The sequence below is a fragment of the Hypanus sabinus genome, chromosome 17, assembly GCF_030144855.1.
Source record: "Hypanus sabinus isolate sHypSab1 chromosome 17, sHypSab1.hap1, whole genome shotgun sequence".
In the NCBI taxonomy this organism is placed as follows: Eukaryota; Metazoa; Chordata; class Chondrichthyes; order Myliobatiformes; family Dasyatidae; genus Hypanus; species Hypanus sabinus.
In genome coordinates, this window is record NC_082722.1 from 18698922 (window position 1) to 18771010 (window position 72089).

At 43.0% G+C, this 72089-nt stretch overlaps 1 protein-coding gene across 2 annotated transcripts; it reads right to left on the reverse strand.

The window, feature by feature from the left end:
• Positions 1 to 13934: 13934 nt before the first annotated feature.
• On the reverse strand, positions 13935 to 41372 carry LOC132406725 (uncharacterized). Of its 2 annotated transcripts, none has more exons than XM_059992633.1 (6): positions 40994 to 41372; positions 40313 to 40621; positions 24123 to 24431; positions 22681 to 22782; positions 20166 to 20209; positions 13935 to 19044 (listed from the first exon to the last, which is right to left on the reverse strand). In XM_059992633.1, exons 1-6 carry the CDS (start codon positions 41046 to 41048, stop codon positions 18883 to 18885), a joined length of 981 nt encoding a protein of 326 aa, XP_059848616.1. In that variant the 5' UTR covers positions 41049 to 41372; the 3' UTR covers positions 13935 to 18882. The 2 variants fall into 2 exon arrangements, with proteins under 2 accessions (XP_059848616.1, XP_059848614.1); XM_059992631.1 differs by having other exon boundaries at positions 40277 to 40621.
• Between the last annotated feature and the right edge of the window lie 30717 nt (positions 41373 to 72089).

Below are 72089 nucleotides of genomic sequence, written 5' to 3' on the forward strand. Positions count from 1 at the left end.
TCCTCACCACACTCCAACGAATGGGTTAGCTGAGAGGTTTATCCAAACCTTCAAGAAGTCCGTTAAAATGATGGACAAGCAGGACATTTCTCTACAGCAGAAGGTGGACAACTTCCTTTTTGTGTATCGGAATTCTGTTCACGTGACGACAAATCAAACACCTGGAATACTTTATCTGAGATCTCGCATGGACCTCCAAAAGGAAGTACAGAATAAACAGTTCAGCCAGTTGCCAAATGAAGCAGCAAGGAGCTTTGAGATTGGGCAGTAAGTCCAGTCCACGATTATCAAGAAGGCAAGTGTGCACCCAGTAGGATAGCTACAAGAATGGAACCACTGATGTACACAGTGGATGTTGGAGATCAAACATGGAGTTGTCATGTGGACCAGATACTCAATGTTCCACTGGAGAACACATCTGAGTTGACTGCATCCAACAAGATGGACACATCAAAGTCATTGGACTTACCTCTCAGTGATGATCATGTTACTGACAACAAAGTGATATGGGAAGCCCAGAACATTGTCTTGGACAAGACACCTACCAAACTTGATGTCACTCCACAGATCCAGAGGCGCTATTCTAAAAGAAGCAGAGTACCACCAAAAGACTGAACCTTTAGGACTGTGAAGTTAGATGTGGACTGTTATTGTGAAAGCAGGTTTATTTGGAATATGAGTCTATGAATTGGAAATTGAACATTTTGTACATGTTCAGTTTTATGGGGGAGGAAGTGTAATGCATGGATTATGTCTTTGAGAGCATCACGCCTCCCCCTCTTAGCACTATATGTTGATCTGTTGTCTGTTCATGCTCTGTTGTCTACGCTTGCACACTGCTTTCTCTCTGTTGTTGCAATGTGAATGCACCAGTTAAAGCCATGCGTGTTTTTACTCACTTGATACGTAGTTGTGCACAGACACAACAAACAGTCTCCGAGGTCTGATCAGTTGCTTGTGATGTCCAGAAATGGTCTGCTGATTGGTTTGAGACTGGAGTACAGCAACACAGGTTGACCTCTAAACCCCTTTGTTCAATGTGGCCCAGAGGACTGAGTATTTTATTCACCTTCACAATATATTTTCTCTGTTTGTGATGCTTTGCCATCTTAATAATTGTGTTTTGATGCATTAGCCATGCTCTTGGTCAGTTTTTGAACAAAACAAGTCAATGTCAGGGTATAATGAGGATTATCTGAACAAGAGCTTTTATTTTTGGCTTGTTGGAAAGAATCAGTTATGTACTATTGTGGCTGTCCTGTCACTGAAGTGCACATTAGGAATGAACAATGTTTATTAGATAGAGGACCTGCTGAAATAGACTGACCACAGCCAATCCACAACATTCTGATCCCTGAATTGAAATTGTTTTCAGTAGCACAAACTGTTCTACTAGTATCACCCATCTTCATCTAACCAATCTTCAGATTTTTATTTTTTAGAAGAATAATACAGCACAGTACAGACCCTTCGGCCCACAATGTTGTGCCAACCCATATATCCCCCCCCACCTTAAATGCCTCCATATACCTGTCTAGTAGTCTCTTAAATTTCACTAGTGTATTCACCTCCACCACTGACTCAGGCAGTGCATTCCATACATCAACCACTCTCTGAGTAAAAAATCCTTCTCTAATATCCCCCTTGAACTTCCCTCCCCTTACCTTAAAGCCATGTCCTCTTGTACTGAGCAGTGGTGCCCTGAGGAAGAGGCGCTGGCTGTCCCCTCTATCTATTCCTCTCAATATCTCGTACACCTCTATCATGTCTCCTCTCATCCTCCTTCTCTCCAAAGTGTAAAGCCCTAGCTTCCTTAATCTCTGATCATAATCCATACTCTCTAAACCAGGCAGCATCCTTGTAAACCTCCTCTGTACCCTTTCCAATGCTTCCACATCCTTCCTATAGTGAGGCAACCAGAACTGGATGCAGTACTCCAAGTGTGGCTTAACCAGAGTTTTATAGAGCTGCATCATTACCTCACGATTCTATCCCTCGACTTATGAAAGCTACCACCCCATAAGCTTTCTGAACTACCCAATCTACCTGTGAGGCAACTTTCAGTGATCTGCGGACATGTAGCCCCAGATCCCTCTGCTCCTCCACACTACCCAGTATCCTGCAATTTACTTTGTACTCTGCCTTGGAGTTTGTCCTTCTGAAGTGTACCACCTCACACTTCTCTGGGTTGAACTCCATCTGCCACTTCTCAGCCCACTTCTGCATCCTATCAATGTCTCTCTACAATCTTCAACAATCCTCTATACTATCCACAACACCACCAACCATTGTGTCATCTGCAAACTTGCCAAACCACCATTCTAACCCCACATCCAGGTTGTTAATAAAAATCATGAAAAGTAGAGGTCCCAGATCTGATCCTTGTGGGACACCACTAGTCACAACCCTCCAATCCGAATGTACTCCCTCCACCACGACCCTCTGCTTTCTACAGGCAAGCCAATTCTGAATCCTCCTGGCCAAACTTCCCTGGATCCGATGCCTTCTGATTTTCTGAATAAGCCTACTGTGTGGAATCTTATCAAGTGCCTTACTAAAATCCATGTAGATCACATCCACTGCACTACCCTCATCTATATGCCAGGTCACCTCCTCAAAGAACTTTATCGGGCTTGTTAGACACAATCTGCCCTTCACAAAGCCACGCTGACTGTCCCTGATCAGACCATGATTCTCTAAATGCCCATAGATCCTATCTCTAAGAATCTTTTCCAACAGCTTTCCCACCACAGATGTAAGGCCCACTGGTCTATAATTACCCGGACTATCCCTACTACCATTTTTGAACAAGGGGACAACATTTGCTTCCCTCCAATCCTCTGGTACCCTTCCCATGGACAACGAGGACATAAAGATCCTAGCCAGAGGCTCAGCAATCTCTTCCCTTGCCTCATGGAGCAGCCTGGTGAATATCCCGTCAGGCCACAGGGACCTATCCATCTGAATGTATTTTAACAACTCCAACACCTCCTCTCCCTTAATATCAACATGCTCCTCATTCTTATTGTCCTCAGCATCATCAAATTCCCTCTCAGTGGTAAATACTGAAGAGAAGTATTCATTGAGGACCTCGCTCACTTCCACAGACTCCAAGCACATCTTCTCACCTTTATCTCTAATCGGTCCCATCTTCACTCCCATCATCCTTTTGTTCTTCACATAATTGAAGAATGCCTTGGGGTTTTCCTTTACCCTACTTGCCCAGTCCTTCTCATGCCCCCTTCTTGCTCTCCTCAGCCTCCTCTTAAGCTCCTTCCTTGCTAACCTATATTCCTCAATAGTCCCATCTGATCCTTGCTTCCTAAACAATAGACAATAGACAATAGGTGCAGAAGTAGACCATTCGGCCCCTCAAGTCTGCACTGCCATTCTGAGATCATGGCTGATCATTCACCATCAATACCCAGTCCCTGCCTTGTCCCCGTATCCCTTGATTCCCCTATCCATCAGACATCTATCTAGCTCCTTCTTGAAAGCATCCAGAGAATTGGCCTCCACCGTCTTCCGAGGCAGTGCATTCCACACCTCCACAACTCTCTGGGAGAAGAAGTTTTTCCTCAACTCTGTTATAAATAACTGACCTCTTATTCTCAATCCATGCCCTCTGGTACTGGACTCTCCCAACATCTGGAACATATTTCCTGCCTCAATCCTATCAAATCCTTTAATTATCTTAAATGTTTCAATCAGATCCCCTCTCAATCTCCTCAGTTCCAGTGTGTACAAGCCCAATCTCTCCAATCTCTCTGTGTAAGACAGCCCTGCCATCCCAGGAATCAACCTAGTGAATCTACGCCGCACTTCCTCAATTGTCAGAATGTCCTTCCTTAAACCTGGAGACCAAAACTGTACACAATATTCCAGGTGTGGTCTCACCAGGGCCCTGTACAAATGCAAAAGGACATCCTTGCTCTTGTACTCAATTCCCCTTGTAACAAAGGCCAACATTCCATTTGCCCTCTTCACTGCCTGTTGCACTTGCTCATTCACCTTCATTGACTGATGAACTAGGACTCCTAGGTCTCTTTGCATTTCTCCCTTACCTAACTCTACACCGTTCAGACAATACTCTGCCCTCTTGTTCCTGCTTCCACTTATTCACATTGAATGACATCTGCCAAGTATCTGCCCACTCACCCAGCCTATCCAAGTCTCCCTGTATTCTCCTAACGTCCTCTTCGCATGTCACACTGCCACCCAGTTTAGTATCGTCAGCAAATTTGCTGATATAGTTTTCAATGCCCTCATCTAAATTGTTGACATAAATCATAAAGAGCTGTGGTCCCAATACAGAGCCCTGAGGTACCCCACTAGTCACCTCCAGCCAGTCTGAGAAACACCCATTCACTGCTACCCTTTGCTTTCTATCTGCGAACCAGTTTTCTATCCATGTTGAAACCCTGGCCCCCAATGCCATGAGCTCTGATTTTACTCACCAATCTCCTATGTGGCACCTTATCGAATGCCTTCTGAAAATCTAGGTACACAACATCCACTGGCTTACCCTCGTCTAACATCCTTGTTACACCCTCAAAAAACTCCAACAGATTACTCAATCATGATTTGCCCTTGGTAAATCCATGCTGGCTCGGCCTAATCCTATTACTGCCATCAAGATGTGCCACTATTTCATCCTTAATAATGGACTCAAGCATCTTCCCCATGACTGACGTTAGGCTAACAGGGCGATAGTTCACCGTTTTCTCCTTCCCTCCCTTCTTGAAAAGTGGGATAACATTAGCCACTCTCCAATCTTCAGGAACTGATCCTGAATCTAAGGAACATTGGAAAATGATTACCAATGCATCCACAATTTCCTGAGCCACCTCTTTTAGAACCCTTATGCTGCCTTCTTCCATCTGACTAGATTCTCCACCTCACTTGTCACCCATGGTTCCTTCATCCTATCATTCTTTATCTTCCTAACCAGGAAAAATTTAACCCTAACATCTTACAAGAGATCCCTAAACATCGACCACATGTCCATAGTACATTTCCCTGCAAAAACATCATCCCAATTCACACCCACAAATTCTAGCCTTGTAGCCTCATAATTTGCCCTTCCCCGATTAAAAATTTTCCTGTCCATTCTGCTTCTATCCTTCTCCATGATAATGCTAAAGGCCAGGGAGTGGTGGTCACTGTCCCCCAGATGCTCACCCACTGAGAGATCTGTGACGTGACCCGGTTTGTTACCTAATACAAGATCTAGTATGGCATTCCCCCTAGTCGGGCCTGTCAACATACTGTGACAGGAATCTGTCCTGGACACACTTAACAAACTCTGCCCCTTCTAAACCACTGGAACTAATCAGGTGCCAATCAATATTAGGGAAGTTAAAGTCACCCATGATAACAACCCTGTTATTTTTGCACCTTTCCAAAATCTGCCTCCCAATCTGCTCCTTGGTATCTCTGCTGCTACCAGGGGGCCTATAGAATACTCCCAATAGAGTAACAGCTCCCTTCCTGTTCCTGATTTCCACCCATACTGACTCAAAAGAGGATCCTGCTACATTATCAACCCTTTCTGTAGCTGTAATAGTATCCATGATGAGTAATGCCACCCATCTTTCCCTTTTCCCCCCTCTCTATCTCTTTTAAAGCACTGAAATCCAGGAATATTGAGGATCCATTCCTGCCCTGGTGCCAGCCAAGTCTTTAATGGCCACTACATCATAATTCCACGTATGTATCCAAGCTCTCAGTTCATCACCTTTGTTCCTGATGCTTCTTGCATTGAAGTACATGCTCTTTAGCCCTTCTGCCTTACTACCTTTACACCCTTTATTCTGCTTCTCTTTCCTCAAAGCCTCTTTATATGTTAGATATGGCTTTCCTCCATGCACTATACATGCAGTTCTCACATGACCTTTATCCTCCTCCACCTCACTATCTGCTCTAACACTCTGGTCCCCTCCCCCTGAAAATCTAGTGTAAACCCCCCCAGAGCAGCACTAGCAAACCTTCATGCAAAGATGTTAGTGCCCCTCCAGTTCAGGTGCAACTCCTCCCGTTGGAACAGGTCCCACCTTCCCTGGAATAAGGCGCAATTGTCCAGAAACATGAAGCCTTCCCTCATGCACCAACACCTTAGCCACATATTTAGCTGCATTATCTTCTTATTTCTAGCCTCACTAGCACGTGACACATGTAGCAATCCTGAGATTGCAATCCTGGAGGTCCTGTCCTTCAACTTTGCACCTAACTCCCTAAACTCTCTTTGCAGGACCTCCTCCTTCTTCTTATCCACCTCATTGGTCCCTACATGAACCAAAACATCTAGCTGCTCACTCTCCCTTTGAGGATACGGAGAACTCGATCCAAGATATCATGGACCCTGGCACCAGGGAAGCAACAGACCATCCGGGATTCTCGATTTCTCCCACAGAACCTCTTATCTGTCCCCCTAACTATCGAATCCCCTATCACTACTGCTCTCCTCTTTTCCCTCTTTCCTTTCTGAGCTGAGGGTCCAGTCTCGGTGCCAGAGACACAACCACTGCAACTTGTCCCTGGTAGGTCGTCCCCACCAACAGTATCCAAAACGGTATACTTATTATCGATGGGAACGGCCACAGGGGTGCTCTGCTCATTCCATCTATTCCCCTTCCCTCTCCTGACAGTCACCCAGCTACCTGCCTCCTGACTATTAGGGGTGACTATCTCCCTGTAAGTCCTGTTTATTTCTTCCTCTGCCTCATGAATGATCTGAAGTTCATCCAGCTCCAGCTCCAGTTCCCTAACTTGGTTTGTCAGGAGCTGCAGCTGGATGCACCTTTACAGTTGTAGTCGTCAGGGACAACTGTGCTCACCCTGACTTCCCACATACTGCAAACGGAGCACTTGACTACCCTAACTGCTGCCTCCATTACCTACTCCTAAACTAATTAGATTAATTAAAGGAGCTTACCCGGCCTCACCTGACTGGGAGCAAGCTCGTCCTGAGCCTCTGCTCGCCAAAGCCTTCCTACTCTGTCTCCCACTACTCCGACACCCGCTCCGTTAATCTGCTTGCTCTTTAAACTCTCCCGCTGCCTCGCAGGCTGACCTTTATGCGCTTGCGCAGTTGTGCCCCGTTCAAACTGCCGAAGAAAGGTATTATATACAACCCCCACCCCCCACCCCCCGTTCCTAATCCTTCTTCTTGCTGTTGAAAGATTGTATGATAGCAATGGAAACTTCCCTTTTTCACTGGTCAACTAGTTAATACAAACTTTTAGTCATTATCTCTGAATGTTAGAATGAAATGCAGTATCTGCTGACTTGTAGCATCCTTGAATCATCTTTTATTAATTAGTGAGTTATGGGCGTGTCTGGCTGGGTCAGAATTTATTCTCTGTGGCAGAGGAATGAATTCTATAATACCACAATTAGTTTTCTCAAAAGCACTGTGAATTTATGCCAGCATGCAATAAAGTCTTAAGGACCAGCAGTTGAGTTACTTGTACTTGGTATCCATGCCTATGATAGCTAAAGGCAATTGGTATTCATGTTTTCAGCTCCCATGTAGAATCCAGATCACAGTAGAAATGTTCTCTGTGCCATTTATCTTGTGCACATTTTCATCATCATTGAGACATTGTTTTGGATTTTGTATGGGTGGGGAAACAATTTTTGGGTTAATTCAGTGTATTTTCTCAATAAAGAAGCTCTGTGCTCTGGGTTCAAGCAAGATGGTTATGTGGGATTCACAGGGTGTGTGCTTCTGTCACAGTAACAAAATGCCTAAGAAGCCTACTGCAAGTGATCAGTCAATGTATTCAATCACAGACATCTCGGTCATTGGCCAGTATTGGCTTGACAACCAATACTGGTTATACACCTTCAGTGAATGGCTTTTGACCAGTATAATAAAACATACCATTCTTTAACAGCATATCTTCTTGTACAAGGAAACATTCCTGTAACTATATTCACAAAGCTGGGTGGCAATGTGAAATGTCAGGAAGATGTTATGAGAATGCAGGGTGGGTGAGTGGGCAGATGCAGTTTAATGTGGATAAATGTGAGGTTATCCACTTTGGTGGCAAGAACAAGAAGGCAGATTACTATCTAAATGGAGTCCAGTTAGGAAAAGGGGAAGCACAACGAGATCTAGGTGTTCTTGTACATCAGTCAATGAAAGCAAGCATGCAGGTATAGCAGGCAGTGTAGAAAGCTAATGGCATGCTGGCTTTTATAACAAGAGGAATTGAGTATAGGAGTAAAGAGGTCCTTCTGCAGCTGTACAGGGCCCTGGTGAGACCCCGCCTGGAGTATTGTGTGCAGTTTTGGTCTCCAAATTTGAGAAAGGACATTCTTGCTATTGAGGGAGTGCAGTGTAGGTTCACAAGGTTAATTGCCAGAATTGCGGGACTGTCATATGTTGAAAGATTGGAGCGACTGGGCTTGCATACACTGGAATTTAGAAGGATGAAAGGGGATCTGATTGAGATATAAGATTATTAAAGGATTGGACATGCTGGAGGCAGGAAGCATGATCCTGCTGATGGGCGAGTCCAGAACTAGAGGCCACAGTTTAAGAATAAGGGGTAGGCCATTTAGAACAGAGATGCGGAAAAACTTTTTTACCCAGAGAGTGATGGATATGTGGAATGCTCTGCCCCAGAAGGCAGTGGAGGCCAAGTTTCTGGATGCATTCAAGAGAGAGTTAGATAGAGCTCTTATAGATAGCAGGGTCAAGGGATATGGGGAGAGGGCAGGAACGGGGTACTGATTGTGTATGATCAGCCATGATCACAGTGAATGGTGGTGCTGGCTAGAAGGGCCAAGTGGCCTACTCCTGCACCTATTGTCTATTGTCTATATTGTCTATTAAGTCTGAAATTTTGTATCTGTGCTGAGATAACTTTCATGCTGACCATCACAGTTTAAAAAGTGAGGTTTATATTCTAGTCTGATGGAAACTGAGTTGTTTCTCTGCTTTGAGCTTCTTTATAAAATTTCTTAAGATTCACTTCCTTGTATAATATAATGTCTATTCACCTATCTTGGGTAAATAAAGTTAACTTGTGGTCTGGTAAGATCTTATCTTCTATTCTTTAAGGGATGGAGAATGATGAAACTTTCTTTATTGTAACTCTTGACCTTTTCTATGGTTTTAGGTACATATTGGAAAGGGAATTACATTTTCTGCATTACGATGAGATACTGCATTCCAAATTTGTTCCCCAATTTTGATATAAAAGTTCCGATAGTACAATATAAGACTCATAATAGCTGATGTTCTGGTTGCTAGCTATTCTTCATTCAGTCTCTGATATTATCTCATTTTCATCTGATATTAGTGAGCTATTGCTTTGTACAAATTGGCAGTCAGATTCCCTCCTTCATAACAGTGATTACACAGCCAAAGCATACATGCTGTGGAGTCAGTGAAGGACATCCTGGAGAAAGTAAAGATATACTCTATGAACCGAAGATCTGTTTTGCAGGAAATTTTAATTCTGCTCCTGGGAGTGGAGAGTGTCACAAACCTGAGAATATATATGTTTTTTAATATCCACACAGGGCAGGCATGTCATGTTTTGTAAACAAAAACACAGTTTTAGTGGTTGTGCTTCCCCCACAACAGGATTGTTTTCCAACAACTGCTTTAAGCTCGTGCAATGATAAAGGCCACTTGAATGTAGGACTGGAGAATAAACTGATTTATTTGAGTAAGAAGCCAATGTCTTGTGGCAGGTTAAAAAAATCAGATTTTGAAAGGGTGAGTCAATTCAAATTATATTAATGAACATCTATTCCAGGGGTTCCCAACTTTTTTTATGCCATGGGCGTCAGCTTGGGAACCTCTGATTTATGACCTTCTTCCTGCAGCTTTTCCACTTTCAGATAAAGAGGTTTCCTGCTGTCCAGTTGATTAACTTTCTATAGTTTACTGACATCCTACGAAATGTGGGGCAGAATTGGAAGCTGGCACATGCCGACTTTCATAACTCCATGGAAAGGTAATCTACAGCAGGTAGTCAAGCAGATACATCTAATTCCTTTTGCATCTAATTACATAATTTTGGAGAATGTGATATTTGGTGTGTAAGAACTTTGAGGTAAATTATCCACTTTTCTTTCACCTCCAGATCTTACAGTAATTTTCAGGAAACTATTTACCATCATTTTGGTTAATATTAAGCTGAAGTGTTGGGAATTAGGTTCCAGGAATCTACAGCAAGACCTGGAGTGGAAAGAAAAGTAAATAATTTACTTCAAAATTTGTGTTGTTTATGTATATCAGGCTCAATTGCTTCACTTGGCTCCCACAACATCTTGTTTATGGTGATGTCAGTCCTGGCCTCTCAATAGACTGTATTAGTATTCTAACAGGCACTGAAAAGTTTTTCTTCAAACTCTATGTCCTCTCCACCTGCTGTCAGTGGTGATGCCCCTATCCACAACCATTTTCTACATTGACCTTATCCATAATTGCACTAACATTTCATTCATAAATTTGGTTTAGAATGTATTACAATATTTACATTACAGCATAGCAGACAGTGAGCTATTCTGCAAAGCTGGTTGGCTGATGAATGAAGAATTTAGAGTGCAGTAGTGTTTTGTTTTGTTCTGAGATGTTTCACAAGACAGCTCAGCACAAAGGAGTTTTCAAGAGTGCCCACCCCTTTTGTTCCTCATACACTCTGTTGCTTAGCTTGCAAAGAGCAGTGGCACGATCTGTTCTCTTGGGATGGAAAGTTTGATTAACTTCAAAAGACAAAATGTTAGCACACACTTTGCTCAGTGCTGTAGAGATGCTTTACCATGAAGAGACCTTGCCCCAGTGGACTCATGGATGTAGTCCAGTGTGCTGTGAGTCAGCATTGCTCTCAATGTGAGTATTTAGCACTGTAGATATTATCACCCAGAAGTCACCTGTCAGCTTGCTGTCATGTCACAGTGGTAGTGAGCTGCTGTAACATGAAGATGTAGGACCAAGGAAGAGCCTATTCCTAAAGCAATACAATCATCCACTATTCCAGGATGGAGCAGATTTCATACATCTCCCTTCATAACAATATGCATCAGGTCGGTACCAGCCCATACACTGAGAAAGTTGCCTTCCTACTGCAGCCCTATGTTCTCAAAGAGCTGGTCTCTGCCTAAAATGTTTGTGGCTCTCCAAGAGCTTTGTTGACCTCCAATATGCAACAATGGACAGAAAGCTGCAAGCTCCTGCAGATATCCACAGTCATGTGTGCATTGTAGCGGGAATGAGAGAGACAGCTGGCATGTTTAAATAAGAATATTCTGTATTCTAGCACAGATGTCATAGACCACTGCAACACAGGAACAAGCCCATCTAGTCTATTTCAAGCTGATCTGATAAAGCCCATGCCTTGAACTGTTCCTTGCCAGTGTCATGGTCCGGTCCATGAAATCCACATTCCGGTTCATGGTCCGGTCCATGTTCCTTATTCCAGGTTTTCCAGTTTCCCCCTGTTTCTGTTGAGGCAGCTGATTCTCGTTTGGGCTGTCTTCATAAATAGCTTCAAAATTCAGCATCTGGCTGCTGAATTGTTCCTGTTTAAACCCCCTGTCTGTATCCCTTCCCTTCACCTTCCTCCTGGAGCCTAACCCCACCTGGAACCTTGCCCTGCCTTGCCTGGAGTCCTGCCTCACCTGAAACCTTGCCTTCACCGCTGTCAAGTTCAACCATCAGAGCAAGATAAGGAACTGTCTTTCCTTGTTTTAAACTGTCTCTGTGTCCTTGCCTTTGCTAGGTAGGTCCGGCTGTTTGCCGCTACCTAGTGTTGGGAAGCATCTCATTGTATTCTGCATTCTGTGTAATGAGCCCTGGCCCTATGTCCTGTACCCAAGGAGAGGTCCCAGATCTGTATTCCATGTTCCTGTCTCTCCCTCTACCAAGGCTCTGCATTCCTGTCTCTTCCTCGACCAAGTCAAGGCTGCAGGGTCTCGTCCAGTCCTAGCCATGTCCAAGAATCTTGTCCTGTCCAAGCCCAGGATCCTAGTTCTCAGTTCCATGTTCTGGTTCCACTATCCTAGTCAAGTCCTGGCCCAGGACTTGTTTCATCCAGGGTCTGTGTCATGTCCAACATCCTTTCTTCCCCACTTTCCTTGCTTCCTTCTCACACCTAGTCCTGTTCCTGGTAGTTCAGTGTCTGTGTCTTGCTTTTGGTTCCACTCCCAATGCTCCCCTTATGACAGCCAGGGCTTAGTTTGACGATTTGGCAGGGACTAGCATTGGGATCCTTTCTCCTTCCATGCTATCACCTCCTCGTCCATCTACTAGAGCTTTTCCTGCTCCACTGGTGTCTAATTCCAAGCAGGATGCCCATGTACACCACCAACACCTTGGAACAACTGCTTAGTGCATAACAAATTGAGTGTGTCTCATTCCACTCATGGTAGACATTTGCAACTTAGCCAGAATGTACCAATATGTAAAGTTTCCTCATACACACGACAGAAAATCCTCCCACTTTTTCTCTGTATGTCGTTGCTATTAGTATACCAGTTTGTGGAAGATCCCCCCCCCACCCCATAATTGAGTCCGTCTGTGCACATTTTTGCAATTTAACTGGTAGACATCACAATCTGATAAGGAAACTCCAGTTCACAGATTCACAAGAGTGTTGTAAACTTGGTCTGATCCATCACAGGTACAAGACCCCCCCCCCCTACTTCAAGAAGGCAGCATCCATAACTAAGAACTCTCACCACCTGGAACATTGTCCTTTTGATGCCATTTCTATCAGAGAGAAGGTACAGATACCTGAAGACCTACACTAAATGATTGCAAAACACCTTCCTCTCCACCAGGTTTTTGAACAGTCCATGAAAACCACCTCATTGTTCCTTCTGTACTATTTATTTTTGAAATTTATAATAATGTTTGTCTTTGTATTGTACTGCTGCCTCAAAGCAACATATTTCATGTAATGCAAGTCAGTGATAACAAATCTGATTCTGATGCCCTCAATTAGGGTTCCACAGTCCCACCAGTATAATCCCACCTCTATCGTTTCTTAATGCTGAACACATAAGATCTTCTTTCTTCTTTCAGGACATTCTCTCTGTCCAACAGTGCAATATACTCCTCGGTCAATACTGCTTCAATCCCCTTTCTTCCCTTCCCAGTCTTTGCTTGTATCCAGGAATATTTAGAAGCCATTCCTTCCCATTTGAGGTGAGGTTCACCATGCCTATCAGCATTAGCTTTGTTTGCTACATTTTTTTGGTTATAGAAAATAGCTTTAAACAGATCTTAGAGCTTTTTGATCTTTCTCTCCATCTGATTCTGTCCAAAAGCTTTCCTGCTTTGGTGCTTTTTCCCTCCCTAAATTCTTTTTTGCAACCTTTTTCTTTTTCCTAAATTAGTTTACACCTTCCCACACAGCATTTGTGTGATGGTATTTGTCCAAATCCTGCATTCTGATGGGCCTGCCAAATTCCACCGATCCATGTATCCATACTCTGGAAGACTTGCAGTTTCAGTGACCAAAGAATGTACTTTATAGAAAGTTGATGGTCTTCCCTGGTAACAGTCCATAGTTCTGTTAGCAGCTGCTCAGGGTGAACCACTGCATCCTATTCCAAACCTTCTTGTCGGAAGCACTACCCATGAGAAGGCATAGTTTAACTTAATTAACAGTAATATCATCGTAAGTTTTATTCTATACCCACCAGAGTACTTCCCACTTTACCAGTTTGAAGGTACTTTGTAATTCTCTGCTTCTTTGCTTAAAGCAGATGTGGTTAATGCCACTTCCTGAACTCCTTTTAAGCGTGATGGAATTGCAATCATGAATTGTTGTTCCTCCCTCGATGGAAATTTGTTATTGAAATAGAGAAGCTTTCAAATGAGCTGTGATTTTACCGGCGATGGGCAGAAACAGAAATAATTAACTCTGCAGTAACACTGGGCTATGTGCAAAAATGAGAGATTAGCTTTATTTGTCACATGCACATTGAAGCATACAGTGAATTTTCTGTGTCAGTGTGCACATATCGAATCAAGCAGATCAAACCAAATCAGTGAAGCCCGCAAATGTCACCACACTCACAGCATGCCACACCCCGTTAATCCCAAGTGTTCTTAGAATGTGGGAGAAAACCAGAGCACTCGGGGAAGTGCACACAGTCATGGGAAGAATGAGCAAAACTTCTTATGGACAGCAACAGGAATCTAACCCCAGTCTAACAGCCAGTGTGCTGCCGTGCAAGAGGGAGGGTATTGCAGTTCCATTTTAAAATCCTTCTTTTAAATTGGCTCTCACTCATCGTGTTGTATTGGCAGGTGGATGTTGCTGCAAACCAAAGGACATAAATGTAAATCATATTTTTTAGGCAGTCCCTAGGGATTGAAGTGTCTTGCTCCACTCGGCTTTTGTGACCTCTGAGGGGACTGAGGCCGATATGCAATGGGAGACTGCCAGACTTGAAGCTGGAGGTAGCTGGTGAGGCAAAGGATAGTCTTTGAGCTAATATATTCCTACTGCTGATGAGGCAGGGCTACCGATGCTCCTGATGCGTAGCCTCGAAGTTCTCCGTATTATGCTGCTGCTCCACTTCGAGCAGTCATGCGGCAAAGGAGTCTGTGGCAATATTACATTTCTTCGAGCAAAGCTTGGGACTGTCCCTTCTCTCTATCTGGGGATCTCTTCCCTTGAAGAAGCTTAAAGCGCTTGTTCTGGAGTCTGGTGTTAGGCATGCAGTTGCTGTGACCTGCCCAATTGAGCTTGTTATGTATGTGCGGAACAAGAGCCATAACTGAGTAGTATGATTAAACGTTTTCACTGAGTCATTTTAGCCACGGTACACACTGGGCAACTTTCAGTGTGGGAGTGACAAGCCGGGCCTCACCAAGGCGAAAGACGTGCACACTCAAAACCCCATGCAAAATAAAGGCTTCTGCTTGTGGGAGGCCCAGTTGATTCACTGGGCGATGTGCACCTGCCACGTACTCACAATGGATCTGATACAGTTCAGAGTGTTACTAGGACCTCAGTACTTTGATGCTGTTTCACTAATCTTTCCTGTGAACTTGAAGGGTCTTTCAGAGACAGTAATTGTGTTATTTTCCCAGTTCCTTGAGGAGCCTGCTGTAGGTAGACCAGGTTTCGGAGCACGCGGCAAAGCAAGGGTTACTGCTGCTGCGAGTTCTCTGCCCACGTCTGAGGTCTTGATCTTTGAATACCCGTTTCATCAGTCAGCTGAAAGGTGTACTGGTGCATTGAAAGCTGCTGATTTTCATCATCAGTGTCCACTTTCATCCTGAATGGTCTCCCAAATTACAAGGAAATGGTCCATTTTCACCAGAATCTCATTGTGAATCTTTATTTTCAGTGTTGCAGTGGGGAGGGGGAGGGGTGTAAAGGACGGTTACCCTCCTGATGCAGGAGGTCTATTCCCTTGTTGCAGTGAGCTGAAGAGCAGGGACTCCTGTGCCTGACGCCACTCACGTGCAAAATGTATCAACAATACTTAAAGTTTGAATGTTTTAAGACATTGTAATACCAAAGAGCCTTTGATCAATTATTTTAATTTTAATATAGCAATAAAACATAAGCCGAAAAAGCCTTTTAAAAAAATAATTGAACATTTCTGATGTTTAAACGCTTGAGTCTAGACCTAAAGTTATGTTGAAGTAACTCTAACTAAAGACGCAAAGACCTTTCTTTTAACAATAAAGTCAAAGACGTGGAGAAATGTTTTCTAATCTGCACATTGTGCTGTATAGTTGTTGTAAGTCTTATTGAACTAACATGCTTTGATCTATTATCTGATTAAATTTAACTCTCCACACTAACAATGTTGAAACTAAAATATTACTTGTTTGTTTTTCTATTGCTGAACATTGCTGTAACTTCTGTGCTGGCTGCCAGGAAATTCCAAAGAGAATAGACCAATTTCTCTTTGAGCACATATATTGCCTAAACCAGTCCAAGGCCTATAAGTCATGTTTGTACTTCCTCTTCAGGAATGCGTCCCTCATAGTGCAGAGCTTATGGTTGTATCATAAGCAAGATTGTTAACTGCTCCCTAACACAGTACGTTGTCCACAATTAACAGTTTTTACACCACAGTACTGACTATGTGCAGATGGTGCTCATCATATTGTTTCATGGGAGTTACTGGGAATTATCCAATGAATTGCCTCATTCACCATTTTGTTAACAAATACCACCATCCATTCCATCTTGTATGGCTTTTTAGGAATTCTTATATTGTTTGAAATTAATCTCAAATTGCGAATTTAGAGTTTTGGCAGAATTCGGGAGAAGAGAATGAATACAAGTCTTTGAGGCTGAATTGATCCTGCACAATCAATACACTGATGAAAACTCCATATAGCTCCTGATATTGAGGTAATGTGCACATTTTACGAGCCTATGACCACTAGAAAACAATGAAGCGTTAGAAAATGAATGATTAGATATCTATTGCTCTGCTATGTAAAGGAATCCTATATCAGAAAATAGACAACTTCTCAACAACATATTTAAAAACCTGAGGTATGGAGATTAATTTTAATTATCAGGAATTAAACTTCCAATTCAAATTAACGGGGCCTTGATTAAATTAAAGGAGTTGTTGTATCAGAGACCATCAGTAAAAGGAAGAATGATTCCAATGGATTGCTGTGCTTAGACCTAGCATAATCCTAGTGGGCAGAGTAGCCTCCAGTGTAGTAATAAGTGCAATTTATTGCACAAACAGGAAAAGGAGTGGGACCAACTTGCTATCTCACTCTTACAGCTATACATGTGTAACCACTCCAAGAGGTTTCGATGGTGTGTAATTTGTTTAATTTGGCACCAAGGTTGGCATAAACATCATGGCCCAAAGGATCTGTTCCTCTACCGTTCTACAGTTCTACGAACAGCCAGTTATAGAGCTGATTCACCATGGTATGTCTTATAAATCACTTTTACATGGATTTCAGAAACATACCTGTGCATTTCTTATGTAACAGTAATGTGTTTTTCAGTGCAATGCAGTCACATTTCTCCAGATTAAATTTAAGCTCTTGATTAATTTGATGTTTTATCAGGGTACGTTTGGACTTGCTGTTTGCTTTACTTTCAAACTGCAAGCTGATTGATCCAGACAAAATGTTCCTATTCCACCATTGATGCTGAGCTCTCTATAAAGAAGCTGCTGTCTAAATTTGATCGGTCACTATATTCACAACATTATCTTGGTTGGATCTTCTGCCAAAAAAATACCAAATCCAGCTAATACATTGTTTGAACTAAACTCAGAGCGTCTTTGCCTTAAAAGCCCTATAATGGGATCTGCATAGTTATAGGTTATAGATTGGTGCATACAGTAACCTGTCTGTTACTCAGCACTTGCAACTCTTTGCACTACTGAGACTATACAAAATGCTCCTTCATGTCCAGAATACATTTCCTTTTATTACTGGCCACCACTTGTCCTCTTCCTAATTTTCCCAAACACAATCCAATCTCTGATTTATATTTACCACTTATTTTTACACAGCTAAGGAAAATGGTCCCATAAGTTATGATGCAGTATTTCTCTATCATCAGAGCAAGGGTGCTAGAGACTTGGGTCGGGCTATTTGTAATTTACAACTAGCCCACTTTATAGCGTGCTAGGAGTTTTAGTGAGGCTATTGTCACAAACACAAGTTGCATCACATTATCTCCTAGTTTCTGGCACAGATAGAAGTTTGGCTGACTGGCAGGAGGCAGGGGGAATAAAGAAGGCCTTTTCTGCTTGGCTGCCGGTGACTCTGTGTTGGGCCCACATCTTTTAATACTGTATGTCAATGATTTGGATGATGGAATTGATGGCTTTGTGGCCAAATCTGCAGACAATTCAAAGATAGGTGGAAGGGCGGTTAGTTTTGAGGAAGCAGGAAGTTTGCAGAAAGATTTAGGTTGAGAGAATGGACAAAGAAGTGGCCAGTGAAATATAGTATAGGGAAGTGTATGATCATGCACTTTATTAGAAGGCGGAAAGGAGTAGTCCATTTTGTAAACGAAGAAAATCAAAAATCGGAGGTGCAAAGGGACTTGGGAGTCTTCATGCAGGATTTCCTAAAGGTTAACTTGCAGGTTGAATCGGTGGTACGGAAGGCAAGGCGATGTTAGCATTCATTTCGAGATGATTAGAATAGAACCCCAAGGATGTAATGCTGAGGCTTTTTAAGGCACTGGTCATACCACACTTGGAATATTCTGAGCAATTTTGGGACCCTTATGTGCTGGCATTGGATAAGGTGCAGAGAAGGTTCAGAAAAATGATTTTGGGAATGAAATGCCTATAATATGAGGGGTATTTTATGGCTCTGGGCTGATACTTGCTCATTAAAACCTATTGACTGATTACTAAAAATGCCTAGATAGAGTGGACATGGAGAGGATGCTTTCTCTTGTGGGGAGTCTAGGACCAGAGGGCACAGCCTCAGAATTGAGGGATATCCATTTAGAACAGATGAGGAGGAATTTCTTCAGCCAAAGGGTAGTAAATCTGTGGAATTCATTGCCAGAGGCAACTGTGCAGGCCAAGACATCGAGTATATTTAAAGTGGAGGTTGAAAGCTTCTAGATTAGTTGGGGTGTAAAAGGTTACAGGGAGAAAGCAGGAGAATGGGATTTAGGGGGATAATAAATCAGCCATGATGGAATGGTGGAGTGGACCTGATGGGCAGAATGGCCTCATTCTGCTTCTATGAATATGGTCTCACTTTTAACATGCAGGAAGACATTAGGAAAATATGCTGAAGAGATTGCAACATCTAAAAGAGTTGTTAATATATATTTGATATTTAAATCTTTGGACCAACAAGGAATGGAGAAGAACCTTATTGTCGTATGTGGTCCAAAGCTGTTCCGAGTTTCCATTGTTCCGATGGCTCTTTCTGCAGCTCTATCGCTGTTTGAATTGTGGAGCAGCATAAATAGCCTTGCCATATCCCTTCTGCCTTCTTGGGGGGACATGGGGGCATCGTGGTTTCTGGTACACGTTGGGCACTGTGCCTTTTGCGTAACCTCTGGGAGCCATCCTTTGACCAGGCTGTATCTGCATATGCTAAAAGGTAATATTATAACAGAGGTTAATAAAATGTTGACTGGTAGCACTAAAATCTTCAGAGGTAACAGGGTTTTCTTTTGATTGCCTTTGCCTTGTGTTGGAGGCATTAAGATCCTATGGCCTCACTGACCTGCATCAATGAAGGTTAACACTGCCAGGTTTCCTAAGGGCCATTTCATTTTACTCCTTCCCCTCTGACCTGCTACTCCTGCCTGACACTCAGATAGAAAGATTCATCATATTTGAATGAGCCTTTGACAAAAGATGGATCAGTTTTGCTCACTGCCTCAAACCGCCCACACCTACCTCCAGTTAAAATCAGAGCCTATCATGGTAAAATCACTTGGAGTTAGAAAGGGCCTTTCAACTTTTCTTGATGACTCATGCCTTTGGCTCCTATCACTCTGGACCACTCTTATCCATGTACTGCACGAACATACCTATATGCTATGGTATCTGCCTCAAATGTTTTCTCTTACAGTTCATTCCATATATACACCACCCTCTGACTGAAAAGTTGACCATCAGCTTCCTTTTTAAAATATCTTTCTACTCTCACTTTAAACCTATGCCCTCTAGTTTTGGTTCCCTTCTCTTGAGGAAAAGTCTGTACATTCACCCAACCTATGCCCCTTGAAACATAGAAAACTAGAGTTCATTAAACAGAACTGCTTCTATAGATCAGACAGCATCTATGGAGAGCAATAATCAGTCAAGACCCCAAAATGATGACTGTTTATTGCTCTCCATAGCTGCTGCCTGACTTGCTGGATTCTTCCAGCAGTTGCTCTGGATTTCCAGCATCTGCAGAATCTCTAGTGTTTTGTTCTTCTGTACAAGGTCTACCTGGAAGCTGAGGGAGGCTTTTTTGGATCATTGATCTTTAACTAATTATTTAAACATACTGAGGAAATTCAAGGTCCAATCTTCATATTTCCTTACAAGATGAAAGGAGGCCATTCACCCATCAAGTTCGTGCCAGTCCCTCATGTTTAGGGCACAAATGTAAACTGAATGTTAGTTGCCTTTTGACCTGTTCCTTCCTCACAGTCTACATTTTGTACTATTTCATCCACATTGTGAACAAATGAGTTGCTGGTAATATACTGTCTGCTTACCATCTCTTTAGGAACACTTCTGTATTCATCTCTTCTTCTTTTGCCTGGTATAAATTAATTGACAAGAAACATAATTGTTAAAATGTTCTGTTGAAAGATTAGAACAGATTTTCTTTAGAAAGAAGATACATAGGAGGATGTTGACTTAAGTCAGCGTTTCTCATTTGGGGTTCCGTAAGAGTTCATGATTTTAAAGAATAAACATTACTTTTTGAACTTTGCATGACGCTGGCACTTGCAGTGGTGGGCAACTCTCTGCAAGGCCGTGGAGAAAATGTTTTGACTTCAAGTGACAAGATTATTGGATTTAAAAGGAAACTGAATCTTTCGAAAAACCATGTTGCAAAAATGTTTCCACTGCTGCTTGGGCTTGAGAATGGGTAAGATAGCAGAAAGTCTTGAAGAGCACCTGGAAGAACTGCAGAACAAAATTGAACAGTATTTTTCCTCACTTTCAAAACAAGTGAATGTCTGGGTGAGGGACTCTTTCACTGAATCTTCTGCTCAGCCCGAGAACTGGACTTTGTGAGAAGAGAGAAGAGGAAGAACTTTGTGAGCTGCTCTCTAACATGAGACGTACTGACCTGCCCATGGACAAGTTCTGGATTTCTGTCAAAGAATATCCTACCAGTCATAGGAAAGCAATGAACATAGTGCTGCAGTTTTCAACTTCTTACATGTGTGAGCACACATTTTCTTGTTTAACAAGCATCAAGAGCAAGGACACAAATAATCTCATTTCAGCTGATAGTGAAATCCTGTGTGCTTATCTTAAGTTCGACTCAGAATTATTTGTACAGAGTTTTCACATGCAAGGCCTACATTTAGAAAAATAGAGGGCTATGGGTAACCCGAGGTCATTTCTAAAGTGAGTACATCTTCGGCACAGCATTGTGGGCCAAAGGGCCTGTCTTGTTTTCTATGTTTGTATACTTGAGCCTGATCATGTCACTTTGTTAGAAAATGCTTTTTAAAAATGTCTTGTATAAAATTGTGTCTTAGGTTATATTTTTATTCAATTTGCTTTGGATTACGGCTTTTAGTAACTTTACTATTCAATATTGTCAATAAATTTTCATGTTGCATTACATTAATTAGAATTAATTTGCAACCTTTATTTAAATTAAGTCTACTGAGCCTACCTTTAGAAAAGTTAAATATCATTTTGGCTTAAGCCAATTATTTAACAGAAATTTATTCAGCTTTGAAAATTAATTAGCTGTAAATGACTGTTGTATGATTGATACAATGGCATGGTAGCATAGTGGTTAGAACAATGCTTTACAGTATCAGTGACCTGGGTTCAAACTCCTGTAAGGAGTCTGTATGTTCTCCCCATGACCATGTGGTTTTCTCTAGGTATTCTGGTTAACTCAACAGTCCAAAGCCATACCAGTTGGTAGGTTAATTAGTCACTGCAAATTGTCCCATGATTAGGCGAGGGTTAAATCAGGGGTTGCTGGGCGGAATGGCTCAAAGGATCAGAGGGCCTTCTCTGCACTGTATGTCAATTGGTAAATTTATTGGATATTTGTATGATGGCATGCTAATATCAGATACAATGCTCCTCTTGCATAAATATAACATGTTTTTCAATGCCAACTATTTTCAATACAAGCCAAAACATGTAATATAAGTTTATTGCTACAAATGAAATTGATACAGTTAATGGAGTAATTTTTAGATTTTGACTAATGCATCTGCCCTAGGCCGGATCAAAAATCAAAGTAATGCAGCTGTAGAAATCTGAAATAAAACAAGATATTGGAAGCACTCAGCAGGTCAGGCAGTAATGAGTAATCCTAGTACTGAGATCATGAGTGAGATGACAGTGAATTGTAACACTTTTTTAGAGATACAGCATGGTGGCAGACCCTGCCCAATTACACCTGTGTGACCAATTCTCCTACTTATCTCTACGTGTTTGGGATGGGAGAGGAAACTGGAGCACCTGAGAAAATCCAGGCAATCATGCGAAGACCGTAGAAACACGTAACGGCAGTGGGAAGAGAACCTGGGTTGCTGGCACTGTAAGACAATATCCTCCTCTGCTGCCAGGTTTTGAACAATTCTTAACTCGGCTGGAAGTTAATTTGCTCTTTGTTGGGGTTTGGGACATTTACCCTGGTGCAGACTGTGGGTAGTTAATGAGGATATGATTGGGATTTTGATGCTATTGATAAAAAAAACAGTAAAACTGGTTCAGGAATACTGAATGGAGCAGATCAATCAGAAAGGGGATCTAATGAATAACATGCATTGCTTCTCTTGCTGTTAACTGAAGAATTACAAAAACCCCAAGGTAGACCAGCAAGTGAGGAGGTTGTGGTAAATGCTGTTGTATTTACTGTACTTAGGCACAATATCAACTTCCCCATTCTGCCGCTTCACTGAATTATCAGTTAAATCTGAGTACAGAGACTTAAGATTAATTCTATAACGTTGCCTCAAATCATTTAAAATAGTTTTGAGAAATATACAAGGTGTAAATAGTTTACCAGTCTGGCTCACTTACGCTTGCATACTAAACATATGACTGTAACGAGGAGGAGCAGAATGAAGACTGCAGACGCCAAACAGACGTAGATCCACCAGGGGAAACCAGCTGCTTGTCTCGCTGCAAAGTGCAAATATATTACACCATTAACTACTTACACCAGACCACAAGAAATGTGAACAATATACCTGCTTTGGGTGTCGATATGCAAAGTAACAATAAGATTTTATCTGACAATACCACATCCTGATTCGTGAACACACGGGTTGTAGAAAACACTGGCTTGTACATCAGATGCAATTTCTAAAGTGAACTCTGGGAAGGAACGGGGCAATGGGTAGCAGGGACCAATTTTAATTTCAGTAGGATCCCGGTTCACTGATGATCCACAAATATTGCTTCCTTAAAGCGATTGCAACTGCACTAAAATCAAAACGTTGTAAGTTATTTCTTTACAAGCTTCAAAAAGAATGACACATCGCGTTGCTAAAGAGCATGAAATGCAATTTCGGAATCTTCCCTCTAGGTCCTTAGAAATGAAAGTCAGAGTCAAGCACTAGAGAGTGGCAGTTGTATCCCTACCACGGTGGCAGGTGAGGGGGAGGTGGCAGAGAGCGAGCGAGACTGTCTACTGAAGTTGGAGCGCAGTTTCATGTGTGGGCTGGCTGGGAAAAATGTTGCTGCTTCGGGATTCCTGAGTGTAACTCTATTCTCTCCTTAACGCTGAAAGGAGATATAATGTAATTATACAGTAAGGGCGAGGACATTCGGCCCATCGTTGGACGCTCTATCCAATTAGTTATTTTGCACTGTTATTTCCAGTTGCCGTGGAAATTTTCCTTCCCAATGTAAGTGTCAATTTCCTCGGTGGAAGTTGCTGCCCCGAGGCACTTTGAGACGCTGCGAGCTCTGAAACACTCGCTCCGTGGTGCCAGTTCCCTCTCGTCAGACTAGCCATTGCAACAGTCTCGCCAGGACAAAGAGGTGGGAACATCCCAACATTCTGTTTAGGATTTCATTCTATACTGTGGGTGCACATGAACGCCTAAATGGTCGGGAATATCCGACGGACTCAGTATTAGGTATCTGGCTACCAAGAATTTCATGCGAGCTGTTCAATTAGCTCTCCGACGCACTTTTAATTGACTGTTTTAAAAGACGTGTACACAGTAAGGACAGAGCGGACCCGGTACTTCACGGGCGCGCGACCACCCGAACCAGGCCAGTTATAAACAGAGGGAAGCTGGGTTTATATCACCCTGACATCCAGATGCCGAACTATCAGCATTTCTGTGATCGGAAGGCGGGGTTCATTGATCTCCGCTCCAGTCCCTCCAACCCAATTGTTGCCATCGGATCCACGCCCCGAGGGTTACCTACAAAACCGCCATCCTCATGGCAAAAGCAAAACATCCAATTACATCCACACAGCCCGGCGAACACTACAACAAGAACCGTACCTGCAGCGCCGGAAATGTACGTGTAATTTTGCTTTAGAACCTTATTGCCGGGATAGGTGACTTGGCAGGTGTACACTGTCGCGTTCCTGGCTTGACCCACAACCTCATATGAGCTGGAGATTCGGAAGAGAGATCCCTGCAACGGCTCCACGTGTGGCTCGGCGCCGCTTCTAACCTCCTTGTTATTCACCAGCCATGCAAAGACCAGCTCCCGGGACTGCGATCTGGCAACCGAACAGACAAGCCTCAGGATCGCCGAAGAGCCTTTCGGAACCGGCGTGGAGGTAATCTGCGGCAGGTTCAGGGGAGCTTCAACACAGGTGGGAGAAATGGAGTGAATTATCAATTCCAGACTTCATTATTTTTCATTCTTATTTTACATTGTAATAACCAGTTTATTTTGTTCTTGCTATTATTGTGCACTAGTTTATAATAAAATATATTATTTGTATAATAATCAGATTTTATTCAATTATATGCTTATTTTCTCAGTCTTATTTTGCATGGTAATATCAAACTTATTTTCTTCTTATTATTATTATTTTGCAATATTTCATTATAGAACTTATTAGCATTGTAATCAGGTTTTATTCAGATTTTCAGTCTTATTTTTGCATTGTAATATTAAATTTATTCTATTCGTATTACGATTATTTTGCACAGTTTTTATAATAAGTTATTCGTTATTATTATTTTCTGCGACCATTACATCGTAATTTTTGCCCGTTTGCTCCTGCCTACTATTACACTGTAGAAGGAGCAATCGGTACCTTTTCGCCACCGTGAGATTTCGTGGAAATTCCAGCCCTGTTTGCAAGATCGGGCGGAACCCCCGAGCCTCGACAATGTTGACACTGCCGGTACAAACAAGGTCTCCTCTCACCGGGATTCGCACCGAGCTAGTGACGCACAGATCCCGCCCCAGCTCTACAAACGGTCGCGCTGTGTTGAATGATTTCAGTAGATAAACCACACCATTTCAGAATGACTCGGGCTCAAACACCAGACCGAACACACCGATACTGTGTCTACAACACTGACGAATAATTAGATGATGTTTGTTCCCGACCGAACGGCATAGATAAGATCCCAGCTTCATCCGCCGCCCTTCCTCTGGGACTTAACCGTCCCATGTAGCCATCAGATTCAATTCGTCTCCCCGGTGTTAACCCATAAACGTCGCGTGTAAAAATAGAAAATCAAGAGGTAATTTGCAGCAGATGGTAATCTGTGGAAGAAAAACTGTTAGCTTTCCACCGCTGTCTGTTAACGTAACTGATAACGCATGGTTCCTGCAGTTTCTGTTTTTATTTCCGATTCCAGCATCTGCACCTTTTTTTAAGGTCCATCTCTTCGTGGTTGGAAACAAGGTTGAGTGTGTGGGCTCGGGATCACCAGAATGAAATAAGGAGTCTTTAACGTATAATCTTCTCCTGAGATGCAGCAGTCCGCACAAGCGTTGCTTTTTGGGCCTTACTAGACCTTCGGCTTGCTTGGAGCTTTACAAAGCCCTTCCAGGCTCCGAATTGTTTCAGGTCAATGTTGCCCGCTGAACGCTGTCTTTTTCCCGTCCTTCCCTTGTATACAGGGGTCTTTTGCGATTTGCAGCAGAGGGTCCAATGCTATGCTTTTTCATTAAGGCAGCACGTGATGACCGGCATGGACGGGCACTGGGCAGTGGAGCCAGCAGCTCCATTTGAGCGGTTTACTGCTGCGAGGGAATTTCATTTATAGAGGCATTCAGTAATGGAGATATGAAACAGGTTCAATAGTGACCACCAGGTAACCATCTATACTCATCGTCTCGGGCAGAGAGTTCCACATTCTAACCACCCTTCCCTCTGGGTGAAAATATTCCCTCTCATCCATCTATCCTTTAAGCCCCTGACCTTCAGCTTTAGATTCTTTTTCTACCATGTCTATGCACTTTCATAAGTTTGAGGCTTTAAACAGCTTCTTCCCCACCCCTCCTCCACCCAGGCCTCCTCCTGTCCAAAAGAGCAAACTTGGAGTACTGTATTCAATCTTTGCTCACTCTGAAACACCTTATCGCAGACAATACCACTTCGAATCTCCTCTGCACTCTCTCCAATGCAATGATATGTTTCTCATGGTGTTGCAACTGGAACTGTACAATTTTTCAGCCTCATCTTGTCTCGTCCACTACACTGTTAGCTCCTTCCTGGGCCCAATCACAAAGAAGGCAAAATAAGAGCTATGCATTATTAGGAGTTTCAGGCAATTTGGAATGTTAGCACTTTCCACAGATGTATTTCTAGGGTTGCATCACCATCTGGTATGGAGGGGTCACTGCACAGGGTCAGAAAAAGCAACAGAGAGCTGCAGACTTAGTCAGTTCCATCATGGACACTAGCCTCCTCATCATCAAGGACTTCTTCAAAAACATGAAACTTCAGAAAGGCAGCATCCATTGTTAAGGGCCCCCACCACCCAGGACAGGGTCTCTTCTCAATACTACCATCAGACAGGTGGTACAAGAGCCTGAATACACACACTCACCACCTTAGGAAGATCTTCATCCCCTCTGCCATTGGATTGCTGAACAGATAATGAGCCCATGAACACTACCGCACGGTTTTGCTTTCTTTTTGCATTAATTTAATTTTTATATATTTTTACTGTAATTTATAGTATAGATTATGTATTGCACTATACTGCTGCTGCTAAACAACAAATACCAAATTTCCTCCTTCCTCTACTTCCCCCATCTTTTTATTCTAGAATCTTCTTCCTTCCACTTCAGTCCTGAAGAAGGCTCTCGGCCCGAAATGCCGACTGTTTATTCATTTCCATAAATGCTGCCTGACCTTCTGAGTTCCTTCAGCATTTTGTGTCTGCTGCTTTGGATTTCCAGCATCTGCAGATTTTCTTGTGTTTAAAATTTCATTACATATGTCAGCGATAATAATCCCGATTGTAATTCTGATTTCTGATTTTCCACTTCTTAGTCTATTTTGCCTGGTCCTTTCATTGTCTAATGAGCACTCATTTCTAATTTCCCATTTCTTTTCTTAGTTGATCAAATGAAAAGACTCGGAGTTCACAAAAGGTGCAGTGGGCATGAGGATTTGGAAAATGTCAAAGTCAATTAAGAAATTGAGAATGGCGAGTAGAATCCCAGAGTAATCTTGTGAAAAACATTATAGCAAACTATAAATGGCTAGCAAAAGTTAAAGTGGATTCCCTAACAAGTGGGTTATTTTAAAAAATGGCAGTAAAATTCAAAGTAATATTTTTATGTCCATGCTCACAGAAGGCACAGAAATAATGAATAGCAACAGGACTAGAGAAAAAAAATAACAATAGTTAAAAAATGAAAAAATTGATTGAACTAAAAAGTTGTATCCCAAGACTTTGAAATAGGTGGCCAAGCAGACAACAGTTGTCACCGTCCAAAATTCCAGATTCTCGAACAGTTCCCACAGACTTGGAGGTTATGTGTAAACCAACTGTTTAATAAAAGAGGTCAGAGAATGTAGGGAAACCACAGACCAATTACCATGTAGCAGTTGTAGTAAAAGTACTGTACTCTTGTTAAGGATTTGGTAACTTGGAACTTGGAAAATATTAATAGGAGAGGGCAGAGTCAATACAGACTTCGGAAACAGGAATCATGTTTTAAAATCTGTTAGGAACTTTTAAAATAGTAAATGGCTTCACGTAAATAGTAGGACAAGCTAGATGATGTGGTGTGATGGCCATCAATAAAGATGTCACACAAGAGATTATTAAACAAAATTAGAGTGTAAAATGTCGTGGTTATTATCAGGCACTTGTGGACTGAGGAAACAGAGAGTAGGAATAAATTATTGTTGATTGGAGACTGTGACTAGAGGGGTGCTGCATGGATCAGTGCTGACTGGTTCCATGCATTTACATTCTATACCAAGAGTTTGATAGATGCAGGAGCATAAAGAGCCATAGAGCACTACAGAATTGAAACCAGCCCGTCAGCCCATCTAGTCTGTGACAAACTGATATTTTGCCCATTCCCATCATCTCGCAGCTCCCATAGCCCTCCATAACCCTCCGACCCAAACTTAACCTAAATTTTAAAATCCTTGTAAATTTTCTCTGTACTCCTTCAGTTGATATTTTTCCTGTAGGTAGGTGACCAGAACAGCACACAATACTCAAAATTAGGTACGTAGATTCAGTGAATAGGCAGAGTTTGAGGGTTCTCGGTCTGTACTCACCAGAATTCAGAAGGATAAGGAGGGATTTCATTAAAATCTATCGAACGTTGAAAGGCCTAGACAGAGTAGATGTGGAAAGCATGTTTCCCATGGTGGGAGCATCTAGGGCAAGAGGACACAGCCTCAGGATAGAGGGGCGCCATCTCAAAACAGATGCAGAGAAATTTCTGTAGCCAAAGGGTGCTGAATTTGTGGAATTTGTTGCCACATGCAGCTGTGGAGGCCAGGTCGTTGGGTGTACTTAAGGCAGAGATTAATAGGTTCTTGATTGGACATGGCATCAAAGGTTACAGGGAGAAGGCAGGAACTGGGGTTCAGGAGGAGAAAAAAAAGATCAGACATGATTGAATGGCGGAGCAGACTCGATGGAACAGATGGCCTAATTCTGCTCCTATGTCTTATGGTCTGATAGCAGGTGGAATAGAATGCAGAAAACATAAAGTTTAATAGGAAAAGCAGGAAATCAAAATATTTTTTAAAAGATGTGAGATTGGAGGCTCCTGGTGTTCTGAGAGGTCTGGGTTCTCTTGTACATCAGTCACATGCAAGAAAAATGTGTAAGTAGGAAGATAAATTGTATGTTGATGTTCATTGCAAGAGGATTGTTACATTAACCATATACCATATAACAATCACAGCACGGAAACAGGCCATCTCGGCCCTCCTAGTCCGTGCCGAACTCTTATTCTCACCTAGTCCCACCTACCCGCACTCAGCCCATAACCCTCCACTCCTTTCCTGTCCATATACCTATCCCATTTTACCTTAAATGACACAACTGAACTGGCCTCTACTACTTCTACAGGAAGCTCATTCCACACAGCTATCACTCTCTGAGTAAAGAAATACCCCCTCGAGTTTCCCTTAAACTTCTGCCCACTAACTCTCAAATCATGTCCTCTCATTTGAATCTCCCCTACTCTCAATGGAAACAGCTTATTCACGTCAACTCTATCTATCCCTCTCAAAATTTTAAATACCTCGATCAAATCCCCCCTCAACCTTCTACGCTCCAATGAATAGAGACCTAACTTGTTCAACCTTTCTCTGTAACTTAAGTGCTGAAACCCAGGTAACATCCTAATAAATCGTTTCTGCACTCTCTCTAATTTATTGATATCTTTCCTATAATTCGGTGACCAGAACTGTACACAATATTCCAAATTTGGCCTTACCAATTTTAACATTACATCCCAACTTCTGTACTCAATGCTCTGATTTATAAAGGCCAGCATTCCAAAAGCCTTCTTCACCACCCTATCTACATGAGACTCCACCTTCAGGGAACTATGCACTGTTATTCCTAGATCTCTCTGTTCCACTGCATTCCTCAATGCCCTACCATTTACCCTGTATGTTCTATTTGGATTACTCCTGCCAAAATGTAGAACCTCACACTTCTCAGCATTAAACTCCATCTGCCAATGTTCAGCCCATTCTTCTAACTGGCATAAATCTCCCTGCAAGCTTCAAATACCCACCTCATTATCCACAACACCTCCTACCTTAGTATCATCAGCATACTTACTAATCCAATTTACCACCCCATCATCCAGATCATTTATGTATATTACACCAACATTGGGCCCAAAACAGATCCCTGATGCACCCCGCTAGTCACTGGCCTCCATCCCGATAAACAATTATCCACCACTACTCTCTGGCATCTCCCATCTAGCCACTGTTGAATCCATTTTATTACTCCAGCATTAATACCTAACGACTGAACCTTCTTAACTAACCTTCCATGTGGAACTTTGTCAAAGGCCTTGCTGAAGTCCATATAGACTACATCCACTGCCTTACCCTCGTCAACATCCCTCGTAACTTCTTCAAAAAATTCAATAAGGTTTGTCAAACATGACCTTCCACGCACAAACCCTTGCTGGCTACTCCTAATCAGATCCTGTCTATCCAGATAATTATAAATACTATCTCTAAGAATACTTTCCATTAATTTACCCACCACTGATGTCAAACTGACAGGTCTATAATTGCTAGGCTTACTTCTAGAACCCTTTTTAAACATTGGAACCACATGAGCAATACACCAATCCTCCGGCACAATCCCCGTTTCTAATGACATCTGAAAGATCTCCGTCAGAGCTCCTGCTATCTCTACACAAACTTCCCTCAAGGTCCTGGGGAATATCCTGTCAGGATCCGGAGATTTATCCACTTTTAAATTTCTTAAAAGCGCCAGTACTTCCACCTCTTTAATTGTCATAGGTTCCATAACTTCCTTACTTGTTTCCCACACCTTACACAATTCAATATCCTTACCCTTAGTGAATACCGAAGAGAAGAAATCGTTCAAAATCTCTCCCACCTCCCTCAGCTCCACACATAGCTGACCACCCTGCTTCTCTAAGGGACCAATTTTATCCCTCACTATCCTCTTTCTTTTAATATAACTGTAGAAACCTTTCGGATTTACTTTCACCTTATTTGCCAAACCACCCTCGTATCTTCTTTTAGCTTTTCTAATCTCTTTCTTAAGATTCCTTTTACATTCTTTATACTCCCTGAGCAATTCCTTTACTCCATGCTGCCTATATCTATTGTAGTCATCCCTCTTTTTTCGAACCAAGTTTCTAATATCCCTTGAAAACCATGGTGCTTTCAAACCTTTAACCTTTCCTTTGAACCTAACAGGAACATAAAGATTCTGTACCCTCATAATTTCACCCTTAAATGACCTCCATTTCTCTATTACGTCCTTCCCATAAAACAACTTGACCCAATCCACTCTCTCTAAATCCCTTCGCATCTCCTCAAAGTTAGCCTTTCTCCAATCTAAAATCTCAACTCTAGGACCAGTCCTGTCCTTCTCCATAATTATATTGAAGCTAATGCTATTGTGATCACTGGACCCGAAGTGCACCCCAACACATACCTCTGTCAGCTGACCTATCGCATTCCATAACAGGAGATCCAACACTGCCCCATCTCTAGTTGGTACTTCTTTGTATTGTTGCAAAAAACTATCCTGCACACATTTCACAAACTCTAAACCATCCAGCCCTTTTACAGAATGAGCTTCCCAATCTACGTGTGGAAAATTAAAATCTCCCACAATCACCACCTTGTGTTTACTACAAATATCTGCTATCTCCTTACACATTTGCTCTTCCAACTCACGCTCCCATTAGGTGGCCTATAAAACACTCCTATCAGTGTTACTACACCTTTCCCATTCCTCAATTCCACCAAAATAGCCTCCCCAGAGGAGCTCTCTAATCTATCCTTCCAAGGCACCGCCATAAGATTTTCTCGGACAAGCAATGCAACACTTCCTCCTCTGGCCCCTCCTACTTTATCTCACCTGAAGTAACATTGGATCCAGATCTGGAATATTGTGTACAACTGCAGTCTTCCAAACTATAGAAGAATACACTTGGCAGTAGAGGAGGTGAACTGAGGTTTTCCAGATTGATTTCTGGATTGAGATGCTGCTAAGTTACCTGAGCTCACACGCGCCAAAATTTCAAGGACTAATGCATATAGACATCTTACTGAGTTTGAGGGGGCAGATAAGGGCATGAAATTTCCTCTGGATGTGGTGTCAAGAAACAGAGGTCTTTGTCTCATGTAGAGGTCTGCCATGTAGAACAGAGAGGAGAAAAATATTCATCCTCCTGGAAAATGGTAAAACTTCAGAATTCTCTGTCCAGGGAACTGCAGAGACTCAGTTGCTGAGAATTTTTGGATATTGTTACGAATGTGCCACAACTCTGTGGGGCCGAAGGGTACAAAGTCACCCCCTCCTTTTTGAGAATCGCAAGATCGCTATTAATTCAGGTCTGGGACCCAGGAAATGAGAGGGAGACACGCAGAATCCATAAGGTTTGGAATGTGTCCTGGCCTCAGCGAAACAAAACCATTGATAACGGCCATTGTCTCTTGGAGACGGAATTGTGTATTGAGTACTGTACTATTCATTGAAGCCCCTCAGGGAATGACCAGAGTGGGCTGGTTGAGGGATTGCATCATCCCAACCTGATTGATATCTGAGACCCCATGAGTAAGGATAAAAGAGGGTCTGGGGAACAACCCCTTTAGACGCACCAGGAGAAATGCTAGAAATCCCGTGACAGCGGTTGATAGCGACAGCCGGTGGGGGGCTCGTGTGCGTCCTTTCCCTTTGCCTGGGATTGGCAGCCTCACCACGGAAGAACGGCTTTAGCTAAAGGAGTGGCCACAAGTGAACAGCCACCCCAACGGGAGTCCCGAAGGATCAAAATCATAAAAGGAAAAGCCGGCAAGTTTCTCAAAAATCTCTCTTTCTCTCCAACCAAAGGCTGCAGCCTGAATGAACTGAGTGACTTTTATATTTCCATTGGACAATACATTATCCCCTAGACAACGATAGAGCTTATTTCTTATTGATTATTATTATACCCACACTTTTAGATTTAGTATTGATGACGTATATTATCTGTATGTTTGCATTGATATTATTTTTGTGTATTTTTACTAATAAATACTGTTAAAAATAGTACCATCAGACTTCAACAGACCTCTCTATCTTTGCTGGTAAGTGACCCAGTTACGGGGTTCGTAACAATATTAATGGATATAAAGTTAAACACGGAATGGTGCAGGAAAGTGCTGCTTAGGTAAGAGAGGAGTCAAGGTCTGGGGTGGATAGTGGAGCAGACATAGCCATATGAATTACCTATTCCCCATTTCCATTCCTTAAGTTCTAACAAAAATGCATTACTTTCACTCATTTACTCTTCCACTCCTCTACTGGAAACTGAGGCTTCAATGTGATAAAGTATTGTTGGTTAAAGTTCTGAGTGAAGTATATACCTAACCAGACCAGTTTGCCCACAAATGGACCATTGCTTCCAACACTGATGATGGCCCCCAACCTTGGTGCTTGCCATTACCCAGCACACTTCACTCTAAACCTTTCACCAGTCTCCACCAGTGTCTCTACCCATTTGCCAGAACTAATGCTGTCATTATCTTCCATCCCCCTGTGTACTACAAGAGTTCCCAGTGCCCTCCTTCCTCTGTCCGAAACTGTGGAAACTGCTGGATCCTGAGCTCCGTCCCTCAGAACACAGCACAAACTCTGATTTCCCTGGTCTTTCTCTCTCCCTCTCTGTTGGTGAAGCCATGACCATGTTACCAATGTGCAAGGCTCCATTTCTCCACTGAACTAATCCAAAGTCTACATATTTAAATCCTCACTGCTGCGTTCATCAGCTTTCCCCAAAAATCCATTATCTGACCATTCCTTAGCTATTTAGTTATTAAATTGACATCCATATCATCAGGGTAGAAATTTATACAGAGTGTAAACAATTATTTTCTAGATCAATATGTTGAAGAGCCAAATGGCATAAAGGCTATTTTAAGTTGAATATTGTGCAATGAAAAACTATTGGCATTATAATTAGTCTTCCCTCAAACCCATAGTTCAGCTAGTTTGAGAAAAGATTAATGAATATACAACAAAACATCACATTAATTCAAAGCTTAGCCTGAAGTTAGGGTCTTAAGTCTAAGCAAAAGAAACTGAAGATACAGGATGTGAACTTTGCAGGCAGGTTTTGAATAACTACATTAATATACTTGTCTTTAATGAAACAAAAGCTAACATTGTAAAAGTAATTTACAACAAATATATCTTTCCTTAAAGCATAAAAGGAAAAAAATCTAACCATAGTAATCTAAAGAAGTTAAAGATCAAAGGCAAAGATTTATAAATTTGCCAAAGAGAGCAGTTAGCCAAGGACTGAAAAATTTCAGTATTCAGCAAAAGTGAAATAAGAAATAAAAGACAAGAAAAAATAAATATGAATACAATTCAGCAATAGGCTGTAAAATAACTGTACACAAATGAGATCAAAAGTTAATGTGAGTCTTTTATAGACTGAGGAGAACTTAAGTCAATAAATTTGCTAGCCCTGATAACCGACATCCAGAGTTTCCAAGTGGCACTTGTAGAGATAATAGACCATTTCAAATTCCAAATAGTCAATTTCCAAATCCCATAGATCCCAGGCTGTTCCCATAGACCAGAAGGTGACAAATGTAACCTCACAATTTATGATCGGAGTGGGTAACAAAAATGTGGAAAGAAACACAGTTGAGGAGAAACGTGAGGCAGTCCACTTTGGTAGAGAAAACAGGTAGCAGTACTATTTTTTTAAAAGGCAAGAGAATAGAAGAAGCTAGTATTCAATGGACCTGAGAGTCCGTATTTGTGAACGTTAAAAGTTAACCTGCACAGACAACAAAAATTTGGGAAAGCAAAAAATATTGGTGTTGCAAAGGGAATTGGGGACAGGGGCAAAAGTATTTTATTGGAATTAATTGTAACTCTAGTGAGACTGCAGGTACTCATCAGGTCTCCCCACCTAAGGGCAGATACAGTATGTGAAGAAGGGCAGTGTGCAAATGCAGTGTTTGTGGGATAGGCAGAAATTAAGCACTCTAGCGTTTGGAAAAATGATAGGAGATCTTACAAAAACATATAATATTCTTACATGACATCAGATCTAGGATCTATAACCTCAGGGTTGAGCCAAGAGTCACAATCTCAGAATAAGGGGTCCAATATTCAGGACTGTTTTTAAATTCACAGACAACACCAAAATTGACATTGTGGATAGTGTAGAAGTTTGCCAAAGGACACCATGAGATATAGATTAGATGCAGATATGGTCAGAGAAATGGCAGATGGAGTTCAGTCCTGCCAAAGGGGACCTGTGCACCTTGAGTGATCACATGTAGAGGGGTCAGTACACTGCTAAAGGCAAGATTCTTAACAGCACTGATGCTCAAAGGGCTCTTGGGATCCGAGTCCGTAGCTCCTTGAAAGTCATTGCCCAGATTGTTAGAATGGTAAAAAAAGGCATTTGGCAAGCTTGCCTTTGTTAGACAAGGTATTGAATTCAAGTGTTGCAGGTATGTTGCAGATTTATAAAATGCGAGTTAGTCTGCATCTGGCATATTGCATTCACTTCTGGTCATCAGATGATAGGAAGGGTATGGAGGCTTTTGGGAGGATGAAGAAGGGATTTACCAGGATGCTACCTAGATCAGAGGGCATGTGCTATCTGAAGATATTTGACAAATGGGTTGTTTTCTCTGGAGCAGTAGAAGCTGAGGGGAGAACTGATAGAAGTTCATAAAATTATGACAGGCAGCTTGTAACCACCACCCCTCCAACGGTCAAAATCTCTAATACCAGAGGGCATGCACTTATGTTAAGAGGGGTTAAGTTCAAAGGAAAGGTGTGGAAAAATTTTCTTTTACATAGAGAGTGGTGGGTGCCAGGAATGACGGTAAAAAAGCAAGTATGATTGAGGTGTTTATGAAACTCTTAGATCTGCCCATGAATGTGCAGGAAGTGGGGGGGGGGGGGGGGATATGGACATTGTGTAGGCAGAAGGGATAGGTTTACTTAGACCTAGTTTAGCTAGTTTAACACAATGTCATGGATCATAGGGCCTGATCCTGTGCTGTATTGTTCAAAATGCTAGAGAAAACTTATCTTTCAGCAATAAAGTAGTGAAGCTTTTGAATTCTCTGTGCATAACTGCTCTGGAAGCTCAATTACTGAGCACACTGAACTCAGAAATCAATAGATATTTGAGTCAATGGATATGGAGTTAGCAGGAACAGGGCACTGAGGTCAAAGATTAGCTGCTGCCTTTCTGAATGTGCAGAGGGTGCTAAGAGCTGACTGGGTTACTCCTTTTGGTATTCAGAAGTACGTCTACCTCTTCTTTGATGATGGTCTATGGCTTAGCCTTTACTGCCTTCTGTGATGGAGAACTTCATTGGTTTACCAGCCCAAGTATGAAGGCATTTCCCTTGCACTCATTTCTAAATGTACCATGAGGCTTTGGCTCCTGTTCTAGACAGTCATCATGAACATTCACCTTATATTCAGTCTGTTTCATCCTGTGAGAATCTCTGATCATTCTTTTCCATCGAGCAACCCTACCCAATCCCTGCCATCCTAGGATCAGTTTAGTAACACTTCATTTGCATTTATTCCATGGCAAGAACATCCATCATCAGTTGAGGAGATGAGAACTACACATAAAACTCCAGGAGAAATCTCAATAAGGCCCTGTATAATTGCAGCAAGACATCCTGTCCCACAGTCTCTTGCAATGAAGGCTAATTTGCTTTCCTAAATGATTCTTGTACCTGAATGGTAGCTTTTGATAAGAAGTTTACAGGGACCCATTGTCCCATTGCACCTCCTCTTTTCCCAGTCCATCTCCCTGCAGATAATAATCTCTCCATCAATCAAAATGGATAACCTCACATTTATCCACATTATCTGCATCTACTGTGCAGTTGCACAGCTTGTCTTTGTCACATTGCACCTTTTTACAATATGGAGGATTTGTTCTCTCTCTGTCACTCAGTCACTCTCTCCCTCACACGCTCTCCCTCCCTCACTCTTCCCCTCTCTGTCACTCAGTCACTCTCTCCCTCACACGCTCTCCCTCCCTCACTCTTCTCCTCTCTGTCACTCAGTCACTCTCTCCCTCACACGCTCTCCCTCCCTCACTCTTCCCCTCTCTGTCACTCAGTCACTCTCTCCCTCACACGCTCTCCCTCCCTCACTCTTCTCCTCTCTGTCACTCAGTCACTCTCTCCCTCACACGCTCTCCCTCCCTCACTCTTCTCCTCTCTGTCACTCAGTCACTCTCTCCCTCACACGCTCTCCCTCCCTCACTCTTCTCCTCTCTGTCACTCAGTCACTCTCTCCCTCACACGCTCTCCCTCCCTCACTCTTCCCCTCTCTGTCACTCAGTCACTCTCTCCCTCACACGCTCTCCCTCCCTCACTCTTCTCCTCTCTGTCACTCAGTCACTCTCTCCCTCACACGCTCTCCCTCCCTCCCTCTTCTCTCTTTCTACATCTGTCACTCTGTGTACATCTTTGTTGCTCTCTCTCTCTTACTCCTCCACCCTCTCTCTCCCCCTCTGCCTCTCTCTCCCTTCCTCTCTCTTTCTCTCTCCTCTTTTTCTCTTTCTCTCTTTTCTCTCTCATATACATAGTAGACAATAAACTATGATTTTGATGACCGTACTCTAACTAGTTGGTTGTTGCTATCTAACGGTTCATAGTTGGATTTCAAACCCTCTTGCCATTCCTTCCAAAGCGAAGAGGTTCAGCTGACTGGAGCGCCGGCATCTGACATCGTCGTGGCCGGGAATAACCAGAAACTTGGCAAATTTCAGCCCTCGCTGCATGAGGTGAGTGAAGCAGAGCGCCGCCGATAAAGCAACGGCTGTATTTCACGGCCTGATTCCCAGATCTTCGAGGCCACCCTCTCCGGAGGGAATGGGAGCTGGTGCCAGGACCTCAACTCGAGAACTGAAGGCTGAAGACTGTCTGCAGAGGCAAGAAACCGCGCGAAATGCGGGAGAATCCTTGTCCCAGATACCAGCTTGTATGTAACAAAGGATTAACATTTCCCTCCGACAGGTGCCGCGCTTTCACAAATCTTCCTGGGCTTTTGAAGTGTGGAACTCGGGTTCAGATGCAGCAGATAAGTGTTTGATTCTTCCTATATGTAACCCCCAAGTTTGTTTATTGTTTGAAATTTTCTGCGTTTTTAGATTTTTTATACCATTCCGGAAACTTTCCCGATTCTATTGAATTCGGCTGGAAATTAGGCGCAACAAATTTGCCCGAGTCTCATTCGCAGCATTAGAAAATATTAAACACATTTAAACAGTCACTGATCTCCAGACGAATTTACTGTGATATAAACGGGCCAGGGTTGATGGATTATGAGCGGATTATCTTCATCAAGTCATGAAATATTATAACATAAGATATATCCAAACCCTTCATTAACTATCGAGTAATTGTAATACGTCGCGAGATATATAATCTCCCTCCCTCTCTCTCTCTCTCTTTTTCTCTCTCTCTCACTCACACACACCACATTCACACACACAGGGAACCGTTTCAGCGCCGTTTTTATTTAATTCTCTTTTGCTGAATAGCACGTGATTTGGGAATCGCACATTAATTTTGTTCCGTTCGCTTGATAATTTTGCTCTTGAGCTGTACCCGTAAAGGGATCGGTTCAGACAAAACAGTGTCCCCACACCACACGCAAGCAGACCTGTCCCATACAGCGACGGAGCAAGAGGTGTTGATAACAGAAAAACCTCCGGTAAAATCGTTAACCACTGGCTGGCGGTATTTCAAACTGCAGCTCGGCAGAACTGTGGAATGAGCTCACTCTTCGGGCTAAATCACAGGCTGGGTGCTCGGTGGGGTTTCTCGGGAGTGTCTCCCATCTCTGTCCCACATGCATGTCTTCGTCCTCGGGCCGCTGCCCCGGAGCTCCGTCCACCAGATCATTTACGGTTCCAAAGTCACTGGCGCTGAATTAAAAACAAATATTTCTGTGAAGGTTTGCTAGCGCTCGAGGCGTCTGCATTTTACTGTCAAACGAGATTGTAGATCCCCAGAGATACCAGTGCCACGCAGGTCGCAGTTATACCAATCAAAGTGTCCAGGTTTGAGGGCACCCTGCCAGTTTAGACTCACGAGCTCTTTCTCTTCTGCCCGGTGCCAAAGGTGCCGACTGATTTAAGATGGGAACATCTCCCAGGAACCTTCTCATTAACTTACTATACCAGCAAGACGACTTCAGAAATAGAAGCAGAAGGAGGTGATCCCGCCGCTTCAACCTGCTGATCCGATCCTCATGAAATGGCTGATGCCCCCCCCCCACCCAGCTCCATTTTGCTGCACCATCCCCATATCGAAGTTCAAAAGTTCTAAGTAAATTAAATAATCGAGGTGCGTATATGTCACAATATTCTACACCGAGACTTATTCTCTTGCAAGTACCCATAATAGAACAGAGAACTACAGTCGAATCAATGAAAAACTGCGCACAACTCCGGATAAACAATCTATGTGCAAAAGAAGGTAAACTGCAAATATAAAAACACCACTATTAATAATCTAATAAATAAAAATATATGGCCTGATTTCCTTAGAAATCTACCACGCTACATTTTGAATGAATACGACAGGGTCTTCCAGGATTTAACAGCCTCTCGGTGAATACTTTTCTCCGCGCCTCTGTCTTGAATAATGTACCCGGTAGCTCTTGTCCTGACACTGCTTCCCCTCCCCACCCCTCCTCTAATTTGAATCTCTTCAGGCAGGGAAAACCTGCATAAAATATGACAAACCCTTGAAGAATTTAACAATTAATTTTGAGACCTCCTCTCATCTAACCTCGGGAATACGGGCCCAGTTAGTAAAATCTCCTTACTCCCGTATTCATATCCTATATTAACGAAGACTAACATTCTAGCAACCCCTTGGTCGCATGCAACCCACTTAATCTGGCTCTTGCCGATTTGTGAACAAGCCCACCCCGGTCGCGTGAACATCTTTTAACAAATGCTCCGCTTTTTTGCTCTATGCACCAAGTAAATGGTCTCCCATTTTCCACGGTATATTTCACCTGCCGTGCTCTCTCTCGCTCAGCCAAATCCTCCCGAAGTCCCTTTCCCAACATACACAGACACTGGTTTAATACGGCCAGAAAACTTGGAAGTGTGACGCATTTGTTGATATCGGTGTCAATAGCCGAGACCCAAATGGTACAGCCAAGACCGCTTTATTCCCTCTCTTTGCTTTTAGTTCCATGCCAATATCTTGCCGCAGTTCCAAGCACTCTAACCCTGCAGGCCAGCCTTTGGCGCTGGTCGTGAAGAAATACTCTCCTAACTTCCAAATGCTTCACGCCTTCCCGTTCACCCTCACCTCGTAGAGTTTTATAGTATGTTAACAGGTTCTTGGTAACAACATTGACCGTTTGGAACTCATTCATACTGATCCTACACTAATCCCTTCTCATTCTCCCCACCTTCCCAGGTTTTACCACTCTCCTACCGACCCCCCGAAGAAACGTACCAGGTGCTCTGTGTAGCGGGCGTTCTGTGCACTCACCGAGTACTACAAGCGTCGTGCCGGTCCCGTTGTACCATTTGCTTTCATATCTAACACCGCAGAAATACCGGCCGGAGTCGGAGGCGCTCACATTCTGAAGGTCAAAAGCTGAGCTGTAATAATTCCGTTTTTTAAAGCTGAACCGACGGTCACTGTTCGGATCGAGGAAGGAGCTCTCGCCGTCTTTCCACCAGCGCACCTGGACGTTGGAATCCTTCCGCACGAACCTGAAAGCGCAGAAGAACTTCATCGTTTCTCCCTCCTTGAGGGTCTCGTTGCTGGGGAGCTGTGTCACCGAATTACTGGAAACTGGAAGGAAAGAAAGAAAAATCAAATTTATGGAGCATCTGTGGAGAGAGAAGCGGGGTTAGTACTAACGAGTGGCGATCCTCAGACATGAGAGACTGCAGATGCTGTAATCCGGAGACAAAACAAAAAGATGATAGAGCGCAAACGACAACTTTCCTTTCCACCTCTACAGCCGCTGTCAGACCCGCCAGTTATTTTTTCGCGGCCGGGAGAAGCGCCGCTCGGGACGTCCAGCAATCTTCCGATCTGTGAAGAGAGCGATCCATCCCGAGAAGAAGGAAAAATAGTTAAGGCGAAAGAGGGACAACGAGCCAAGGAAGAAGCAGAGGCGACTCAACCAACCCCGTAGATCCATGTATTGGAGCAACCCACCTGCCGAAAGGACAGCCAGCTCTATCAGTGAGGCCAGAACGGTTCGGATGGCCATGTGGAGAGTGAGCAGCTGGACCGGTGAATGAGAGCAGCTGGTGCCGGTGAGGCATAAAGAGAGAGTTGGGGGGGTGGGGGGACGCAGACCGGAGATGCGGTCTCTTCTCAGCACCCGGCTCTCAGCAGCTGGAGCGGCGACCACAGCCTGCAAACTGACAGATCCGTCCGAGAGATAAAGGCGGATCTTGTAAATGTCGAGTGTTCAGACGCCAGCGCGGATCGAAACCGCGACTTTTCACAATGACGAGTACCCCGCTGACAGCAGATCTCCACACCGAGCCACCTTTGAGTGAACTCCGGGTTACTGCCTGACCAGTGAAGGAAGAGGAGCAGGACAGGGAATCTAATGTTATCTGCAACACTTGCTCCTGCTTCCGCAGAGATAAAAACAATGTTTCAGGTTCATGTTAAACGACATTTAAAAGTCATTTGGACAGGTACGTGGATAGGAAAGATTTAGAGGGATATGGGCCAAACGCGGGGAAATGTGATTGGTTGAGATGAGCATTTTGGTTGGAATGGAGCAGTTGGGCTGAAGGGCCTGTTTCTGTTATCTGTGTGACCTTTCACCAGGAGATAGAGGAGCATGATACACGTAGAACTACTTTGTTTCACGCTGTGTCCACCAATGTTTTACCAGAAGAGGAAGTCCTGGGACTTACGGTCATTCAGGTCATTGCCTGGCATTTGAACCCAGTGCCCACTCAGATGCAGAGGCAGTGTGTGTGTGTGTGTTTTGCAGCAAGATCAGACAACATCAGGACCTGACAGACGTACAGGAGAGAGCTGGAGAACAGGCGTGGGCAGAGCAGCACACGGGAGGTGTGGAGAGGCATGAAGAACATCACTGGCTTCAGTCATCCGAGCTGGAGAGCCTCGGAATGCAGCTGTGAATGAGCTACTGAGTTAATCAATTCCTCAATAGGTTTGACAATTACCTTCCTGTTCACACCCCCCTCAGCACACCAATCCGGGTGCCTAGGCACCCAATGCTCCCTCCACCAACGCCTTCCCTCCTCCCTCCTCCCCTGCCAGTTCAACACGTGGATGAACAACACAGGCTACCACTGTCTACATCCCCTCCTTGCCCTGCACCTACCATCCACACTTCCACATACATACTGCTATCGTCCCGATCTTCACCTCTGCCCTCCCCAGCCCCCAGCTTCCATCAACCCCAGTCATCATAGACTCACGTTCACTACTGAGCAGGTGGGAGGAGCTCTGGGGAAACTCGGACACGGCAAAGCATTGGGACTGGATGATGTTAACCCCAAGGTCCTGAAGGAGTGTGCAGAGCAGCTGTGTAGAGTTCTCCAGTGCATTTTCAACCTGGAAAGGGTCCCAACTGTGTGGAAAACATTGTGTGTGATTGCAGTACCCAAGAAGGGCCAAGCAAAAGTCTGGAATGACTACCGTCCAGTGGCGCTGACCTCACACATCATGAAGACCTTAGAGAGGCTGGTCCTGGCTCACCTTCGACCACTGGTCAGAGCAGCCCTCGATCTCCTACAGTTTACGTACCACAAGCACACTGGAGTCAACAATACTGTCACAGAGCCTACTCCCATTTGGATAAGCAGGGCTGCACTGTGAAGATCATGTTTTTTGATTTCTCAATACCATACAGCTTCATTGCTGGGGGATAAAACTCCATTCAATGCGTATAGGCATTTCCATTGTATCCTGGATAATGGACTGCCTGACTGGCAGACCACATTTTGTGCAGCTTCAGAGCTATGTATCAGACATGGCTATAAGCAGCACTGGGGCCCTACAGGGGACTATATTGGCCCCTTCTTTTTTACCCTGTATACCTTGGACTTTTGATTCAACACTGAATCATGTTATCTGCAGAATTTCTCTGATGACTCAGCAATGGTTGGGTGTATAAAGGGAGGATGGGGGGATGAATACAGGGCCCTGGTGGAGAACCTTGTCAAATGGTGCAAGCTGAATCAATTGCATCTCAACATCAGTAAGACAGAGGAGGTGGTGATGGACTTTAGGAAGACTAAGTTGGCATTGCTCCCTGTTACTATTGATGGTGAGGACGTGGATGTGGTGAGGACCTACAAGTAGCTGGGGGTGCACCTGGATGGCAGACTTGAATGGAGCACCAACACAGAGGCTGTGTGTAAGGAGGGCCAGAGTCACCTCTACTTCTGAGGGGATCCTCTGTGTGCTATCTTGGCTGAACAGAGGAGCACTTTTAGTAATAGACTAAGACAACTGTGCTACTCCAAAGAGCACTATGTGAGGATACTCTTATCCTCGGCCATTAGACTCTGTAATGAGTCAACCTATACCCGGGGAAGCAATGACCCCTCCTGATAGACTGTTTGAGGTAGCTTATTTTTTATTCTTTATTACCCCTCTTCTAATATTTATATATTTGCATATACTGTGGCACAAATTGCCATTGGGATCAATAATGTGTCTATCTATCTCTATCAATTTCCACCAAGTTCCAACAGCCAGCCAATAAGAGTGGTCTAACTATTTTCATTTGACATTCAATCCAATTGCTTTACCATTTTCCGGTTACCCATTACCAACAGCTTGATATCAGCAGTTACTAGGAACCAAACTTAACCAGGTACTAGAATACACTGGAGCATACAGTACAGAGTGGTACCAGCACTTGATCTCATCAAGTCTTTCCACTCAGAAAATACACCAGCCAACATTTGTTATTCCTGTAGTGTTTGGGGATTGGGCTACAGTCACACCAAGGAATGTTTGTTGATATGAATAGACCTCCAAATACAATGAAGATGCTGGACTTCATACATAGCAAAGCAGTCCACTTGATTGCCATCTCTCCAACTACACAGAGTATTTATTCCTGCCCACTGCAACTATGCACAAAATGCTGAGGAACTCAATAGGTCAGGCAGCATCTATGGAGGGGAATAAACAGTCGATGTTTTGCATCACAACCTTTCATCAGGACTGAAAAGGAAGAGGGAATCAGATCCTATGCTATCAATTTCTCATGACATCCTTGACAGTGACTGGGAAAAGGAGAATTCTGCACCATGAAACATTACACATCTACATGAAACATTATTACAGGAAAGCAACATCCATCATGAGAGACCCACATAACCCAGCGCATGCTCTCTTCTTGTTGCTGTAATCAGGACTCACACCACCAGATTCAGGAACAGTTATTACTCCTCAACCACCAGGATCTTGAACAAAGGAGATAAGTTCTCTCAACTTCACTTGCCCTGTCATTCAAATGTTGCCACAAATTATGGACTCATTTTCAAAGGGTGTCATCTAATGTTCTTGATATTTATTGTTTGTTTGTTTGTTTGTTTGTTTGTTTATTTATTTATTTATTATAATTCTTTCTTTCTTTTTGTATTTATATAGTATGTTGTCTTTTGCACATTGGTTGAACACCCAAGTTGGGATTCTGTTAAGGTTATTACACTATTATGGATTTATTGAGTATGCCCACAAGAAAATGAACCTCACGGTTGTATATGGTGATGTATATGTACTTTAATAATAAATTTACTTTAAACTTTGAAACCTATTTGCATTTCAGTTTTCCCAGATGCAAAGAGGAACTGATATTTTTGTCACATATATAAAGGAACAAATACTGGAGTTTATTAATAGCCTAGTTTCAATTCAGACTGCTTGCAGTTGCAAAGTATTAATAGTTTGAGCTTGTAAAATGTTGGGAAACATGACCACTTTATAATAGTTTAAATGAATTAATTGTGAAAGGTTTTATCAGCCCAAAACATTCCAGAATTTTGGTCTAAACAATGATTCTACATTAATTTTAGTGTATTTACTGCTTTATAAATTAACAAATCCTGTATAAAATTAAATTGGAATTGTTTGTTTACATTCTTTAAAGCTTTCTTCAGCCTTCACTCCTTAACATTTTTTTCAGAAATGTATGTAACCACTTGCATTTATGTTTATTAGTTAGTAAATCATCAAGTTCTTCACTTGAAAATTAAAATATTTCCATGGCCATACATTTCATAAATTCCTGATTTGAAAAGTAATTATAAGATTTGTGAATATCTGCAGAGCTCAGCGAAAAGTACAGTAAATCGTGACAAATACATATGTTTTTATCTTTAACTTCAATTTAACCAACAATATGTAGTTGCAATGAAAGCAACATGAGTGAATCTGCAGATGCTGGAAATAAATAAAAAAACACGAAATGCTGGCAGAACTCAGCAGGCCAGACAGCATCTATGAGAGGAGGTAATAACGACATTTCAGGCCGAAACGATGAAGGGTTTCGGCCCGAAACATCGTTATTACCTCCTCCCATAGATGGTGTCTGGGCTGTTGAGTTCTGCCAGCATTTCGTGTTTTTTTATTTGCAATGAAAGCATACTGTTTCTATCTGAGTGTCTCCACAGAATGATTCACATTTTTACAAGAAAGATCTATTTCTCTCCTCTGTTGATCGTCCCTTTCCACAGTTTTACAATGACATGAGATCTGATAATTCAATGTTACTTATTTTTAAATGTGTACATTACAATTAGAGGCAATCTTCCTCCTTGTCAGGACTTTGGATATTTTTGCACAAACCCTGTTTTGGTTGAGTACAGTATTTTTTGATAAAGAGGTTGGCAAAAACTTATATAAAACAAAGAAGAAGCCAATTTTTTAAAAGGTGTCAGTTCCCAGAGATTCTAATTGCTGGGCATTGTTCTTTTCATCGATTCTGAGAACCAGATGATATCTTCATTGCAGCTGTTTTGTGTTCCACAGCAATGTATTATGAGTGAAGGATTTAATCAACAAAAACTTCAACTGAAAATCTAGTGGTACATGTGGTGAGAATGAGGTTCTCAATAACAGCTAAACTGCTATTGTTTCTGATTGTGCTAGTCAACAGAATTCAAGTTTCAAGCAGATTGGCAAGTTTATTGTCATGGGCATATGGACCCAGGGTGTAAGTGCCATGAATGTATTATTTGGAACTTAGCAAGTCTAATATGTGCAATGACAAGAAAGTAAGCATGTCTATAGGAAAGTAACCTCTTTTTATCTTATGCCATTCCTGCTTTGGATCATTTCTTCTCCTTACTCTACACATTCTGGTCTACAAATTGGAGGGCCCCAGAGAACCCACATGGCAGTCTTTCTTCAGCCTTTGTAGTTGTGTTCGACTCTCTAGGGCGGGCCAGAAGAAAGAAAGCAACAAGCTGCCCTTTAGATCTGAGACTGCAGGGGCAGAAATTTCTTGGCTCTGTCACCAAGTATAAGGTGACCTCCAACTCTCACACTGGCTGGAGCTGGGAACAGATCACCAATCCTCTGGGAAAACTGGGCTGGAAATCTCAAAAGCAATGCCCCTCTAATGGGAGTTACTTCATTCTAAGCACCGCATTGTATTAAGGAAGTTCAGTATTCTGTAGTTTCTCAGGGAAATTAAATGCAGAGCCAAATAAAATCCTAGCGGAATCTCTACAGTGACATAATTCCCCAGTTACTTTTTCACATTCTGGACCACCTCACTGAGGGAATACAAGACCCAGTTAAATCGAACTGCTAATCATACTTAGTATCCAAGCAATTGACCAATCACATGAGTGCCCACCCTGCGCTTGGCTTTGGCTCTCTTACAATCTCGATGAAGTGCTTTCCAGAGACATGTCAAGCTGTTCCTTCGAAGGATGATGCAACTGAGCCCGGCAACTCCATTCTGCGTGGCCTTCAGTGTATATGTAGGTGCCCTGACTGTATCCCCATCTGGAGCAGTAGTTTGCCTTTGGGGGGAGGGGGGTATAGCTATATTGTCCCTTTTGTTTGCTGTTGATTCCATGGTAACTACCCAATAGTTATTGCCATCGTAGAGAGTATCCTCACAGCAGCCATTACAGTCTGGTTTGTGTTGGTGCAGCATCCTCTCACAGCGAGCTGTCAGGTCAGCAGAAAATGTCATTGGATGTAGTCTACCATCACTGCAGGACCTGTACATGTCCAGGACAAAGTGGCAGTGCAATGCACTTTAGATCTGAGAGTGCAAGGGCAGCAATTTCTTGGCTCCTTCACCAAATATAGGGTGACTTCTAACTCTCACACAGGCTGGATCTGGGAACAGACCATTCCCCTGGGAAAGCTGGGCTGGAGCTCTAGAATACAATGCCCCTCTATGGGAGTTCCTTCATTCTAAGCACCACTTTGTATTAAGGAAAATCATTGTGGACACTACCCACCCTGCAAGCTGCCTTTTTCAAAAGACTGCTTCTGGCAAATATTGTTGGGATATTTAAAAAAAACTTTTCACAACATCTTAAAAATTGCTTACTCCAGGCAGTTAATCTGGTCAACCATTCTAGTTAGTCTCCAGACTCCCCCTCCCCTCCAATCTATTAGCCCTGTCACTACATTGCACTGTAAACATTTTAAACCATTTCTATAATGCTATTTATAATGTAAATACATGTTAATACTTATATATTTATCCATAGTTAATTCCATATCAATATTTTGCCCTCTATTTTTATATTACTCTTTATCAATTTTGTATGTTTTTGGCTTTGATGCCTGTCTCACCCTGACCTACACACTACAACAAATTCCTAATACATCTAAATGCGTTTGGCAAATAAAGTTGATCCTTAATAAAAGCCAACACCTTCTCTCTCAGACCATTGAACTGGTGCTTCCAGTGGTACAGATTATCACCCATTGCTACTTAATGGGTTGTCCTTTCCAGCAAGAAGCAAAATAGCACGTTGTCTTTTGGATGCATCTGCTCTGGTTGGAGAGTTTATGAAAGCTGAGATACGTTGGTTAGGCCATGTACAGTAAACATAGGGGTGTTCAGGAATGTTGTTGAACAGAAAGATCCTGGAGTTAAAATCTATAGATCTCTGAAAGTGGCAGCCCTGGTGGATAGGTGGTGAAGAAGGCATACTTCACCATCCAGGCCATTCTCTCTTCTTCAGGAAGGAAGTACAGGTGCCTTAAGTCCCACAACACCAGGGTTCAGTAAAAGCTACTACCCCACAACCTACTGTATGACCACCCTTTCAAGAACTCTACAATGTATGTTCTCAGTATTATTTATTTATTGTATTTGCATTTTGCCATCTTTTGTGCATTGACTGCCAATCTTTTTTGTAGTTTTTCATTGATTCTGTTGTTTTTCTTTGTTCTACTGTGAATGCCTGCAAGAAAAAGATTATCAGGGTAGTATATGATGACGTATATGTACTTTGATAATAAATTTATTCTGAACTTTGAACATTCATCTGTCAAGACCTAGATGATAAAATTTGGGAGATCATGTTGCAACTTTACGAAACACTGGTTAGAGCTCACAGGGAGTATTGTGTGCTGATCCGGTCAGCACAGTATGAGAAGATGTGGTTGTGCTGGAGAGGGTGCAGAACAGATTGAATAGGTTGATGCCTGGATCAGAGGACTTTAGTTTTGGAGAGAGATCAGATAAGCTGGGCTTGTTTTCCGGAGTGAAAGAGGCTGAAGGATGACCTGGTAGAGGTACATAATATTATAAAAGGCATAGATGGGGTAGGTGGGCAGAATCCTTTCTTCACAATAGAAGTATGAAAAGCAAGAGGGTTCAGGTTGAAGGTGAGAGGAAGGAGTTTTACACAGGATGTGAGACACAAACGAGTGTTTGAGTACTGGTAATTGAATGGTAGTGTAGCTGACCCTACACATATTGGTAAAAATAATATTGTTGTCAAATTGTTGTAAGGATATTTACAAGCAGCAGAGTGTGTATGGACAGTGCTGCAATTGTTAGGAGATGGGTTTTAAGTGCCTGTGAAGATATTAAATGTTTTCTCATAGAACATCCATTGTGTCTTGCTCCTGACAGTACCAAACTTTATCTTCCTCTCCTAAATCCTTTCTTGATTAATTTGGGGCGATAGAGTGAATGAGCACTACAGCACAAAAACAGACCATTCTTTGGACAAGAACCAGCCATGTAGCCTGTATCAAACTATTTTTCTGCTTAATCCCATCAACTAAGAGAGCTTGGGATTTTAGGAGTGGACGATCTCTTTGTTTCCTCTCCCCCTCTTCCCCCGGCAGATTCTAAGTATTGAGGTATGGAAATAGAAGGATTGCAGATGCTGGGATCTGGAGAAGACTCCAGAAGAGCTCACTGGATCAAGCAACACATGTAGTGGCAAAAGGAGGGTTGACTTTTCAAGGCTTGATGCAGGAGACACCAACCATCCCTTCTGCCTCATCTTCTAGTTGTTTTTCAAGCCAAGTGAAGTCAAGTCACTTTTCATTGTCATTTTGACCATATCTGCTGGTACAGTACACAAGTAAAAACAAGACAATGTTTTTCAGGACCATGGTGCTACATGAAACAGTACATAAACTACTCTGAACTACATCAAAACAACACAAAAAAATTACACTAGGCTACAGACCTACCCAGGACTGCATATAGTGCACAAAAGCAGTGCAGGCATTACAATAAATAATAAACAAGACAATCGGCACAGTAGAGAGCAGTAAGTTGGTGTCAGTCCAGGTTCTGGGTATTGAGGAGTCTGATGGCTTGGGGGAAGAAACTGTTACATAGTCTGGTCATGAGAGCCCAAATGCTTCTGTGCCTTTTCCCAGACAGCAGGAGGGACAAGTGTTTGTATGAGGGGTGCGTGGGGTCCTTCATAATGCTGTTTGCTTTGCAGATGCAGCATGCAGTGTAAATGTCTGTAATGGTGGGAAGAGAGACCCCGATGATCTTCTCAGCTGACCTCACTAACCACTGCAGGGTCTTGCAATCCGAGGTGGTGTAATTTCCAAACCAGGCAGTGATGCAGCTGCTCAGGATGCTCTCAATACAACCACTGTAGAATGTGATGAGGATTGGGGGGAGGGGGGAGATGGACTTTCCTCAGCCTTCATAGAAAGTAGAGACATTGCTGGGTTTTCTTTGCTATGGAGCTGGTGTTGAGGGACCAGGTGAGATTCTCTGTCAGGTGAACACCAAGAAATTCGGTGCTCTTTACGATCTCTACTGAGGAGCAGTCAATGTTCAGCGGGGAGTGGTCACTCCGTGCCCTCCTGAAGTCAACAACCATCTCTTTTGTTTTGTTCACATTAAGAGACAGGTTGTTGGCTCTGCACCAGTCCGTTAGCTGCTGCACCTCCTCTCTGTAAGCTGACTCGTCGTCCTTACTGATGAGACCCACCACGGTCGTGTCATCGGCGAACTTGATGATGTGGTTCAAGCTGTGTGTTGCAGCACAGTCATGGGTCAGAAGAGTGAACAACAGTCCATTTATTAAGGTGCCAGCTCCTGTGGACAATATGTTGGTACAAAGATAAGTAGGGCAAAGCCATGGTGCCCTTGGCCTTTACGAAGTAGTGTCAAACCATCTTCTATGTATTTGATGGACCTGCCACTGTAAGCACTAATCACCAGAAGGGGGAAGGATGCTGACTGTCGATATATGTTCTATGTTCTTTAGTGATTCTCAACAATTTTTCTCCAGCAAAAAAAAAATTGTTTCAGGCATCCGGCAAATGAGGGTAATCAACGGTGGGTGTGGAGTCCTGACTGGTCGGTTTTCTCTGCCACCGGCTTTCCCTAATTGTGTGACGCTCTACACTTCCTTGTTGTGGGGGGTCTCAGACCCATGAACTTCAGGCACTTATCGATTCCAGAGCAGCCAGGAATCTCTCGCACATATCACTGGCTCGAAGTTGGCGAGTTCTGACTTGGGAGCTGAAAGGAAAGATCAATGTCAAGTTCCTGAACAGTTTACCTTTGGGCATCCGTGACACCCACGTCTCCAAACCCCTCCAACTTGTGCTTGCAGGTAACCATAGAGAAGGACACTTCTTCTGTCAGACTGATTCCTCTGAACTGCCATTGATACTCGGTCTCCCTGGTTGTGCCAACATAACACACAGACTGATTGGTCTCTTAAAGCGGTCCAGGCGTGGCGACCAGGATGCCTGTCTGCCTGTCTCTGTCCAGCTCAAGTTCTGGTCCATGAATCCCCTCCTGTGTCTGCTAAAGATATGGACCTGTCTGGAATCCCTCCTTAAGATCTTGAGTAAAAAATAAACACCTCCCTGCCTCCACAACGGCTGTACAACTGCACCTTTGACCTCTTACCCATTTCTAGTCCTCTCTGGGGCTGACTCTTTTCTGTCTCTCATCCAGAAACGATGGCCATGAAGAGTACATCAAGGAGGTTTTGCCCTGGGGGGTTTCTCTGTCTGTCAAGCTCACAGCCAGGAGAAGGATTCTTTTTTCTGAACAAGAAGGACGGTAAGCTACATCCTTTCATTGATTATTGGTCCTAAACAATATCACTGTGAAGAACCGTTGTCCTCTGCTTCGAACATCTCCAGGGAGCAACAATATTTTCCAAAATAGATCTGTACAATGCTTCTAATCAATTCGTATCAGAAAGGGGAGAGTGGAAGACACCTCCACTGACCTCTATGAGTACCTTGTAATGCCCTTTGACTGGCCAATGCCCCGCTGTTTTTCAGGTCTTAATCAAGGATGTGCTCAGGGGCATATTGAATCAATTAGTTTTAGTGTATTTGAATGACACTCTGATCTATTCCCGCTCTCAACAGGAACACATCCAGCTTGTCCAGAGCTGGTTTGCAGCCAGCTCCTCGAAAATGATCTGTACACCAAGCCAGAGATGTGTAAGTTCTAGGTGTTGTTTTGGGGTTATATACTTACCCCATCTAGGATTCCAATGGACCCAAGAAAAGTTCAGGCTGTTATGGATTTGCCCAAAACATTTACGGTCAAACTGGTGCGACGCTCTATGAGGTTTGCGAACCTTTATCGCTGCTTCCTTTGAAATTTCAGCTCTATCGCGGCCCCAGTAAATGCACCCACCAAGAAGGCCTCTGCAGGATTCCACTGAACCAAGCATTCTCAGAACTAACACGATGCTTCATTGCCCCCGTGCTTCAGCACCCAGACCCACCCCGGCCATTCATTGTCGAGGTGGATGCATCCGATGTTGGCATTGGAGCTGTACTCTCTCAGTGTTCTTCTGCGCACAGCCAGCTGCACCCCTGTTCCTTTCTTTCCTGTCGCTTGTCTTCGGCTGAGAGCAACTTTGATGTTGGGAACTGAGAACTTCTGGAGATCTTCAAGGTCCTGGAAGAATGTAGACACTGGCAAGAGGGGACTGAGCAGCCTTTTTTAGTTTAGACAGATCATGAGAAATTCACTTACATCCAGGATACTAAGAGATTCAACTCGCGTCAAACCCATTGGGCTCTCTTCTTCACCCATTTTAATTTTATCCTTACCTATCATAATAGAGTTGTGTAAGATGATGAAGAGCATTGATCGTGTGGATATCCAGAGCCTTTTCCCCAGGGCTGAAATGGCTAACATGAGAGGGCATAGTTTTAAGGTGCTTGGAAATAGGTATTGTGGGGATGTTAGGGATAAGTTTTTTGCACAGAGATTGATGGGTGTCTGGACATCAGTGGTGGAAGTGGATACAATAGGATCTTTAAAGAGCCTCTTAGATAGGCACATGGAGCTTAGAAAAATAGAGAAAATAATTCTATTTTCTAAAAATAGAATTAGAAAAATTCTAGGCAGTTTCTAGATTACTGTAAATTACATGGTTGGCACAATATTGTGGGCCGAAGGGCCTGTAATGTGGTGTAAATTTCTATGTTCTATGGTCCCAGCAGCAAGAATGCCAAGGCCGATGCTCTGTCCCAGCAGTCTGATGACAATGCCGATCCACAGCCCATCCTTCCTCGCTTGTGTGTTGCTGCTCCAGTGATTTAGGGAATAGAGGTGGAGCTGAGAGCTGCCCAATAGCCGGATCCAGGCCCAGATGACCTCCCAACTGGCTTTTTGTCACTGCTAGGATGCACTCCAAAGTGTTAGAATGGTGTCACTCCTCAAGTCTGCCTGGCCACCCGGGAATTCAACGGACTCGGAAGTTTACGAAGGAACGATTTTGGTGGCCATCTATGTTCCATGACTTCATCACTGCCAGTCCCACCTGCACTCAGAGCAAGATGTCACACCAGTACCATATGGGTCTGCTATGTCCACTGCCTGCTGTGGCCCACCACCCCTGGTCCTATCTCTCGGTAGATTTCATCTCAGAACTGCGGGAAACCCTACCATCAATTCTCCAAGGTTGCTCACCTCAGTTCCTGTTGAACCGGGAGACATCGTGACTGATCGAGGACCACATTTCACATTCTCTGTTCTCTGGTGGGAGCTACGGCCAGCCTTCTGTCTGGTTTCACCCCCCAATCTAATGGTCAGACTGAGAGAATGAACCAAGAGCTGGAGGGAACCCTGTACTACCTTGCCTCTTCCAAAGCACTTCCTGGAGCTTCCAATAGGTTTGGGCAGAGATTGATCACAATAACCTCTAGTCGTACTCTGCTGGCATGTCCTCCTTTGAATCCGGAAGTGATTCCAGTAGCCGCTTTTTCCTGACCAGGAGAATGAAGTGGGAGTTCCTGTTGAATTTAAGATGTAACCTGTGTGGTAGAGTGGTAAGGCAAAGGGATCACATATAAAAGGGTTAACCATATACCAATGTCTGTGTCTTTACTTCTGTTTGATAACAGGGTAAATTGGTGATGAAATCCTTTGACACAGGTTGATGGGTCAGAAGCTTCTGGTTGCCATCCCCAGATGCTACCTGTCTTGCTAAGTGCTTCCGACATTCTCTGCCTTAAGCTGCTGTAGGTGACTAAGGCATTTAGCAGTGAACACCAACGTTCATTGACCTGGTCAAGGTTATAAAAGAAATATCATCAGGCACTGACAGGACAGTGTGTACTTTATGTTGATAACTAAAGCAGGAGATGAATGGAGAGTCTTCTGGGAAGAATGAAACACAAACAGCAACTTATAAACTGTGTTATTTAATTTGAAAGTGTTACTAATTTGAAAGTTAAGTGCAGGGAATCCTCAAGGGTGAAGGTGAACAGTCGGAAGTGGTAGTGCATGTCGGCATCGGGAAGAAGAGCAAGGACATTCTGCAGCAGGACTTCAGAGAACTCGGAAGAAGGCTGAAAAGCAGGACTTCCAGGGTGGTTATCTGGTTTGCTTCCAGCTCCTCGTGCTGGAGAGGGCAGGAACAGGGAGATAATGGATCTGAATGTGTGGCTGAGGAACTGGTGCAGGAAGCAAGGATTTACATTCTTGGACCACTGGGATCTGTTTTGGGGTGGGGATGAATTGTACAAAAGGGATGGGTTGCACCTTAATAGGCAGGGACCAGCATTCTGACAGACAGGTTTGCCACTGAAACACAGATGTGTTTAAACTAAGTAGTGGGGAGGAGGGGATGAACTGGAAATATAAGGATGGAGTTAAAGGGAAAGTGAAAATAAGAAAAGTTAAAAAGGACAACAGAATCAATGGGGTAGAAAGCTCAAGAAGAGATCATACAGTATGGCCAAGTGAAATAGGAATTGATATGAAAGGAGAGGGGAGTAACAAATTAAAAGAATTATATATGAATGCACGAAATATAAGGAATAAAGTAGATGAGCTGGAGGCTCAGTTGGAAATTGGCAAGTACGATTTTGTGGGAATAACAGCGACATGGCTTCAAGCGGACAGGGCCTGAGAAATGAATATTCAAGGATATACATCTTATCGAAAGGACAGAGTGACTGGCAGAGGGGTTGGGGTGGCTTTGTTGGTGAGGAATGATATTCAGTCCCTTGTGAGGGGGGACATAGAATCAGGGAATGTAGAGTCAGTATGGATAGAACTGAGAAATTCTAAGGGTAGAAAGACCCTAATGGGAGATATCTACAGGCCCCCAAACAGCAGTCTGGATGTAGGGTGTAAGTTGAATGAAGAGTTAAAATTGGCATGTTGCACAGGTTGTCATACAGTTGTCATGGGGGATTTCAACATGCAGGTAGACTGGGAGAATCAGAATGGTACTGGACCCCAAGAAAGGGAGTTTGTGGAGTGCCTCCGAGATGGATTCTTAGAACAGCTTGTACTGGAGCCTACCAGGGAGAGGACAATTCTAGATTTAGTGTTGTGCAATGAACCAGATTTGATCAGGGACCTCGAGGTAAAGGAACCATTAGGAGGTAGTGACCATAATATGATATGTTTTAACCTACTATTTGAGAAGGAGAAGGGAAAATCAAATGTGTCAGTATTACAGTTGAACAAAGGGAACTATGGAGCTATGAAGGAGGAGCTAGCCAATGTTCAATGTAACAATACCTTAGCAGGGAAGACAGTGGAACAAAAATGGCAGGTATTTCTGGGAATAATGCAGAAGGTGCAGGATCGGTTCATTCCAAAGTGGAAGAAAGATCCTAAGGGGAGTAAGGGGTGGCCGTGGCTGATGAGGGAAGTAAAGGACAGTATCGAAATAAAAGAGAAGAAGTATAACATAGCAAAGATGAGTGGGAAACCGGAGGACTGGGAAGCTTTTAAAGAGCATATAAAGGAGGATAGTAAAAGCTTCTTTAGGTATGTGAATAGCAAAAAAATAGTTAAGACCAAAATTGGGCCATTGAAGACAGAAACGGGTGAATTTATTATGGGGAACAAGGAAATGGCAGACGAGTTGAACAGGTACTTTGGATCTGTCTTCACTAGGGAAGACACAAACAATCTCCCAGATGTAGTAGTGGCCAAAGGAACTAGGGTAAAGGATGAACTGAAGGAAATTTATATTAGGCAAGAAACGGTGTTGGATAGACTGTTGAGTCTGAAGGCTGGTAAGTCCCCGGGATCTGATGGTCTGAATCCCAGGGTACTTAAAGGGGTGGCTCTAGAAATCGTGGATGCATTGGTAATCATTTTCCAATGTTCTATAGATTCAGGAACAGTTCCTGCTGATTGGAGGGTGGCTAATGTTGTCCCACTTTTCAAGAAAGGAGGGAGAGAGAAAACAGGGAACTATAGACCGGATAGCCTGACGTCAGTAGTGAGAAAGATGCTGGAGTCAATTATAAAAGAGGAAATTACGACACATTTGGATAGCAGTAGAAGGATCAGTCTGAGTCAGCATGGATTTATGAAGGGAAAATCATGCTTGACTAATCTTCTGGAGTTTTTTGAGGATGTAACTATGAAAATAGACAAGAGAGAGCCAGTGGATGTAGTGTACCTGGACTTCCAGAAAGCTTTTGATAAAGTCCCACATAGGAGAAAAGTGGGCAAAATTAGGGCACATGGTATTGGGGGCAGAGTACTGACATGGATTGAAAATTGGCTGGCTGACAGGAAACAAAGAGTAGCAATTAATGGGTCCCTTTCAGAATGGCAGGCTGTGACCAGTGGGGTACCGCAAAGTTCGGTGCTGGGACCACAGCTGTTTACAATATACATTAATGATTTAGATGAAGGGATTAAAAGTAACATTAGCAAATTTGTTGATGACACAAAGCTGGGTGGCAGTGTGAAATGTCAGGAGGATGTTATGAGAATGCAGGGTGACTTGGACAGGTTGGGTGAGTGGGCAAATGTATGGCAGATGCAGTTTAATGTGGATAAATGTGAGGTTATCCACTTTGGTGGCAAGAACCGGAAGGCAGATTACTATCTGAATGGAGTCAGATTAAGAAAAGGGGAAGTACAACGAGATCTAGGTGTTCTTGTACATCAGTCAATGAAAGCAAGCATGCAGGTTCAGCAGGCAGTGAACAAAAATAATGGCATGCTGGCCTTATAACAAGAGGAATTGAGTATAGGAGTAAAGAGGTCCTTCTGCAGCTGTACGGGGCCCCGGTGAGACCCCACCTGGAGTATTGTGTGCAGTTTTGGTCTCCAAGTTTGAGGAAGGACATTCTTGTTATTGAGGGAGTGCAGTGTAGGTTCACAAGGTTAATTCCCAGAATTACGGGACTGTCATATGTTGAAAGATTGGAGCAACTGGGCTTGTATACACTGGAATTTAGAATGATGAGAGGGGATCTGATTGAAACATTTAAGATTATTAAGGGATTGGACATGCTGGAGGCCGGAAGCATGTTCCCGCTGATGGGTGAGTCCAGAACTAGAGGCCACAGTTTAAGAATAAGGGGTAGGCCATTTAGAACAGAGATGCAGAAAAACTTTTTCACCCAGAGAGTGGTGGATATGTGGAATGCTCTGCCCCAGAAGGCAATGGAGGCCAAGTCTCTGGATGCATTCAAGAGAGGGTTAGATAGAGCTCTTATAGATAGCGGGGTCAAGGGATATGGAGAGAGGGAAGGAACGGGGTACTGATTGTGTATGATCAGCCATGATCACAGTGAATGGCGGTTCTGGCTAGAAGGGCCGAATGGCTTACTTCTGCTCCTACTGTCTATTGTCTAATTATCAATGGCAGCAGCATTTCTTCCAATACAAAAGTATGTTATGATTGTTCTTATTTAACAAGAAAACGTGTCAGTTTGCTTTTGGAATATAGCAGTACAATGCAGGACAACCTAAATAATCTTTCCTTACACTCATGCTTACAAATACACGAGTAAACTTTTTCAGAAAAAAGTCAATGCAATGTTAATATTATTGTTCAAAGCCATCTCTCTTTCAAGCTGAAATACTGCATTGTGAAGTTCAGTCCATTAGAAATGATGTCTGAACTTGATAGTGTGAGTGATGCATTCTTTGATTTCCATTGTACGAATGCTATATGTTCTTTAAAATGTTTAGTTTGAGTTCTCTGTCTTTCATCTCGATGGTGTGAGTTCTGTAGGTTCACTTTTACTCTATTGTGTTACTAATTTCTGAACTGATATTGTTAATTTACCCCAGTGAGGTGAAGGTGTATGCCTCATGATCAGCTCCTCTTAGTGTACTAATGTGTCAGTGGTCTCCCAATCCTGCTCACCAGACCAGGTAGTGATGTACATCCTACCCCGCTCTTCTTTACTAAACTGCTCAAGCTCTGTCAGATTGCATAGGATCATGAGTGAACAGACCTTTTCAAGTCCAACCACAAATTCTCAATTGGATTGAGATCTGGACTCTGACATGGCCACTCCAGGACTTTGTTGTTTTAAGCCATTCTGGTGTAGATTTGGTTTTGTGCTTGGAGTCATTGTCTTGCTGGAAAACAAATTTTCTCCTGAGTTGCAGTTCTCTTGCAGATTGCATCAAGTTTTCCTCCAGGATTTCCCTGTATTTTGCTGCATTCACTTTACCCTCTCCCTTCCCAAGCCTTCCAGGGTCTGCTGCAGAGAAACATTCCCACAGAATGATGCAGCCACCACCACGCTTCACAGTAAAGTTGGTGTGTTTTTGATGATGCGTGGTGTTTAGTCTGATGGCCAAAAAGCTCAATTTTGGTTTCATCAAACCATAGAGTCATCTTCCAACATGCCTTCTGGCAAACTCTAGCTGAGATTTTTTCAACAGTGGCTTTCTCTTTGCCACTCTCCCATAAAGCTATGACTGGTAAAACACACAGGCAACAGTTGTTGTATACACAGTCTCTCCCATCTCAGCCACTGAAGCTTGTAACTCCTCCAGAGTTGTCATCAGTCTCTTCCTGGCCTCCCTCACTAGACCCTTCTTGCATGGTCACTAGGTAGATTTACAGCTGTGCCAATTTCTTTTTATTTGGTGATGATTGACTTAACTGAACTCCAAGGTATATTAAGTGATTTAGAAATTTTCGTGTATCCATCTCCTGACTTACACTTTTCAATAACCTTTTTGTGGAGATGCATGGGGTCTTCTTTTGTCTTCATGGTGTAAATTTTGCCAGGATACTGACTCACCAGCAGTTGGACCTTCCAGATACAGGTGTATTTTTACCACAATCAATTGAAACACCTTGATTGCACACAGATCTCCAAAAACAGATCTCCGTTTAACTAATTATGTGACTTCTAAAACCAATGGCTGCACCAGTGATGATTTGGTGTGTCTTATTAAATGAGGCAAATACTTAAGCAATCGATTGTTTTGTGTTTTATATTTGTAATTCATTAGTTCACTTTTTAGAGATCTATTTTCACTTTGACACAAAAAAGTCTTTTTCTGTTGATCAGTGTCAAAAAACCCAAATTAAATCCACTGTGATTCAATGTTGTAAAACAATAAAACATGAAAACTTCCAGGGGGTGGGTTGAATATTTCTTTTGGGCACTGTAAGTACTTGAAAAAAAGACATCAATCACCCCCCACATGAAAATAAAAAGCAACAAAAACTTGCAAACCCGCAAAGCCCCCAGCCCCTCCCTCGCACAAAAAATAACAGATCGTCCAAACCTCCAGCTCGCTAACCTGCAACAAGAAAGAATAGGCGAGAATACAAAAAAAAGCAACGTGAAGCTGAGAGAGGCCAATACGAACCACAGTTCAATCGATACACCTCAGAATTTCGAGAACATCTCCAAGAGCATCGGGTCCAAGAGCACCTGTCGGTGAACTAGCGACCTCTCTGAGGAAAGCATCTTGAAGCAACGGCTAGACTCAAACCAGTGGTCTCTCTGAGGGCAGCAACAGAAACCAGTGGCTTCTCCGAGGAAGCTTCTCTGAAGAAAGCGACACAAACCAGCAGCCCCACCTGGCCAGCTTCAAAAAGTCACTAAGTATCTCTTGTAGAACCAGAGGAAGTAACACACTGGACCGCAGTCACACTAAGTTCAAGAGTGCTTACCGTGCTATCCCACTCCCTCACTTCGGGAAGTCTGATCACCAGGCTGTACTTCTACTCCCTGAGTACAGGCACAGACTGAAGACTGCAGCACCAAGAAGGTATGAACAAAGGATGCACAAGAGTGCCTACAGGACTGCTTTGAATCAGTGGACTGGACTGTATTCAGGGATTCATCTTTGAATCTGGATGAGTTCTCTGCAGTTGTTACTGACTTCATTTAAACTTGTGTGGTTGAGTGTGTGCCTATGAAAATGTGCTGTGTATTCCCAAACCAAAAACCATAGAGGAACCAGGAGGTTCGTCATCTGCAGAGGGCTAGATCTGTGGCAACTAAATCTGGCAACCCGGGTCTGTACAAGAAAACCAAGTGTAACCCTCAGGTTCGGCCAGCATGCGTTAGTCTAGGGGAAGACAGCCTCTGGCCCAGACAAACTTGAGAAATCTTGTTTGTGTGGATGCTAAGTGATGTGTTGCCCAGTTACAAATCCATACCACAAAATATCAAACAGTACACCATATGCAATGAAATTATTTATAATTCTTAACTTGACTATAGGGTTAGTAAAGAAAACAAAAAGAAAAAGGGCCCATTTTAATGAAACAGACTAATGTGCATGTTGGAACTCATGATTTTCAATCCATTCATTCCTCATCGACAGCCACTGTTATCTCCGTTCATAACCCAAACACTGCAGCTGCAGGGAAACCATTACATTAGCACTGAACCCTTTCCTAGGGCATTACACAAGTATGACTTGTGGAGAGCTATCTCAAGAGTGAAGAGATAATTCCGAGTGAGGTTGGAGGCGACATTGGATGCACATCAACTCTGGCAAGGTTTGCAGCACTTTACTTCTGACAAAGAAACACAACATCATGAATGGTAGTGATGCTTCACTACCAGATGAGCTCAACACCCTCTTTGAAAGAGTAAAACCACAGCTATGAGGATCCTTGAGCATTCTGTGACCCTGTGATCTCTGTCTTGGAGGCTGACGTCAGGCTGCCTTTCAGGAGGAATGAACCCTAGCAGAGCGCCAGGTCCCGACGGAGTATCTGGTAAGGCTATGAAAATTTGCAGCAACCAGCTGGCAGGAGCATTCAAAGACATTTTCAATCTCTCACTGCTAAAGCCAGAAGTTCCCACCTTCTTCAAAAGGGCAGCACTTACACCAGTGCCTAAGAAGAGTAGTGAGAATTGCCTTAATGACTATTGTCCGGTAGCACACATCTGCAGTGATGAAATTCTTTAAGAGGTTGGTCATGACTAGAATGAACTCCTGCCTCAGCAAGGACCTGGACCCAATGCAATTTGCCTATCGCCAGAGTAGTCTTTGGTAGACGCAATCTCAATGGCTCTCCCAAAGCCTTAGTTCACCTGAACACAAACACCTACAGTATGTCAGGATGCTGTTCATTGACTATAGCTCAGTGTTTAACACCATCGTTCCTACAGTCCTGATTGATAAGCAACAGAACCTGGGCCTCTGTACTTCCCTCTGCAACTGGATCCTTGACTTCCTAACCAGAAGTCCACAGTCTGTGCGGATCGGTGATAACATCTCCTCCTCACTGATGATCAACATTGGTGCACCTCAGGGGTGTGTGCTTGCCCACTGCTCTATTCTCTCTCTACCCATGACTGTGCGATTATACATTTGCTAATGATACAACCTTTGTTGGCAGAACCTCAGATAGAGAGGAGAAGGTGTAAAGGAACAAGATAGACCAGCTAGTTGAGTGGTGTCACAGCAATAATGTTGCAGACAACGTTAGTAAGATCAAAGAGATGATAGTGGACTACAGAAAAGGTAATACGAAGAAACACAAAGCAATCCTCATAGAAGGATTAGAAGTGGAGAGAGTGAACAATTTCAAGTTCCTGGGTGTCAATATCTCTAAGGTTCTAATTTGTTCCCAACGAATTGATGCAGCTATAAAGAAGGAAGACAAGCGACTATATTTCATTAGGAGTTTGAGGAGATTTAGTTTGTTTCCTAAAACACTGGAAAAATTCTACTGTTGTACCATGTAGAGCATACTGACAGACTGCACCACCGTCTGGTATTGGAGGATGGTAGGGGTGGGAGGGAGGCTACTGCACAGGATCAAAAGAAGTTAAGTAAAATTGTAAATATGTCAGCTCCAACATGGGTACTAGCCTCCATAACAATCAAGACATCTTCAAAGAGTGGTGCCTCAGAAAGATGGCATCCATTATTAAGGGCCCCATCACCTAGGACATGTCCTCTTCTCATTATTGCCATCAAGAAGGAGGTACAGAAGCTAGAAGGCACACACTCAGTGATTCAGGAACAACTTCTTCCCCTCTTAGTATTTCTGTTTTACATTACTATTTTTAATTTATCTATTCAATATACATAATAGACACTTAATGTAATTCATTCATTTATTTTTTCTATATGTATCAGCTATTGCATTGTACTGCTGTCATTAAGTTAAAAAAATTTCACGACATATGCCAGAAAGATTAAACCTGATTCTGATACTAATTCACTAATGTGATCATTGTGTGTTCTCTGAATTTGATAGCCTGTGTGTTAATTTACTTTGATAACATGATTACTATATGGTAACTAACCAGTGTGAGCACTATCTTCTTTAAACCATTGTCCAAGCTCTCTGTGTTCCCTGATCTCAGTAGTGCATTCAGCACTGTCTCACAATTCAAAGGAATGAGAACTTCGCCTTGACACAGCTTGACAGAACGAAGGTAGTGCATTTGTGAATATTATGGAGTAACTGCAATCAAAGTGTGTGCAATCACTGAATTTGTTAGTATGACCTTTGTGTTTTGTTAGAAATTAATAATTTAGTCACAACAGGTACTATGAACAAGATGGAATGATCACTGTGTGTTCTGTGAACATGATGAAGTAATTACCACACATTCACTGCAGTTGTTACATTGAACACTGTGTCCTTGAACTTGATAGTATCAGCACTTGTGTTTTCTTTGAAGTCAGTAGTGTTTCCCCAACCTCGTATTGTGTCCACTGGGTTTATTTTCTGAATTTGGAAATGTCTTCTTGGAGCTTAGTAATGTGAATGCTGTATGTTCTACGAACTTCGAATGCCCTCTCTAAGAGAATCCCTCAGGGAAGGAGTTCCGAAGTGTGGGCGTATTTGGAGAATCAGAATCAGGTTTATTTTTACTAACATACGTTCTGAAGTTTATTGTTTTGCAGCTTCAGGACACTACAAGACATAAAAATCATAAGCAACACACAGAAAATGCTGGAGAAACTCAGCGGGTCAGGCAGCATCTATGGGCCGAGACCCTTCATCAGGGTCTGTTTACTCTTCTCCATAGATGCTGCCTGACCTGCTGAGTTCCTCCAGCATTGTGTGTGTGTTGCTTTGGATTTCCGACATCTGCAGATTTTTTCTTGTTTGTGATAAAAATCATAAGTTACAAAAATAGATAAATAATGCAAAAGATGAAGAATGAATTGGTGTTCATGGACCAGGGGGAAGAAGCTGTTCTGAAACCATTAGGAGAGGATCTTCAGGATCTTGTACCAATGGTAGCAATGCAAGGATAGCAGGTCCAGATGGTGAGGGTCTTTAATGATGATACCGCCTTGTAGAGGCACCAGCTCCTGAAGATGTCATCACTGGTGGGAGGGTTGTGTCTGTGATGGAATTCCTGTGGATAGGATGCCTATACATTATATCAGAGAAAAGGTGGGATGTAGTTTTACTGTGCCCTGGACCAGTATTATCTGCTGAGTTAATATCAGTAAATAACAATAGCTTATTTAATCATTTACATTTTTGTTTGTGGCAACTTACTGCACTTAAATTGGCAGCCACATATTTTATGCATGACTGTACTTGCAAAGTGCTTGAAAAGTTTCAGGAGTTCAGTTTTAGGGAGAGATTGGATTGGCTGGGTTTGTTTTCACTGGAATTTGGATTAACTTTATAGAAGTATGTAAATTAGGAGAGGCATAGATCATAAGACACAGGCTCTCTTCTCAGTATGAGTGAGGGGCTACAGGAATCTGAAGACCCACATTCAACGTCTCGGAAACAGGTTCTTCCCTTTTGCTCTGAGATTTCTGAATAGTTCATGAATCTGTGAACACTATTCCTGTTTTGCACCATCTCTCTTTCACTCACCCTATCTGTCTATTTACTTAGATAACTTCTTGTAATATTTATATCTTGTAGTTCACTGATGTCAAAAAACACATTCACTCAGTGGTTACTTTGTTAGGTTCCTCCTGTACCTAATGACGTGGTCACTGAGTGTATGTTCATGGTCTTTTGCTGCTGTAGTGTAGCCCATCCATTTCAAAGTTTGACGTGTTGTGCCATCAGAAATGTTCTTCTGTAGTCTACTATTGAAACTCGTGGTTTTTTGACCTAGTATCACATTTCTGTCAGCTTGAACCAGTCTGGCTATTCTCTTCCGCTCTCTCTCATTAACAAGTAGTTTTCACACATAGAACTGCCACTTGCTGGATTTTTTGGTTTGTTTTTTTGCACCATTTTCTGTAAACTCTAGTGACTGTTGTGCATGAAAATCCCAGGAGATCAGCAGTTTTTGAGATTCTCAAACACCCCGTCTAGCACCAACATTCATTCCATGGTCAAGTCATTTAGATCACATCTTTTTCCCTTGCTGATGTTGGGTCTGAACAACACCTGAACCTCTTAACCTTGTCTTTTATGTCATGAACCTCAACAACATGCTCTTATGTATTGAGTTGCTGATTCATGACAGGCTGATTAGAGATTTGCATTAATGAGCAGGCTTACCTAATGAAATAACCATGTACTGTATGTCAATGTGATTCTGGTTCTGTTTTGATGATGACACTTTCCAGACCTGTCCACAACAGAAGCAGGCACAGTTAGTTCTGATTTTCCTTCCCTTTTGCCTGCTTTCAACTGTTGCAAAACCACATCCCTGCTCACATTTCCCTTTCTCCCACCCAGACCATCGATAGGTTCTGTAGACCCAACCTTCCAATTGACTGTCTTTTGTATTCAATCCATTAATTTAACTTCTCTCTTTCTCTCTCCACAGACACTGTCTGAAGTGCTGGCTGTTTCTGTTTTATTTTCTCATTTATTGCACTTTGACAGCCAGCTTTATAGAATAAATGCCACACCTTCTCTGAGCTTGGTTGCATTGTCTCTGCTCCAGTGGTTTCAGAACTTTGATCTGCCTGAACTCAGAAGTCTGATTGGACAGTCGACATTTTCCAACTAACTTGGTGTGTGACTGGAACTACTACTGACTGCATCACTGAGAAAGGTAATCTTTCTACCCCATATGGAAATAAACAGTTTTCATTCAGTTGGATGATCATGTTATCAACAGTATGCAGAATTTGTGTGTCAGCAAAGGCCAACTAATCTACTGGGCCCATTCTGCAGTGTTCCCAATTATGGTGAGCATCATAACTCCAATTTTCCACTCCATCTCCCCTCCACTCACCCTTACCTCATTGTTAAGCTGTCTCTGTGGAGGTATTATAAAGAGGGTAATTAGAAAGAGCATTTGCTACATTCAATTTTGACCGCTGAGAGTGGTCAGAAAGAAGTTGCTGGAGGCAGGAACATTCTACTTTCTCATGCAGCAGGTCTGTGGTTAATTCATCAGCCTCAGACTACTTCCAATGACTGGTGATCTCCAGTGAAAACAGAATGGTTCTGACATCCACCCCGATTCTCTGTAATGGCTCTTGGTCCTTCCTAACCCCTCCAGTGCCCGCCATGGAACAGAGTCCACTCTCAGTACGGAGGCCTCTGACACGGTGCTGCTCGTGAGATAAGAGCCCATGGTTTTACATGAAAGATACTAGCCTGGATAGGAGCAAACACACATAAAATGCTGAAGGAACTCAGGAGGTCAGGCAGCCTCAATGGAAATGAATAAAATGTTGTCATCTCGGGCGCAGATGCCCGGTGTACTGAGTTCCTCTAGTACTTTGTGTGTGCCGCTTTGGATTCCCAGCATCTTCAGAATCTCCTGTGTTTCTGAGCATGGATAGAAGACAGGGTGACAAGCCTGAGGCAAAGACGAGGAGTAAAGGGGGCCTTTTCTGGTTGGTTGCCAATCACTAGTGGGGTTCCACAGGGGTCGGTGTTGAGATTTGTTTCTTTTCACAATGTACGCCAATGATCTTGATGACAGAATTGATGACTTTGTGCACAAGTTTGCAGATGATACAAAGATAGGTGGAGGGGCAAGTAGTGTTGAAGAAGCAGAGAGACTGCAGAAGGGCTTGTGGACAATGATGTGGCAGATGGAATATAGTGTAGGGAAGTGTATGCTTATGCACTTTGATAGAAGGAATAAAGGCATAGACTATTCTCTAAACAGGGAGAAAATTCAGAAATCAGAGGTGCAAAGGGATTTGGGAGCCTCGTGTAAGATTATCTAAAGATTAGTTTGCTGGTTGAGTCAGTGGTTAATGCATTTCAAAGATTGAAATTCTGAGAGGACTAGAAGATAACAGAAAGGAAGTAATGTTGAAGCTTTATAAGCCACAGATCAGAGCATACTTGGGGTATTGTGAGCAGTGTTGAGCCCCTTATCTAAGAAAGGATGTGTTGGCATTGGAGAGGGTACAGGGGAGGCTCAAGAGAATATGATTAATCTTGAAGAATGGGTGGGGTGGCTGTCATTGAAACCGCTTCAAAGGTCCAATTTAATGTCAGAGTAATGTATACAATATACATCCTGAAATGTTTTTTTTTCTTCGCAAACATCCACGAAAACAGAGCAGTGCCCCAAAGAATGAACGACAGTTAAATGTGAGGACCCCAAAGTTCCCCCACAGTTCCCCCTCCCGCGCATAAGCGGCAGTGAGCGACAATACCCCCTCCCTCCACTGGCACCTGTTACCGAGCACACGCATGAACTCGGCGATAGCAAAGATCCAGACCGTGCAGTTACCCCAAAGACTATCGCATTTCATCCGGCATTCGACAAACCACACGTTCTCTCTCTCCCATTTTCACAGCAAGCGGGAGACATAACAGCAACCCGCTGGTTTACGATGTTAAAAAGGTCGTTTCATCGCTTTTTACAAACTCTTGTGCCTGAAAGTCGCAAAGATCTCGGATTTTCAGGCCCACAGCAAAAGATTTTCCGACAGCCCCGACGACACACGAGTACTGAAATGGCTAGATTGGATGCGGAGAGGATATTTTCTTTAGTTGGGGGGGGGGGGAGGGGGAGAGGAGTCTAGGACCAAAGGATATAACCTCGGAATATAAGGACGTCCCTTTAGAACAGAGATAAAAAGGAATTCCTTCAGTTAAAGAGTGGTGAATCTATGGAATTCATTGCCATAGATGGCTGTGGAGGCCAAGTCATTGGGTGTATTTAAAGCGCAGGTTGACAGGTTCTTGATTAGTAGGAGCGTCAATGGTCACAGGAAGAAATCAGGAGAAAAGAATTGAGAGGTAATAATAAATCAGCCTGATGGAATGGCGGAGCAGACTTGATGGGCCACATGACCCAATTCTGCCCCTATGTCTTATGGTCTTACCTCGTCATGTTCACATTGTCCTCTCTATATTAATAAACCTTGTTCACGTTTTTTCCCCGCAATTCTGGCGTTTTCCCAATAGATGACGCACTCTATATACATTGACCTTTGTTGAGGATCAGGGGAAGAAGCTGTTCCTTCAACATTAAGTGTGTGTCTTCAGGCTCCTGAACCTCCTTGATGGTAGCAATGAAAAGAGGGCATGTCCTGGGTGCTGGAGTTCTTAACGATGGGTGTGACCTTCTTGAGGCATCGCTGACTGACCATGTCCTTGATGCTGGGGAGGCTAGTGCCCCAGAGCTGACTGAGTTTGTAATCCTCTGCAGCTTTTTCTGATTCTGTGCATTGGCATCTCTATACCAGACAGTGGTGCAACCAGTTAGAATGCTTTCTATGGTGCAGACGTAGAAATTTGCATGAGTCTTTGGTGGCATACAAAATTTACTGAACATTTTCATGAAATATAGTCCTATAGCGAGGGTTCCCAGCTTTTTTATGCCATGGGCCATTACCATTAAGCAAGGGACCATTACCATTAAGTAAACTCCAGGTTGTGAACCCCTGCTCAATAGAGTTAGAATGATCATTATGTCATTTGGACCATGCGTATAGCCCAGGCATGGGCAAACTACGGCCCGCGGGCCATATGCGGCCCGTTAAGCTTTTTAATCCGGCCCGCAGAACTTGATGAAATTATATTAATAAACCTTGTTCACGTTTTTTCCCCACAATTCTGGCGTTTTCCCAATAGATGACGCACTCTATATACATTGACCTTTGTTGAGGTGCAGCGTATTACTCCACATTTGCGCTTTACTCTTTGTTCGGCTCGACCTATTTGTGTGAACAGGCGTTCAGCGTCATGAACATCAACAAAGCCAGCCACAGATCCAAGTTAACTGACCAACACCTCAGATCCATCCTGAGAATCGCCACAACAAAACTAAATCCAGACTTTGATGCGCTGGCTAAAAAGGGAGACCAACAACACTGTTCCCACTGAAATTAAAAGTAAGTTTCTTCGTTGTGTTATGTAAAAAATGCATTTGAAAATATTTTTTTCAATAAGCCTTACATGTTACATGTCATTTCTGTTAAGTGATGGACATGAGTAGTGCGCAGGTGCACGTACGTTCTCAAAATAAAAAATGCGTTCCAGATCAAATAACGCGCTCCGCATACTGGCGCGCTGTCACTGTTCTCTCCTTGTGCTGGTCGTTGTTGAGTTTTGGCACAGGGGACAATTGAATAAGAAGGAGCAAGACAAGTAGACCTGCATCTCCTACCGTTTTTGAAATAAAGACAGTCAGGAGGAGAGTGATAATGATAATATCTTGAAGGATAACAGAATTTTCAGTGCTTTAAAATAATAACTGTTACTATTAAAAAAAGCTGTATTTTATTCATTTAATTTTCAGTGTTTTAAAAGTCATTTCAATAAATAGCTAAATACCATGGGACTTCAAAGACAGATATTTTGTTGTAATGCATTTGTTCATTTTCAATTGAAATTAAAGCACATGCTTTCTACATATCCCATGATATTTTATTTTCTCTTATGAGGTGTATTACGAAAACACTCCGTCCATCTGCTCCTGGTCCGGCCCCCCTGTCAAATTTTAGAACCCTTTGTGGCCCACAAGTCAAAAAGTTTGCCCGCCCCGGTATAGCCTGTATTGTGATCGTATTGTTATCACTGCCCTCTAGTGGATATGGAACATAGCAGCATAATAGTTCAATGAACAGTGTATTTACATCCTATGAATGGGGCTGTTATGATACAAATCAGATACCTTTATTCCAAAAGAATAAACTTTCAAATGTATAAGACAGTGGAGAGGTGATTGGACACAAAAGTCATGAGATAGAATGAGGAGCTGGAAATGGATCCTATTGCTGTTCACCTACCATTCAAACGAGTCCACTGATGATGCCATGGCCTGTGACCTCCACTCAGTCCTGTTCCATCTTAAAAACAATACCTCATACACCAGGATGTTGTTCATTGACTTCAGCTTGGCGTTTAACACGATCATCCCTCAGAGGCTGGTGGGTCAACAGTTCTCGCTGGGACTCAACACCCTCTGGGTAGCTAGATCCTGGACTTCTTCACAGAAAGACCCCAGTCAGTCCAAGGTGGCAGCAACATCTCAAGCTCCAGTACACTGTGCCCCCTCCCACCCTCCCAGGGTTGTGTTCTCAGTCCACTGCTGACTCATGACTGCACTACCTGATTCAGCATCAAGTTAGAAACATAGAAAACCTACAGCACAATACAGGTCCTTCGGCCCACAAAGTTGTGCTGAACATGTCCCTACCTTAGAAATTACTAGGCTACCTATAGCCCTCTATTTTTCTAAGCTCCATGTACCTATCCAAAAGTCTCTTAAAAGACCCTTTTGTCTCCACCTCCACCACCGCCACCGGCAGCCCATTCCACGCACTCACCACTCTCTGAGTCAAAAACTTACCCCTGACATCTCCTCTGTACCTACTCCCCAGCACCTTAAACCTGTGTCCTCTTGTGGCAACCATTTCAGCCCTGGGAAAAAGCCTCTGACTATCCACACGATCAATGCCTCTCATTATCTTATACTCCTCTATCAGGTCACCTCTCATCCTCCGTCGCTCCAAGGAGAAAAGGCAGAGTTCACTCAACCTATTCTCATAAGGCATGCTCCCCAATCCAGGCAACATCCTTGTAAATCTCCTCTGCACCCTTTCTATGGCTTCCACATCTTTCCTGTAATGTGGTGACCAGAACTGAGCACAGTACTGCAAGTGGGGTCTGACCAGGGTCCTATAGAGTTGCAACATTACCTCTCGGCTCCTAAATTCAATTCCATGATTGATGATGGCCAATACACCATACACCTTCTTAACCACAGAGTCAACCTGTGCAGCTGCTTTGAGCGTCCTATGGATCTCAAGATCCCTCTGATCCTCCACACTGCCAAGAGTCTTATCATTAATACTATATTCTGCCATCATATTTGACCTACCAAAATGAACCACCTCACACTTATCTGGGTTGAACTCCTTCTGCCATTCTCAGCCCAATTTTGCATCCTATCAATGTCCCACTGTAACCGCTGATAGCCCTCCACACTATCCACAACACCTCCAACCTTCATGTCATCAGCAAACTTACTGTTACGAGATCCCGTAACTGGATCACTTACCAGCAAAGATAGAGAGGTCCATTGAAGTCTGATGGTACTTTTTTTAAAAGTATTTATTGATAAAGGGCACAAAAATAAGATTAATGCAAACACACAGATAATATACGTCGTCAATACTAAATCTAAAGCGCGGGTATAATAATAATCAATAAGAAATAGCTCTTTCGTTGTCTAGGGGATAATGTATTGTCCGATGGAAAGATAACAGTCACTATCAGTTCGTTCAAGCTGCAGCGTTGTTGGGTTTAAGAGCGATGCGGTTTAAACTTGCCCGGGTCTTTTATGATGCCAATCCGTTGGGTCACGGGAGCGGATTCCCCTGTTGTTAGCTAAAAGCTGTTTTCCATGGTTCCAGCCACCAATTCCAGCAATGGAACTGAACGCACGTGGCCTCCTTCAGATGACTTCCTGCTGTTACATGGTCACTTAACGTTTCTTCTGGTGCATCTGAGGGACTGTTCCTACAGACCCTCTTTTATCCTGACTCGCAGGGTCGTAGATGTCAATCAGGTTGGGGGTGTGCACTCTCTCCCTCAACCAGCCCACTTTGCCTGAGGGCATTCATGTAGTATAGTAGCTCAATCCACAAATTGGACTCCAAGAGACAATGGCCATGTCCTGTAGCTTTACATCGCCGGGGAAACGAGCCAGCCTGCACGTCTCTTTTCCCATTTCCTGGGCCCCTTGACCCAACCCAACAGTAATCTTGTGATTCTCACAAAGGAGGGGGCTACGGACGTAACACTAACCCATCCCTCCACTTCCTCATCCAGGTCATTTATGAAAATTCACGGAGAGTAAGGGTCCCAGAACAAATGTTTCTGCTTGGAGGATTTAACTTTCTTAATAAACTTGCAAATTGTTTGAACTTGTCTTTTGAGCCTTACAAAAAAAGTTCAAATTATGGTAATGGTTTTGGTGAAGTCAGCTGTGAAACTGCTGTAGGAATTAGGCCACATTAGTAGTGAATATTTTGTTGATATTCTGCTGCACAGGGGGCTGGAGGCCAGGCAGAGGTGCACAGCCAGGCATCGAGACTCCGATGGTTTAGGAAGAAAGAACAAAAGATCAGCTTTATTTGTCACAAGTACATTAACAACTAGACTTTCTGAAGAGAGCTGGACTGTGCACATCTATGCACACAATATTCTACAGATGCACAGTAAGAGAGAATCATGCCAAGCTGCTTCACTGCGTGAAATGCAAAGTGCACTGCGGCACACCGGAAAGCTCTACGAAGGGTAGTCAAAACTGCCCAATGCATCACCGTCACCAGCTGGGAGACGTATACAGAAACGTGCAGGAAAGGGGCCAGCACCATCATAAAGGATCCTACCCACCCTGCTCATGGACGGCTTGTCCCACTCCCATCAGGGAGGAGGCTACATAGCATCCACGCCAGGACTTCCAGACTCAAAAACAGGTACTTTCCCCAAGCAATAAGGCTGCTTAACACACACACACACACACACACACACACATATATATATATATAATTTTTTATTGTTACTATCGTGTTCCTTATCTTACTGTGATTTTTTAGTGCTGTATAGGATCTTCTCCTTAACACTTGTGTACTAGAAATGACATCAAATCAAATCAGTGAGAATGGTGCTGGGAGCAGTCTGCAAGTGTCACCTCGCTACTGTTGCCAATATATCATGCCCACAGCTTTCTAACCCTAACCAGGTCATCTTTGGAAACGTAGTTATGGGGAGGACATACAAAC

Bases quoted from the DNA above. Each gene is read 5' to 3' on its own strand.
- LOC132406725 (XM_059992631.1), bottom strand. From the start codon at position 41,048: ATGGCCATCCGAACCGTTCTGGCCTCACTGATAGAGCTGGCTGTCCTT. The intron at 24,432-40,276 runs GTACGTTTCTTC...CCTGTGTTGAAG, and splicing joins CCCGCTACACAGAGCACCTG to CTCCCCTGAACCTGCCGCAG. The intron at 22,783-24,122 runs GTACGGTTCTTG...TGCACTTTGCAG, and splicing joins GTACATTTCCGGCGCTGCAG to CGAGACAAGCAGCTGGTTTC.